Source organism: Musa acuminata, chromosome BXJ3-1 (assembly GCF_036884655.1).
Source record: "Musa acuminata AAA Group cultivar baxijiao chromosome BXJ3-1, Cavendish_Baxijiao_AAA, whole genome shotgun sequence".
NCBI classification, from domain to species: domain Eukaryota; kingdom Viridiplantae; phylum Streptophyta; class Magnoliopsida; order Zingiberales; family Musaceae; genus Musa; species Musa acuminata.
The window spans coordinates 44,022,123-44,094,211 of record NC_088349.1 but is presented as its reverse complement, the minus strand read 5'-3'; the positions used below and the strand labels follow the sequence as shown (position 1 = coordinate 44,094,211).

At 37.7% G+C, this 72,089-nt stretch overlaps 2 protein-coding genes across 7 annotated transcripts; one reads left to right on the top strand and one right to left on the bottom strand.

The window, feature by feature from the left end:
- Nucleotides 1-33,417: 33,417 nt before the first annotated feature.
- LOC104000415 (importin subunit beta-1) lies at nucleotides 33,418-41,696 on the top strand. 5 transcript variants are annotated; one of them, XM_009422478.3, is made up of 3 exons: nucleotides 33,418-33,592; nucleotides 38,238-40,655; nucleotides 40,751-41,696. In XM_009422478.3, exons 2-3 carry the CDS (start codon nucleotides 38,245-38,247, stop codon nucleotides 40,947-40,949), a joined length of 2,610 nt encoding a protein of 869 aa, XP_009420753.2. In that variant the 5' UTR covers nucleotides 33,418-33,592; nucleotides 38,238-38,244; the 3' UTR covers nucleotides 40,950-41,696. The 5 variants fall into 5 exon arrangements, with proteins under 5 accessions (XP_009420753.2, XP_009420745.2, XP_009420761.2 ...); XM_009422470.3 differs by having other exon boundaries at nucleotides 38,183-40,655; XM_009422486.3 differs by having other exon boundaries at nucleotides 33,418-33,608; nucleotides 38,243-40,655.
- A 607-nt stretch (nucleotides 41,697-42,303) lies between these two features.
- LOC135581085 (putative protein ABIL2) lies at nucleotides 42,304-44,805 on the bottom strand. Of its 2 annotated transcripts, XM_065135964.1 has the most exons (10): nucleotides 44,538-44,758; nucleotides 44,275-44,418; nucleotides 44,123-44,205; nucleotides 43,882-44,032; nucleotides 43,717-43,816; nucleotides 43,537-43,638; nucleotides 43,423-43,462; nucleotides 43,238-43,347; nucleotides 43,040-43,146; nucleotides 42,304-42,803 (listed from the first exon to the last, which is right to left on the bottom strand). In XM_065135964.1, the coding sequence occupies exons 2-10, from the start codon at nucleotides 44,380-44,382 to the stop codon at nucleotides 42,633-42,635; spliced, it is 972 nt and encodes a 323-aa protein (XP_064992036.1). In that variant the 5' UTR covers nucleotides 44,383-44,418; nucleotides 44,538-44,758; the 3' UTR covers nucleotides 42,304-42,632. The 2 variants fall into 2 exon arrangements, with proteins under 2 accessions (XP_064992036.1, XP_009420773.2); XM_009422498.3 differs by having other exon boundaries at nucleotides 43,537-43,816; nucleotides 44,538-44,805.
- Nucleotides 44,806-72,089: the final 27,284 nt, after the last annotated feature.

Sequence of the window (72,089 nt, the reverse complement as noted above, 5' to 3'; positions counted from 1 at the left end):
GATACTTAAGCAATCCTGGAATGGATCACTGGAAGGCAGCTAAAAGAGTCATGAGATATTTAAAGAGGACAAAAGATCATATGCTCACATATAGGAGATCAGACCATTTGGAGATCATTGGGTATTCTGACTCCGATTTTGCTGGATGCCAAGATAGTAGGAAATCCACTTCGGGCTACATTTATATGTTGGCTGGTGGGGCGATTTCTTGGCGTAGTGCCAAGCAATCTCTTATTGCTTCTTCCACTATGACAACGGAATTTGTAGCATGTTTTGAGGCATCCAATCATGGAATTTGGCTGAGAAATTTTGTCACAGGGCTGCAAATACTACAAGGGATTGAAAGACCACTAAAGATATATTGTGATAATAAATCAGCTGTTTTATACTCCAACAACAATAGGAGTTCGACTAAGTCAAAGCACATTGACATCAAGTTCCTAGTTGTGAAAGAAAGGGTACAAAGTAAACAAATTTCTATAGAACACTTGAGAACAAACTTTATGTTGATAGATCCTCTCACAAAAGGTGTACCGCCCAAGGTCTTTCATGAGCATACTGCTCATATGGGTATATCAGAATTTGAGGAAACTTTAGTTTAGTGGGAGTCTGTCATATGTTTGTTATATGTTCTATGCTAGATTCTGTATTTGTACAGATATTTTCTGATCAGAAATAAAGCTTCAGTTTATTATATTTTGTACACTGTGGCTATTAAAGTTATTAATGATGTTATAAAGATAAAGTTGGACCAGTTGAAAATTGACATATACAGATCACATTCATGTAATTTTCATGCTACACATTTCATAATTGATCTATGTCATTTGGTTATGTTAATATTAGTGATCATTGATGGGTTTAGCTATGATTGATATAGCGAAGACCGCTTTGGTCCTATATTAATATGGTCAATGGACGAGATTGTTTTGTATGTCCTGTATAATAATGACAATAGTTGTAAGCTCATAAAGAATATCACATTTATAAGGATACATATGTGACTCAGTGGGAGATTGTTAGAATTTTAAGAGTCACGCATGTATAATTAAATGTGTTAAGCCATTATTTTGATTAGCCAAAATTAAAGTGATCCAATTAAAGTAAAGTTATTTGGCTAAGGGACATAATTGTTATAAAAATTAATTGTGTGGATACCATCATGTTCCTAACTTAATGACGAGATAAGTTAGGAATATGAAACTCTTGAGGCATAATTGCAGATTCATCAATTATGAATACAATCATAATTGTAGATTCATCAGTTATGACTATAAATAAGGTTATGGTCCCCGGTTGCAGTATCGAATGAAGCTTCTCTTTACTCGTCAAGGAGAAATCTAAAGTTCTTAAAGGATACTTGCAATTGGAAGACCAAATCACCAATCAATTCAGAAAATACTCTAATAGATTCATCAGGTACGCTTCCGTGTTAATATGTTTATTAATTATTGTAGGATTTCATATATATTATAGTGGATTAAATAAGTTTTATGTAAATATTCTTAATCCATTATTTTGGATCTATAAAGTATGTTTTTGAATCAAGATGAAGGTTTTGATTCTATAAAACAATTGTTTGATCCATATTTGATATGTTAAAAGAACCCCAACAATCATAAGTTTTGAGATAAACACATTTATACACAACATTATGAACAAATCCATTAGAAAGAATTGTTGCATCAAATTTCTCATGCCACTATTTTAGAGCCTGTTTTAAACCATACAATGACTTAATATGTTTACACACTTTATATTTATTTTTCGACAGAATAAAACCTTCGGGTTGTTCCATATATACCTCTTCATCGATATCTCCATTTAGAAATACCCATTTTGATATTCATTTGATGAACATAAAGATAAAAAAAATTGATGCTAAAGCAAAAATAATTCTAATAGATGTGATCCTAACCACAGGAGCATATATGTCAAAATAATATATTCCTTCTTTTTGTCTAAATCCTTTAGCAACTAACCTTGCTTTGAACGTTTGGAGAATATCATATGTATGATACTTCCTATAAAATACCCATTTACAACTAATAGGTTTAGCGGTAGAAGGTAAATCGATAAGTTCCTAAGTGTGGTTTGACATAATAGAATCCATCTCATTATTAATAGCATCTTTCCAGAAAGCAACAACACCGGTGGCCATAACTTCTTTAAACATTTTAGGATCATTTTCCATTTGTAAAACAAAAGGAATTGTTCTTAAGACTCTCTCAGTGGTTCCTTCTATAAGATAAAAAGAAATACTTTGAGAATCAATTTCATCTTATCTTAATGTTTTTTCTTTTTGGTGCTTCTCCTTAATTTATGAGATTGCTCTCCAACCTCTAATAAACTTAATTGATGTCCAATCAAAGGAATATTAGTTTGCTCATGAATATTTTAAGATGTCTCCATTAATGACTCTTCACTATATGGAGGATGAATATTATTACTTGAAGTTAATAAGTGTTCAAAGTGTAGGAAAATTTAGGGGTGACATCACATGTACAATGAAAGAACAGAAAATAAAAATCTAAAATTTTTCAAAAAGATGTTCGTCATCGTGCGAAGATTAGTGCGCAAAAACCCGTAAAACCATAAAACTACAAGTATAAGGGAGATTATATCACCTAGGAAGATCATATATCCCTGAAAACCTGTAAATCTATGGGAGAGGATAAAGGAAGTCAATTATTCTCTTCTCTAGCAGTGATCTGTATGGTAGGGGCTGTGAAAAAACTCTTCAAATCACTGTAAAATCCTCCTCGCTATATGGAGCACACAATAAAAAAGGGACTACCCCTTCTTGTTGTCCACACGCCCCCCAAATAGGGGCTGTAGGTTGAGGAGACGGAGAGAGGAGAATATGAGGTAGTAGCCAAAAAGAACCTAGCTCATGGGCCTTTGGTTCCCTTATATTTATAGAGGCCCCATGTCAACTTATCATAATGGATCAGATCCTGCTATATTGGGTATTGGATCTCCATCCAACTACCCAAGCCTGTTAGATTAGTAGGTCTCTATCAAATAATCTCTTATTGGCTCTTATTGGATCTCATCCATAGGATCCAATAATTCGGGGGCTTATTGGATATCCAATAAGACAAATGCTCCAATGGATATCTCATATCAGAACCTCTGCTCGTCGTAATACCTACCATATGTGTGTGACCCTCTATGCCTAATATTGAGCTGGCCATTAGTCATACCTATCAGAATTTTTTCTGGCTTAGTGTATTATTATCTTCATAATAATTCACTCGACTCATCGACTACGAATGTACTAGGCCACTACATTGCAATCCCTAGATAATACAGGGGAATCCAATCTATTGGACCTATCTATCCTTAATTATCGTATATCTATAGTCTCTCATCCATCTAATAGCCCAGAGATCATATACTGGGTATGGTGTTGTTAGACCTATATAGTTTCTACTCAAGTCTCGCTCTGATCAAATTCTCCCGAAGAACTCTTTCTCTCTCAATCTGAATAACCCTAGCTAGGGATTTGTCTGAGCAAGAACACATGTGATATTCCTTTTATGACATCAAGAGCAGATGATCCTCTATCCATACTCAATAGTCCTCGTAAGGTTGACTACTACTCTCGATGACTAACTGTGATAGATTTGAAACATTAAGGCCTATAAGTTTTGTATCAAAGAGTGGAGTACTCATACAGGACATCCTTGGTGTCTCAAGTCTAAGGACTAGATACACCACTAGGATGATGAAATTGTTGTTTGATAATAAGATATCATCAACCATCCAATATTTCGTGAGCAGATCAATCAGTGAACTCATTCTCCAATGAGCATCTGTATTGTATCCCTAGTGTCCCAATAGAGCACCTATGAGACCAACCATCTTTATCATATGGATGGGTATAAAGTATACCAGTCGTCCGGTTATCTCGATGTTCATCTCGAGTAACCTATGACTGAGATTATTTAGGGTTTGTGTTTAAAGGTGAATCGGTCTCATTATCATAATTTCATCACAATCTAATTCCAATTGCACAGATCCAAGGACATCACAATATAAATCCAATAAATAATATAAAATGATAAAATATCAAATAATATAATAAATAAAAAATATATATATCATGTCATATATGTCATAACTCACGTGATTAGTTTGCAAGGTACCTATGACTAGCAATCTCCCACTTGACCTAAAGCTAATCACATATGTGTTTGATCCCTATCAAACCCTCTGTGATGCTCAAAGATAATATGAGATAACGGCTTTATTAGTGTATATACTACATCTCCTCAAGTCATGATCTCTCTAATAAGTTGGAATCTCCTCAGAACACTTATGATGAGACCTAGATTCCCTCATTTGAGTAATCACCTCATAGTTATCATAATATAAGGGAATCGACTCCTCACTGCCTAGCACGACTCTTAAATCTGTGATGAACTTCTTCATCTAAACTCTCTCCTTTACTGCTTTTGTCGTATCAATATACTCCATCTTTGTGGTCAATTCAGCAGTAGTATCTTGCTTGGAACTCTTTCAGCATACTACTCCTCTATTCATGATGAATATATATCCAAAATTAGGCTTGCTCCCATCGACATCAGATTGAAAACTTAAGTCCGTGTAGCCCTCAACCTTGAGACTACTACCTCCATATATCAGTAAAAGATCCTTAGTCCTTCTCAAGTATTTAAGGTTATACTTCACTGCTTTCTAGTACTCCAAGCTTAGATATGCTAGTCATAGGTGCCCAGCAAGCCAATCACGTGAGTGATGGCACATGTGACTTGATACAGAATCTTTTTGCTTATTATATTTTGGCGTATATCACTTTATAACTATTGCATAAATGCATACATATATTGTGATGTCCTTGGATTTGTGCAATGAGAATCGGATCGTGATGAGATCACGATAATGAGATCGATTCACCTTTAAACACATATCCTAAATAATCTCGGTCATAGGTTACTCGAGAGGGACATCGTGATAACCGGACATACTGGTGTGCTGTATACCCGTCCATATGATGGATGCAGCTAGTCTCATAGTTGCTCGTGTAGGGACACTAGGGATACAGTACAGGTGCTCATTGGAGAATGAGTTTACTGATTGATCCGCTTACGGAATGCTGGATGGTTGATGATGCCTTATTGTCAGACAGCGATTTCGTAGTCCTAGTGGTGTATCTGGTCCTTAGACTTGAGACACCAAGGATGTCATGTATGAGTGCTCCACTCTTTGATACCAGATTTATAGGTTTAGCTGTCCCAGATCTAGTACAGCTGGTCATTGGGAGTGGTAGTCGACCTTACGAGGGCTATTGAGTGTCGATAGAGGATCATCCACTCTCGACGTCATGAGAGGAATATCCCATGTGTTCTTGCTCAAACAAATCCCTGGCCAGGGTTATTCGGGTTGAGAGAGAAAGAGTTCTCCGGGAGAATCCGATTATAGCGAGACTCGAGTAGAAACCGATTGGGTCTGACAACACTATGCTCGATATACGGTCTTTGGGATATTAGATGGATGAGGGATTATAGGTACACGGTAACTAAGGACAGACATGTCCAATGATTGGATTCCCATGTATCGTCTGGGGACTACGACGTAGTGGCCTAGTGCTAGTCATAAGTGCCCAGCAAGCCAATCACGTGAGTGATGGCACGTGTGACTTGATACAGAATCTTTTTGCTTATTATATTTTTGGCGTATATCACTTTATAACTATTGCATAAATGCATATGTATTGTGATGTCCTTGGATTTGTGCAATGGGAATCGGATCGTGATGAGATCACGATAATGAGATCGATTCACCTTTAAACACATATCCTAAATAATCCCGGTCATAGGTTACTTGAGAGGGACATCGTGATAACCGGATAGACTGGTGTGCTGTATACCCGTCCATATGATGGATGCAGCTGGTCTCATAGCTGCTCGTGTAGGGACACTAGGGATACAGTACAGGTGCTCATTGGAGAATGAGTTCACTGATTGATCCGCTTACGGAATGCTGGATGGTTGATGATGCCTTATTGTCAAACAACGATTCCGTAGTCCTAGTGGTGTATCTGGTTCTTAGACTTGAGACACCAAGGATGTCCTGTATGAGTGCTCCACTCTTTGATACCAGACTTATAGGTTTGGCTGTTCCCAGATCTAGTACAGCTGGTCATTGGGAGTGGTAGTCGACCTTACGAGGGCTATTGAGTGTCGATAGAGGATCATCCACTCTCGGTATCATGAGAGGAATATCCCATGTGTTCTTGCTCAGACAAATCCCTGGCCAGGGTCATTCGGGTTGAGAGAGAAAGAGTTCTCCGGGAGAATCCGATTAGAGCGAGACTCAAGTAGAAACCGTATGGGTCTGACAGCACCATGCTCGATATACGGTCTCTGGGATATTAGATGGATGAGGGACTATAGGTACATGGTAACTGAGGACAGACAGGTCCAATGGATTGGATTCCCCTGTATCGTTTGGGGACTACGGCGTAGTGGCCTAGTACTTCCGTAGTCGATGAGTCGAGTGAATTATTACAGAGATAATAATTCACTTAGTTAGAAGGAGTTCTGACAGGTATGACTCACGGCCAGCTCGATATTGGGCCTAGAGGGTCACACACATATGGTAGGCATTGCGATGAGTAGAGGTTCGGATATGAGATATCCGACGGAGCCCTTGTCTTATTGGATGCAGATCCAATACCCACTAGGGAAAGGACCCATTAGGGTTTTTGACACGGGATCTCTATAAATAGGAGGGATTCACAGCCTCATAGGCTAGAGTCTTTGCTTGCCCTTCCTATTCTCCTCTCCCTCTCCACCTCAGAGTAGGCCTGGAGTTTTGAGGAGCGTCGTCGCAACCCTGCTGTGTGGATCACCGCTAGAGAGGAGGACGCTTGACCTCCTTCACCCTCTCCTGAGGATCTGCAAGGAAACAGGGATATACGATCTCCCTAAGTAACACAATCTCTATACGCAGTTTTGTGTTTTGCGGATTTTGCGCACCAATCTTCGCACGATGACGAACATCTTTTTGGGAATCGGGGATTTTTGTTTTCTTGTTCTTCCGCTGCGCATATGATGTCGCCCCCCATGATTCCCCAACAGTGGTATCAGAGCCAGGTTGTTCGTGCGAATGATTGGTTTTTGAACTGCGTGTGTTGTGTTTAGGAAGAATATTGACGTCAAAATCGTTGACGCAAAAGCAAGGAAGGGCAGCAACAGTTGCTACCCTCGATCTGCATGCCTGCAGCCAGCCGCAGCCGCAGCCAGGCAGCACAGCGCCGGCGCATGCGCAAGCGCTGTGCCTGCAGTAGCCGGCCGGCGATCTGCTTGCAGCAGGCTTGCGGCCGGCGGGGCTGGGAGCCCGCTCGGTAGAAGCGCCTGTGGCCACTGAGCCCGCGGGCAGAGGCGCCGCGGGGCAGCAGCGCGGGCTGAGGCACCGCAGGGCAGCGGCGCCTGTGGCCGCTGCTCCCACGGGCAAAAACCCCGCAGGGGCGGCCGCCAGCGAGATAGCACCACCTGCGGGCGCTGACTCGCGGGCAGAACCGCCCGCGAAGGCGGCGGCGCCCGCGGGGGCGCCCACCTGCAGCGGCAGCGACCCCAGCGGGCGTGCCACCTGCAGGCGAGGGCAGTGCCCTCGCCCTCGCCGCACAGGCCGCCGCCAACAGGGTGGCGGCGGCGGCGGCGCAGCAGCAAAAAGGGGAAAGGGTATTAGGGTTTTCTGCGCAAAAGACAATTTTGCCCCTCGGAATTTGAGAAATTCCAGTGTCTGTCTTTTGTCCAAATTACGAAAATACCCTTAGGAATTGAGAAATTCCCTATATATCCCTGATTTCAGAAAATATTAATTAATTAAAAGGTTTAGTTGATTATTATTTTTATTATCTAGTAGTCCTACAGAATGACGATTATTTATACATGTGATGTATGATGAGTGGACGGATGATCATGGACCGTGTGATGTGTGTACTTGTGATTATTATTATTGAGGTCTGCGAACCTCCATTATATTTCTCGTTTATTGTCGGGCCTGCGTGCCTATGATTAAGTTGTAATCACATGAGGAGGCGCAGCGGGAGCGTGGAAGCCATAGCGGGACCCACGAGACGGACAATCGTGATGCATGAAGATGCATCAAGATGTCGACGGAACCAACGAGGACGAGATGGACGATCACAAGGCATGGAGATGCACCGTTGCACACATAGATCTTGATGTGAGTGATTAGGCCTACTGGCTCGGGCCTAATCATATTAGGTTGTGGTCCATGATCATCTGGTGTGATTGCTTATACACATACTAGATATGTATATATATTTGCATGCGATGTAGATATATATTAAATATGTACATGTGTGACATGTCATAATAGGAGACCAAATCATAGAAACATCTCTCGATAATATTAAGTCGGTAAACGTGAAGCAATTAGATTGACCCACGTGGCCTTCCATCGTTATGAGTAGGAACCGAATCCCGGTGTAGGTTGAGTTGGTCGAGTCCCTTGAGACTCACCTATATCGCGATTCGCTATCTTGCTTACGACATAGAGATGTCACCGGTGACCTGAGGGCATGATATGCTCGGTCAAGTCCCTCGAGGGTATATCATCAAATCAGACTCATCTTGTAACGAAGGTGTTGACTTAACCGAGCATCATGGTTGGTCGAGTCCCTCGAGGCCATGGTGATTCGGAGGCTGAACAGGACGGGAATCACAAGGAGTTGTGATCGGCAAGAGTTGTCTACCTTTTAGGCTTAGTGTGATTGGTCGAGTCCCTCGAGGTTACACTAAGACGCTGATTGGATCCTGATCCCCACTAGAAGTCTGCCGGAGACTTCCGTTTCACGTGCTGAGGGTGTCGCGTGACTCGTTAGTAAAATAGTGGGAGCATATTAAGATAGAAGTCCATATCTTGATAGTTTATTTCTTGCAAAATCTGCATGTTATTCATTTTTGCTACATCTTTATTTTCAGAAAATGTCGCTTTCAAATCCCTTACGTGGCATACTTGATGTCAACCGCCTCATTGGTCCAAATTATACGGATTGGCTCCGTAACTTGAGAATTGTTCTCACAGCGGAGAAAATCGTGTACGTCCTTGATACAGTGATGCCTACGCCCGAAGAAGGGGCAAGCGAGGATGAGATCGCTCGCTACGTGAAGTACATTGATGACTCCACTCTTGCTCAGTGCTATATGTTGGGCTCTATGACTCCAGAGTTACAGAGACAACATGAAAAGATGGATGCCAGATCCATTCTCCTACATGTCCGTAAATTGTTTGAGGAACAGGGAAGGACTCAACGATATGAGATATCCAAGAGCCTTTTCCGCGCTAGGATGACTGAGGGGACACCGGTTCAGAACCATGTCCTAAAGATGAATGAGTGGATAGAGAAACTCACAGGTCTAGGAATGGTCCTAGAGGATAACTTGTGTGTGGACATTGTGCTTCAGTCCCTACCAGATTCCTTTTCACAGTTCATAATGAACTTTAATATGAACAAGCTTGAGGTGACTCTCCCAGAGCTCCTCAATATGTTGAGGGAGGCAGAGAGTACTATTAAGAAAGAGAAGCCAGTTCTCTACACTGGTGAGACCAGAAAGAAAAGGAAAGCAGAAAGGTCCCTTAAGAAGGGAAAGGGCAAGGGCAAACAAGGTAAAGCAAAGGTTGCTAAGAAAGACCCAACAAAGGACAAAGGCCAGTGCTTCCACTGTGGTAAAGATGGGCACTGGAAGAGAAACTGCAAAGAGTACCTTGCAGAAAGGGCGAAACAAAAGCTTGATGAAGCTTCAGGTACATTCATGATCAGTCTCCATTTGTCAGACTCTTATGATAACACATGGGTATTGGATACCGGTAGTGCTTATCATATATGCAATTCGTTGCAGGTTCTGGCAAGGCCTAGGAGACTAGAGAGAGGCGAGATGGACCTCAAGATGGGTAATGGAGCAAAAGTTGCTGTTTTAGCTGTTGGCGAGGTCGCCCTACATCTGCCTAGTGGAGCTTTTATTGCATTAGATGCATGTTATTTTGTTCCTTCTATTATCAAAAACATTATCTCCATTTCATGTTTAACAGTTAGTGGATATAAATTTGTTTTTAAGAACAATGGTTGTTCGATATTATTATATGATAAGATCATCACGAAAGGAACATTACATAATGGTTTATTTATGTTAGACACTACTCCACATATCATGAATGTAAATGTGTCCAAAAGGAAACGAGATGAGTTGAACAGTACATACCTGTGGCATTGTAGGCTAGGTCACATCCATGAAAGAAGGATTCAAAATTTGCTAAATGATGGATATCTAGATCCATTCGACTATATGTCTTATGCAACTTGTGAGCCTTGCATTCGTGGAAAATTGACCAACTCTCCATTTAGTGGAATTGGAGAGAGAGCCACTGAGTTGTTGGAACTCATACATAGTGATGTATGTGGACCCATGTCAACTCATGCCATTGGAGGTTACTCCTACTTCATTACATTTACTGATGATTTCTCAAGGTATGGATATGTGTACTTAATGAAGTACAAGTCCGAGGCCTTTGAGAAATTCAGAGAGTATAAGAATGAGGTGGAGAACCAGACTGGAAAGAGTATCAAAACTCTTCGATCAGATCGAGGAGGTGAGTACTTAAGTACAGAGTTTACTCAGTTCCTCAAGGACCATGGGATATTATCCCAATGGACACCTCCTTATACACCTCAGCTCAATGGTGTCTCTGAAAGGAGAAATCGTACGTTATTAGATATGGTACGGTCCATGATGAGTTTCGCTGACCTACCCATCTCATTCTGGGGATATGCCCTAGAAACCGCAGCTTACCTTCTGAACAGAGTTCCAACTAAGTCGGTGGTGTCTACACCATATGAGATATGGAAAGGGAAGAAGCCTGATCTTAAAGTAGTTAAGATTTGGGGCTGCTCTGCCCATGTTAAAAGACACAACCCCGATAAGTTAGAATCAAGGACAGGGCGATGTAAATTTGTGGGATACCCCAAGGAAACTTGTGGGTATTACTTCTATCATCTCGAGGACCAAAAGGTCTTTGTAGCTAAGAGAGCAGTGTTCCTTGAGAAGGAACACATTCTTGACGGAGACAGTGAGAGAATGATAGAATTGAGCGAGGTTGGAGAACCAAGCTCAAGCACCACTCTACAGCCCGAGTCTGTTCAGGTATCTAATACACAAGTTTCAACTTTACGCAGGTCTGATAGAGTATCCCATCCTCCTGAGAGATATGTGGGACATATTAGAGCAGAGGATGTAGAGGATATTGATCCTCAGACCTACGAGGAGGCTATTATGAGTATAGACTCCGGGAAGTGGAAAGAAGCCATGAATTCTGAGATGGATTCTATGTACTCCAATAAGGTTTGGAACCTAGTTGATGCACCCGAAGGTATTGTACCCATCGGTTGCAAGTGGATCTTTAAGAAAAAGATCGGAGTAGATGGAAAGGTAGAGACCTATAAAGCAAGGCTAGTGGCTAAGGGGTATCGTCAAAGGCAAGGTGTTGACTACGACGAAACTTTCTCACCCGTAGCAATGCTAAAATCCATCAGAATTCTATTGGCTATTGCAGCACACTATGATTATGAGATCTGGCAGATGGATGTGAAAACCGCATTCCTCAACGGGAACTTGGAGGAGGAGGTGTATATGATGCAACCTGAGGGATTCGTGTCCAAGAACTGCCCAGATAAGGTGTGTAGGTTGCTTAGATCCATTTATGGACTAAAGCAAGTTTCCCGAAGTTGGAACATAAGATTTGATGAGGCAATCAGATCTTATGACTTCGTTAAGAACGAAGATGAGCCTTGTGTATACAGAAAGGTAAGTGGGAGCGCTATTAGCTTTTTGGTGTTATATGTGGATGACATCCTCATCATTGGGAATGACATAGGAATGCTATCCACAATAAAGGCTTGGTTATCTAGACACTTCTCCATGAAGGACTTAGGAGAAGCATCTTATATCTTGGGGATTAGAATCTATAGAGATAGATCCAAAAGGATGCTTGGCTTGTCCCAGTCCAGGTACATAGAAACTATTGTCAAAAGGTTTGGCATGGAAAATTCCAAAAGAGGTCTCATACCGATGAGACATGGGATATCGCTTTCTACGAGTATGTCCCCAAAGACTCCAGAAGAAAGGGCGAACATGGATATGATACCTTATGCCTCAGCAATAGGGTCTATCATGTATGCCATGCTATGTACTAGGCCTGATATAGCGCATGCTCTGAGTGTCACGAGCAGGTATCAGGCGGATCCAGGCTTGGAGCACTGGAAAGCAGTAAAGTGTATCCTTAAGTACTTGAGAAGGACTAAGGATCTTTTACTAGTATATGGAGGTAATAGCCTTAAGGTTGAAGGCTACACTGACTCAAGTTTTCAGTCTGATGTCGATGATAGCAAGTCGAATTCAGGGTATGTGTACACCTTGAATGGAGGAGCAGTGTGCTGGAAGAGTTCCAAGCAAGATACCACTGCTGACTCGACCACAGAGGCGGAGTATATTGCTACATCAGATGCAGCAAAGGAGGAAGTCTGGTTGAAGAAGTTCATCACAGATTTGGGAGTCGTGCCGGATAGTGAGGAGCCGATTTCCCTATATTGCGACAACAACGGGGCAATTGCTCAAGCGAAGGAACCTAGGTCTCATCAGAAATCTAAGCATGTTCTGAGGAGGTTCCACCTTATCAGAGAGATCGTGACCCGAGGAGATGTAGCAGTGGAAAGAGTTCCATCCGAAGATAACATTGCAGATCCACTAACAAAGCCATTGTCTCAGATTGTCTTTGAGCGTCACAGGGGTCTGATGGGGATCAGACACATAGGTGATTGGCTTTAGGTCAAGTGGGAGATTGCTAGTCATAAGTGCCCAGCAAGCTAATCACGTGAGTGATGGCACGTGTGACTTGATACAGAATCTTTTTGCTTATTATATTTTTGGCGTATATCACTTTATAACTATTGCATAAATGCATATGTATTGTGATGTCCTTGGATTTGTGCAATGGGAATCGGATCGTGATGAGATCACGATAATGAGATCGATTCACCTTTAAACACATATCCTAAATAATCCCGGTCATAGGTTACTCGAGAGGGACATCGTGATAACCGGATAGACTGGTGTGCTGTATACCCGTCCATATGATGGATGCAGCTGGTCTCATAGCTGCTCGTGTAGGGACACTAGGGATACAGTACAGGTGCTCATTGGAGAATGAGTTCACTGATTGATCCGCTTACGGAATGCTGGATGGTTGATGATGCCTTATTGTCAGACAACGATTCCGTAGTCCTAGTGGTGTATCTGGTTCTTAGACTTGAGACACCAAGGATGTCCTGTATGAGTGCTCCACTCTTTGATACCAGACTTATAGGTTTGGCTGTTCCCAAATCTAGTACAGCTGGTCATTGGGAGTGGTAGTCGACCTTACGAGGGCTATTGAGTGTCGATAGAGGATCATCCACTCTCGGTATCATGAGAGGAATATCCCATGTGTTCTTGCTCAGACAAATCCCTGGCCAGGGTCATTCAGGTTGAGAGAGAAAGAGTTCTCCGGGAGAATCCGATTAGAGCGAGACTCAAGTAGAAACCGTATGGGTCTGATAGCACCATGCTCGATATACGGTCTCTGGGATATTAGATGGATGAGGGACTATAGGTACATGGTAACTGAGGACAGACAGGTCCAATGGATTGGATTCCCCTGTATCGTTTGGGGACTACGGCGTAGTGGCCTAGTACTTCCGTAGTCGATGAGTCGAGTGAATTATTACAGAGATAATAATTCACTTAGTTAGAAGGAGTTCTGACAGGTATGACTCACGGCCAGCTCGATATTGGGCCTAGAGGGTCACACACATATGGTAGGCATTGCGATGAGTAGAGGTTCGGATATGAGATATCCGACGGAGCCCTTGTCTTATTGGATGCAGATCCAATACCCACTAGGGAAAGGACCCATTAGGGTTTTTGACACGGGATCTCTATAAATAGGAGGGATTCACAGCCTCATAGGCTAGAGTCTTTGCTTGCCCTTCCTATTCTCCTCTCCCTCTCCACCTCAGAGTAGGCCTGGAGTTTTGAGGAGCGTCGTCGCAACCCTGCTGTGTGGATCACCGCTAGAGAGGAGGACGCTTGACCTCCTTCACCCTCTCCTGAGGATCTGCAAGGAAACAGGGATATACGATCTCCCTAGGTAACACAATCTCTATACGCAGTTTTGTGTTTTGCGGATTTTGCGCACCAATCTTCGCACGATGACGAACATCTTTTTGGGAATCGGGGATTTTTGTTTTCTTGTTCTTCCGCTGCGCATATGATGTCGCCCCCCATGATTTCCCAACACCTAGTACGTCCATAGTCGATGAGTCGAATGAATTATTACAAAGATAATAATTCAATGAGTTAAAAGGAGTTCTGACAGGTATGACTCACGGCCAGCTCGATATTGGGCTTAGAGGGTCACACACATATGATAGGCATTGCGATGAGTAGAGGTTCGGATATGAGATATTCAACGGAGCCCTTGTCTTATTGGATGCAGATCCAATACCCACTAGGGGAGGACCCATTAGGGTTTGACAGGGGACCTCTATAAATAGGAGGGATTCAGAGCCTCATAGGCTAGAGAGCTTTTGCTTGCCTTTCCTATTCTCCTCACCCTCTCCACCTCAGAGTAGGCCTGGAGTTTTGAGGAGCGTCGTTGCAGCCCTGCTGTGTGGATCACCGCTAGAGAGGAGGACACTTGACCTCCTTCACCCTCTCCTAAGGATCTGCAAGGAAACAGGGATATACGATCTCCCTAGGTAACACAACCTACTCTATACGCAGTTTTAAGTTTCGCGGATTTTACGCACCAATCTTTGCACGACGACGAACATCTCTTTGGGAATCGGGGATTTTGTTTTTCTTGTTCTTCCGTTGCGCATGTGATGTTGCCCCCAAGATTTCCCAACAAGATCTACTTAATACTTGCTCGTGACACTCAGAGCATGTGCTATATCAAGCATGGTATATAGCATGTCATACATGATAGACCTTATCATTGAGACATAGGGTATCCTATCCATATTCGCCTTTTCTTCAGGAGTCTTTGGGGATATACTCCTAGAAAGTGATATCTCATCTCATCGATATGAGACATCTCTTGAAATTTTTCATGTCAAACCTTTTGACAATTGTGTCTATGTACCTAAACTAGGACAAGCCAAGCATCATCTTGGATCTATCTCTATAGATTTGAATTCACAAGATATAAGATGATTCCCCTAAGTCCTTTATGGAGAAATGTATAGATAACTAAGACTTTACCGTGGAGAGCATTCCTACATTATTCTCAATTATCAGGATGTCATTCACATATAGCACCAAGAAAGTGATAATGCTCCCACTTACCTTCCTATACACACAATGCTCATCTTCGTTCTTATCATAAAATCTGATCACCTCATCAAATCTTATGTTCCAACTTCGAGAAGCTTGCTTCAGTCCATAGATGGACCTAAGTAATCTGTACACCTTATGTGGACTTTCTTTTGACTCAAATCTCTCTAGTTGTATCATATACACCTCCTCCTTGAGATTGTCATTGAGGAACATGGTTTTCACATCCATTTGTCTGATCTCATAATCATAGTGTGCTATAATAACCAATAGAATTTAGATGGATTTTAGTATAGCTACGGATGAGAAGGTTTCGTCATAGTCAACACATTGCCTTTGACGATACCCCTTAGCCACTAGCCTTGCTTTATATGTCTCTACCTTTCCATCTACTCCAATCTTCTTCTTGAAGATCCACTTACAACCAATGGGTACAATACCCTCGAGTGCATCAACTATGTTTTAAACCTTGTTGGAGTACATGAAATCTATATCAGAATTTATGGCTTCTTGTCACTTCCCAAAATCTATACTCGTAATAGCCTCCTCATAGGTTTGAGGATCAATATTCTCAACAACCTCTCTTTTGATATGTCCCACATATCTTTAAGGAGGATGAGATACTCTACCAAACCTACGTAAAGTCGGAACTTGTATGCTAGGTAACTTAATAGACTTTGGCTGTGGAATGGTACTTGAGCTAGGTTCTCCAACCTTGCTTAACTCTATCACACTCTCATCGGCTCCACCAAGAATGTGTTCCTTCTCAAGGAACACTGCTCTCTTAGCTACAAAGATCTTTTGGTCCTCGGGGTGATAGAAATAATACCCACAAGTTTCCTTGGGGTATCCTACGAACTTGCACCGCTATGTCCTAGATTCTAACTTATCAGGGTTATCTCTTAATATGGGCAAGGTAGTCCTAAATCTTAACAATATTAAGATCGAGCTTCTTCTCTTTCCATATCTCATATAGTATAAATAATATCGACATAGTTAGAACTCTGTTCAGAAGGTAAGCTGCGGTCTCTAGGGTGTATCCCTAAAATGAGATGGGTAGGTCAACGAAACTCATCATGGACCGCACTATGTCCAATAGTATGTGATTCCTCCTTTCAGCTATACCATTGAGTTGAGGTGTATAAGGAGGTGTCCATTAAGATAGAATCCTATAGTCCTTGAGGAACTGGGTGAACTCTATACTCAAGTACTCATCTCTTTGATCTGATTGAAGAGTCTTGATACTTTTTCCAGTCTTGTTCTTCACTTCATTCTTATACTTCCTGAATTTCTCAAAGGCTTCAGACTTGTACTTTATCAAGTGCATATATCGATATCTATAGAAATCGTTAGTGAAAGTAATGAAGTATGAGTAACCACCTATGGCTTGAGTTGACATATGACCACATACATCACTATGTATGAGTTCCAACAACTTAATGGCTCTCTCTCCGCTTCTACTAAACAGAGAGTTGGTTAACTTTTCAAGAAGGTAAGACTCGCAAGTTGCATATGACTCACAATCGAATGGATCTATGTATTAATTCTTTAGTAACTTTTAAATCTTTTCCTCATGGATATAGCTTAGCCTATGATGCTATAAGTATGTATTATTTACCTCATCTCATTTTCTCTTGGACACACTTACATTCATGATATATGAAGCAATGTATAGCATAAACAAACTATTATACGATATCCCTCTAGTGATGATCTTATCATACTTAATAATTGAACAACCATTATTCTCAAAAACTACTTTATAGCCATTCAATGTCAAACATGAAATGAAAATAACGTTTTTGATAATAGAGGGAACATAATAACATTCATCTAATACAATAGAAGCTCCACTAGGCAAATGTAAAGTGACCTTGCTAATAGCAACAGTAATATCTCTTACTCCATTGCTCATCTTGAGGTCCATCTCGTCTCTTATCAATCTCCTAAGCTTTGTCAAAATCTGTTATGAATTACAGATGTGATAAGCACTACCGGTATCCAATACCCATGCATTATCATAAAAATCTAACAATTGGAGATTGATTATGAATGTACCTAAAGCTTTTCAAAGCTTTTGTTTCACCTTTTTTGTAAAATATTCTTTATAGTTCCTCTTTTAGTACCCATATTTTCCATAGTGGAAATACTAGCATTTGTCTTTCGCTTGGTCAATCTTGGCAACCTTTGCTTTACCCCATTTGCCCTTACCCTTGCCCTTCTTAAGAGACTTCCCAGCCTTCCATTTTCTTTTGGTCTAACTAACGTAGAGAACTAGTTTATCTTTCTTGATAATGCTCTTAGCCTCCCTCAACATATTGAGGTGTTGAGGGAGAGTCATCTCAAGCTGAGAAAAGGAATTTGGTGAAGTACAAGATCCACACATAAGCTATCATCTTAGACCATTTATAGACTTGTGAGTTTCTCTATCCACTCAATCATCTTAAGGACATAATTCTAAACTGGTTCCCCTTAATCATTCTAGCGTGGAAGTGATTCTTGGATATCTCATATCATTAAGTCATTCCCTATTCCTCAAACAATTTGTGGACATGTAGGAGAATGTATTTGGCATCCATCTTTTCATGTTATCGTTGTAACTCAAGAGTCTGGATCTTAACAAGTAACACTAAGCAAGAGTGGAGTCATCTATGTACTTCACATAGCGAGCGATCTCATCCTCGCTTGCCCCTTCATTGAGCGTAGGCATTATTATATCAAGGACGTGCACGATCTTCTCTATTGTGAGAACAATTCTTAAGTTACGAAACTAATCCATATAATTTGGACTAGTGAGGCAATTGACATCAAATATATTAGCAAGGGATTTTAAAGCGATATATTTCTAACAAACATAAGATGTAACATAAATAAATAACATGCAGATTTTACAAAAAATAAACAATAAAGATAGGAACTTCTATCTTAATGTACTCGCACTATTTTTCTAGTGAGTCACACGACACCCTCAGCATGTGAAATGGAAGTCTTCAATATACTTCTAGTGGGGATCGGAATCCAATCGGTATATTAGTGTAACTTTAAAAGACTCGACCAATCACACTAAGCCCAAAAGGTAGGCAACTCTTGTCGATCACAACTCTTTGTGATTCCCATCCTATTCGGCCTTCGAACCACCATGGCCTCGAGGGACTTGACCAACCATGATATCCAAGTAAGTCATCACCATCATTACATGATGAGTCTGATTCAATGATATGTCCTCTAGGGACTCGACTAAGCATACTATGTCCTTAGGTCACTGGTGACATCTCTATGTTGTAGGCAAGATCTCGAATCATGATATAGGTGAGCCTCGAGAGAGGCAATTTATATCGGGAATCGATTTCTTCTTATAATGATAGAAGGCCACATGGGTTAATCTAATTGCCTCATGTTTATCGACTTAATATTATCGAGAGAAGGGATTTTGATTCAATCTCCTATAATGTGTCGCACATATACATATTTAATATATATCTACATCACATTCAAATATATATACATATCTAGTAGGTGTACAAGCAATCACATATCACATGAGTAATCATACTAAATGATCATGGACCATAGCCTAATGTGATTAGGCCCGAGCCAATGGGCCCAATCACTCACATCATGATCTATGTGTGTATCAGCATATCTCTATGCCTTGTGATCATCCATCTCATCTTCACTGGCATCCTGATGCATTTCCATGTGTTGCGATTGTCCATCTCGATCTCGTGGGTCCCACTATCGCCTCCATGCTCCCACTACGCCTTCTCGTGTAATTACAACATAATCATAAGTATGCAAACCCAATAATAAATAAGAAAAAATAGAGACTTATAGGCCTCAATAATAATAATAATAATAATAATAATAATAATAATAATAATAATAATAATAATGATCACATCACACGGTCCATGATCATCCATTCTCATCATATATCGCATGTACATATCATTAAATAGAACTACTAGATAAATAATAATAGTTAATTAAACCTATTAATTAACTAATATTTTTATAAAATTAAGGATATGTATGAAATTTTCTAAATTATAAAGGGTATTTAGGTAATTTTGGATAGAAAGGACAAAGCGAGTGGTGTGCTTGTGAGCGAGCACCCCTGCGGTTGCTTTCCCTTTTTGCCCGTGGGTGAGCGTCGCCCACGGGCCTAATGCCCCCAGCTGCATGCAGCTACCGCTGTAGGCAGCCCTACTTACGGCGCCTACTACAAGCAGATCGCCGACCGTAGCCCACTGATTGCCAGCCCCTTACACAAGGCTGCCATCTATAAGGGCAGTAAGGGCAATAATAGTTGCTGCCCTTTCTCGCTATTGTATCAAAAATTATAACATCAAAAGCCTCTTTAAAACATAACATACATAGTTCAAAACTAATCTTTTGCATAAACAACCTAGCTTTGATACCATAGTAAGAAAATCTAGGAGTGACATCACATGCGTAGTGGAAGAACAGAAAAAAAAATCTCAAATTTTTTAAAAAGGTGGTCATCATTGTGCGAAGATTGGTGCACAAAAACCTATAAAACTGAAAAACTATGTGTACAAGGGAGATTGTGTTATCTAGGGAGATCGTATATCCCTGAAAACCTATAGATCTGTGGGAGAGGATAAAAGAGATCAACTATTTTCCTCTCTAGCGGTGATCCACATGGTATGGGCTACGAAGATGCTCCTCATATCGCTGCACAATCCTCTTCGTTTCGCACAACACGCAATCAAAAAGGGGCTACCTCTTTTTGCTATCTGCACGCCCTAAATAGGGGCTCCAGGTTGAGGAGGTGAAGGAGAGAGGAGAATAGGAGGTGACAACTAAAAAGAACCTAGCCTATAGCCCTTTGGTTCCCTCTTATTTATATAGTCCCCTTGTCAACTTACCATAATGGATCCTACTATATTGGGTATTGGATCTTCATCCAACTACCCAAGCCTCTTAAATTAGTGGATCTCTACCCAATAATCTCTTATTGGCTCTTATTGGATTTTATCCATAGGATCTAATGATTCATGGGCTTATTGGATATCTAATAAGATAGGGGTTCTAATGAATATCTCATATCCGAACCTTTACTCATCGCAATACCTACAATATGTGTGTGACTCTCTAGGACCATTATCGAGCTGGCGTGAGTCATATTTGTCAGAACTCCTGGCTTAGTGAACTATTATCTCTATAATAATTCACTTTACTCATCGATTACAAATGTACTAGGCCACTACATCACAATCCCCAAATGATACAAGAGAATTCAATCAATTGAACCTATCTATCCTCAGTTACCATGTATCTATAGTCCCTTATCCAACTAATAGCCCAGAGACCATATATTGGCATGATGCTATCAGGCTCATACAGTTTCTACTCGAGTCTCGCTCTGATCGGATTCTATTAGAGAACTCTTTCTCTCTCAATCCGAATGACCTTAGCTAGGGATTTGTCTGAGTAAGAATATATGGAATATTTCTTTTATGATATCAAGAGCAGATGATCCTCTATCCACACTCAATAGTCCTCATAACGTTGGCTACCACTCCCGATGACTAACTACGCTAAATCTGAAACTTCAATGCATATAAGTCTGATATCAAAGAGTGGAGTACTCACACAAGACATTCTTGGTATCTCAAATCTAAAGACCAAATATACCACTAGGATAACGAAATCATTATTTGATAATAAGGCATTATCAACCATCCAGCATTCTATGAGCGGATCAGTCAATGAACTCATTCTCCAATAAGCACTTGCATTGTATCCCTAGTGTCCCCACACGAGCAGCTATGAGACCAACTGCCTCCATCATGTGGATAGGTTTATAGTACACTAGTATGTCCAGTTATCTCGATGTCCATCTTGAGTAACCTATGACCGATATTATTTAGGGTCTGTATTTAAAGATGAATCGGTCTCATTATCGTGATCTCATCACGATCTGATTCCCATTGCATAGATCCCAGGATATCATAATATATATCTGATAAATAATATAAAGTGATAAAATATCAAATAATATAATAAGAAAAAAAAATGCATATCATGTCATACGTGTCATCACTCACATGATTGGCTTGTAGGGCACCTATAATTAGCACAAAGAACTCTGTATCTTGAGATTCTATTACTCTAAATTAAGAAGTCTATAAGCTTTACTATTTGAGGCATAGCTTACAAATGCACATTGTTAGGATCGGAGCGGCACTAAGAGGGGGGGGGGTGAATTAGTGCAGCGGATTAAAACTTCGATTTTAATCAAAATCTTTCGTACGTTAAGAACGAAACTTGAGAAATTTAACTTGAAGGCGTATTCTTGAAGTTGTGCAGCAAGAGTAATAAGGAACTAAAGCAGTAAGAAGATTTGCAGTAATGTAAATGACAATAATAAAAAGCAAACCAGAGATTACGCCGATTTTTAGAGTGGTTCGGTCAAATGACCTACTCCACTTGCGAGGCCCCTCTTCGATGAGGCTCCCACCTTCCACTAGCAAGTCTCTTGAAATGGAAGGGTAAACACCCCTCTTACAACCTTTTACAAGCAGCTCAACCTCTTACAAATTTTCAATAAGAAAGAAGGACGAGAACTCTCTAGCAAATTGAAAACAAGACTTGCTAAGACTTTCTAAGACTTTTCTCTCAATCAAAATGCTTCTCAAAAGTTGTAACCTCAGCTGAGATTTGAGGGGTATTTATAGGCCTCAAGAGGATTCAAATTTTGGGCTCCAAAATTTGAATTCTCTTAGGGTTCCCGGTGCTGGCGGTTCCACCGCCCAGCCAGGCGGTGCCACCGCCTGGCTCTCCAATTCATTTGTTTGGCTTAATTTTAGCCTAAACCAAATCTGACTTTGGGCCCAGTTGGCCCCTAACCAGGATATAGGATTATTTCTTAATCCTAATCCTAATTACAGGTGAACTACATAACACAAAAAAAAACATCCTAAGCAAGTTTTTTTTTAACCGCGAACGTCGAGTCTTGTTCCGGCGAGCTTTCCGACGAACTTCTTCCGACGGACTCCCTGCAAGCTCCCAATCTTTGTGATGACTTTAACGAGTAGCCGAGCCTTCTTGGTGATCTCCGCGAGCCTCCGATGATTTCTTCGGCGAACTTCCGACACGTTCCCGATTTCTTCTCGGATGGTTCCGGCAGCATCTCCGATGATTCTTCGGTCTCTTAAACGTCCATCGAGCTCGACTCCGGTATCCTTGCTTTATGTTTTCTGGTTATCGTAGTTAATCCTGCACACTTAACTCAATAATATGGATTAGATCAATTAACCCACCAATTGATTACATCATCAAAATCCGAGATTCAACAATCTCCCCCTTTTTGATGATGACAATCAATTGATGACGGAGTTAAACATAACTCCCCCTATCTATATGCCATATTATGAGAAGATAAAAAACACTTGAATTCCATCCCATTGGATTCAAGCATAACCCGATAAGTTCTAATCGTAGAACTTATCGTTATCCTCATTAAACAATAGTAAGTGCGAAACTTTGATGAAAATCTTTTTCAAGTCGAAAGATAAGAGACAAATTTTACTATGACAAGAGATAAAGATTTTCAACTTGAATTGCATGATTATACATTTTAGACATGCATTCAATATGATCAATCAATCTTACGATATTTTCAAGGATTTTGCAAGGCATATAAGATAATCATCGATCGATCACTTTTCTCAAGGATTTTGCAATTCATATTTTGTCATGCTATTAAGAATGATATAAGTCATCACTTTTCTCCCCCTTTGCCATCAACAAAAAGGAAAATGAGACTTGAAGCACATATTTTGTCATACAACGATTTTATCATTGAAAATTAAGTATGCAAAAATATTTACGCAGAGTTCATTTTAGAGGAAAATTCAGCATGCATTCATATTATCTAATCTCTGATACCACAACATTACTTTTTAATCATCACATAAGGCATTTAAAGAATTTTTGAAACATAGGAGAATGATTAATTTAAGCATACAATGTTTCAATCAAATTCAAGTCATGAATGCCAATACTTTCATATTTGTAAGTATCAATTCATGAATGCCAAAAGATATTATTTGTGATTCCAATTTTGCAAGATCAAGATTATGATTTAGATAAAACTTATTTAAATCAAATCGCTAACTTGAAATTCATAATCAAGTCATCAAAGTCGATTTCGAGATTTCACAACATGTCATATGGAATTTGAAGGAGAATGAGAGATGGAAAGAAGATGAAAAACTTTACGGAAAATCCAATCAAACAAGTTTATTGTTTAGGGACAATTTAACATACCTAATTCCCTTCTAATGAATTCAAATTGGTCTTCATTCAAGGCTTTTGTGAATATATCTGCTAATTGATGCTTTGTGTCAATGAATTCTAGAACAACATTATTGTTAAGGACATGATCGCGTATGAAATGATGCCTAACGTCGATGTGCTTAGTTCTATAATGCTGAATTAGATTTTTAGTAAGACATATGGCACTAGTATTATCACATTTTATGGGAATATTTTTAAAGTGAATTCCATAGTCTTCTAATGTATTTTTCATCCAAATGACTTGTGCACAACATGCACTTGCAGCTATGTATTCGGCTTCTGCCGTAGATAGTGCAACTGAATTTTGTTTCTTGGAAGTCCAAGAAACAAGTGCATGTCCTAAAAATTGGCATGTTTCGGATGTACTTTTTCTATCTATTCTGCATCCGCCAAAATCGGCATCCGCATAAGCTATTAGATCAAATTTTTCAGATTTTGGATACCACAATCCTAAATTTGGAGTTCCTTTAAGATATCTAAATATTCTTTTAACACTCTTAAGATGACATAATTTAGGATTAGATTGAAACCTAGCGCAAAGTCCTACACTAAACATAATATCCGGTCTAGTCGTAGTGAGGTAGAGTAGACTACCTATCATTCCCCTATATGTTTTTTGATCGAAACTTTCACCATTTTCATCCATATCTAACTTAGTCGCAGTACTCATAGGGGTGTTTATTGCTTTTGAACTATCCATGTTAAATCGTTTTAACAATTCTAATGTATATTTGGATTGGTTAAGAAATATACCATCACTAAGTTGTTTGATTTGTAATCCCAAAAAGAAAGTTAATTCACCCATTAAACTCATTTCAAATTCAAGACTCATACATTTGGCAAATGATTCACATAGTGATTCATCCGAAGAGCCAAACACAATATCGTCAACATAAATTTGCACAATAAGAAAATTATTTTCAAAATGTTTAATAAATAATGTAGTATCAACCTTGCCTTTGGTAAAATTATTTAAAATAAGAAAGGAACTAAGCCTTTCATACCAAGCTCTAGGAGCTTGTTTTAAGCCATAGAGAGCTTTAGTCAATTTGAATACATGATTAGGAAGAAGAGAATTTTCAAATCCAGGAGGTTGTTCGACAAATACTTCTTCGGAAATAAAGCCATTTAAGAAGGCACTTTTAACATCCATTTGAAATAGTTTAAAATTATTACTACTAGCATAGGCAAGGAGCATCCTTATGGCTTCTAATCGAGCCACGGGAGCGAAGGTTTCTTCGTAATCGATACCTTCTTCTTGGTTGAAACCTTTGGCCACTAATCTAGCCTTGTTTCTAACCACAATACCATTTTCGTCTTGCTTGTTTCTAAAGACCCACTTAGTACCTATGACTAAGTGGTCACTTGGTCTAGGAACAAGCTTCCATACCTCATTCCTCTCAAATTGGTTCAATTCTTCTTGCATTGCAATGATCCAAAAATCATCTTTTAAGGCTTCGTCAATGCATTTAGGTTCAATTTGAGAAAGGAAAGCGGCGTTAGCACAGAAATTTTTGAAAGAAGAACGAGTTTGAACCCCTTTTGATGTATCTCCTATAATTTGCTCTTTTGGATGAGCATCTACATACTTCCATTCTTTTGGTAAAGAAATTTCGGAAAAAGATGCATTCAAATGGCTATTTTGAGAAGAGGGTTCATTTAAATTCAAATTATTAAAACCAAGATCATCATCAAAATCATTTTTCTTTAAATCGAAAGTTTCATTAAAAACTACATGAATAGACTCTTCAATTACTAAAGTTCTTTTATTAAAAACCCGAAAAGCTTTAGAAACGGAAGAGTAACCAAGAAAGATGCCTTCATCGGATTTAGCATCAAATTTTCCTAAAGCATCCCTTTCATTTAAAATAAAACATTTACAACCAAAAACTTTAAAATAGGAGATGTTTGGTTTTTTGTTATTCCATAATTCATAGGGAGTTTTGGATAAGGATGGTCTTATTAGAACTCTATTCATGATGTAGCAAGCCGTATTTACGGCTTCGGCCCAAAAGTACTTAGGTAAACTATGTTCATTCAACATAGTTCTTGCCATTTCTTGTAGGTTTCTATTTTTCCTTTCAACTACTCCATTTTGTTGAGGATTTCTTGGAGTTGAGAAGTTGTGATTGTACCCATTACTTTCGCAAAAATTTTGAAAGTCACGATTTTGGAATTCACCACCGTGATCACTCCGAATTGATGAAATCATGAAGCCTTTTTCGTTTTGAGTGAGTTTACAAAATTTAGAGAAACACTTGAAGCAATCACTTTTGTGAGCTAAGAAATAGGTCCAAGTGTATCTAGAGTAGTCATCCACAATCACAAAAGCATATTTGCTTCCACCTAGACTTGTTGTATCAATTGGTCCAAATAAGTCCAAATGGATCAATTGTAATGGTCTAGTAGTGCTAATTTGATTTTTTGGTTTGAAGCTTGTTTTTATTTGTTTGCCTAGTTGACATGCATCGCATACTTTGTCATTAATAAACTTTATATTTGGAATTCCTCGTACTAATTCTTGAGATGAGATCTTAGATATTGTTTTCATGCTTGCATGGCCTAATCTCCTATGCCAAAGCCAAGCATCATCATTTACGGCGGAGAAGCACATTTCATTACTTAGTTCATCAAGATTGATGGTATAGACATTATTTTGTTTTAAAGCAATCATAGTCATGTTATGATTTGGTTTTTCAATAATGCACATATTTGATTCAAATCTAACGATGTAACCTTTATCGCATAGTTGACTAATACTCAAGAGATTATATTTCAATCCATCAACTAGTAAGACATCATCAATGGAAAAATTAAATTTGTTACCAATAGTTCCCTTGCCAATGATTTTGCCCTTGTTGTTGTCTCCGAAGGTAACGTACCCTTCTTCTTTGCTAGTGAGCATAGAGAAATGAGATGGATCTCCAGTCATATGTCTTGAGCATCCACTATCGAGATACCATCTCTTGCTCCTAGCTTGTGGGTTTGTCTACAAAAGAGGATGATTTTTAGGTACTCATTTGATTTTGGGTGCCTCAAAAATTGACCCACTAACTTTATTATTTATGATTGAATTCTTTATAGTTCCTTTAGGAACCCATATTAATTTTTGTGAACTAATTTTCCTAAATGGGCATTTGTAGGCAATATGTCCGGATTTGCAACAAAAGTTGCATTTCATATAAGAGGAAACATGTAATGTAGGTCCTTTTATGAAAGTGGTAGGATTTTGATGTGATCCTTTTACAAATCCAATTCCATTTCTATTTGCGATGTGACCCTTGTGTGCAAGGATCATATCTAATCCTTTGCTACCAACCTTAAACTTGTTTAAGGTTTCCTTAAGAAGCAAATTTTCATTTTTTATTGCTTCTAAGTGCTCACACTTAGAGCATGGAGGAGTTTGAAGACTATCAAACTTATCTTGTAGCAAAGCATGCTCTTTCTTTAAGATACTTAACTTCTTGCTAACAGTTCTACATTCATCAAATAATTCATGAAAAGCGATAGATAGTTCTTCAAAAGATAAGTCTTCATTAAATAAATCACATACCTCTTCTCCTAACGCCATTAGCGCGTAATGAGCAACTTGCTCGGTGTTGGACTCCTCTTCTTCGGATGCGCTTGAATCATCCCACGTTGCCTTGAATGCCTTCTTCTTTGATGTTCCTTTTTTGGCTTGAGGACAATCGTTCTTATAGTGTCCCGGTTTTTTGCATTCATAGCAAATCACTTGGTCCTTCTTTTGTTCAAATTTATTTTTTGTATTATTTTTAAATCTGTTCTTTCTTAAATATTTTTTAAACTTTTGAGTCAAAAGTGCAATGTCATTGTCACTGTCCTCATCACTTGATGTTCCTTTCAAGTGGTCTTCTTGTGATTTGAGTGCCATATCCTTCCTGTTCTTTGGAAGGGGGTTCTCGAGTTCGTCATGAGCTTGACATGTCATTTTGTAGGTCATTAGAGACCCAATGAGTTCTTCAAGAGAGAATGCTTTAAGGTCTTTGGCCTCTTGAATGGCCGTAACTTTTGGATCCCAACTTTTAGGGAGGGATCTTAAGATTTTAGTTACTAGTTCAAAGTTAGTAAAATCTTTACCAAGAGCTTTGAGTCCATTGATGACATCCGTAAACCGGGTGTACATGTCTCCGATGGACTCACTTGGTTTCATTCAGAAAAGTTCGTAAGAGTGCACAAGGATGTTGATTTTGGACTCTTTTACTTGGCTAGTGCCTTCATGAGTGACCTCAAGAGTTCTCCAAATATCAAAAGCCGAATCACACATTGAAACACGATTAAATTCGTTTTTGTCTAGTGCACAAAACAAGGCATTCATAGCCTTTGCATTTAAAGCAAAAACCTTCTTCTCCGATTCATCCCATTCGCTCATCGGAAGAGAAGATTTTTGAAATTCATTCTCGACAATAGACCAAAGCTCAAAGTCCATAGAAATGAGGAAGATTCTCATGCGAGTCTTCCAATATGTGTAATCCGACCCATTAAACAAAGGTGGTCGTGCAATAGAATGGCCCTCTTGCATGCCGGAGTAAGCTATCTCTCTTGGGTATTAAACCAAATATGAGAGATAACCTTGCTCTGATACCACTTGTTAGGATCGGAGCGGCACTAAGAGGGGGGGGGGTGAATTAGTGCAGCGGATTAAAACTTCGATTTTAATCAAAATCTTTCGTACGTTAAGAACGAAACTTGAGAAATTTAACTTGAAGGCGTATTCTTGAAGTTGCGCAGCAAGAGTAATAAGGAACTAAAGTAGTAAGAAGATTTGCAGTAATGTAAATGACAATAATAAAAAGCAAACCAGAGATTACGCCGATTTTTAGAGTGGTTCGGTCAAATGACCTACTCCACTTGCGAGGCCCCTCTTCGATGAGGCTCCCACCTTCCACTAGCAAGTCTCTTGAAATGGAAGGGTAAACACCCCTCTTACAACCTTTTACAAGCAGCTCAACCTCTTACAAATTTTCAATAAGAAAGAAGGAGGAGAACTCTCTAGCAAATTGAAAACAAGACTTGCTAAGACTTTCTAAGACTTTTCTCTCAATCAAAATGCTTCTCAAAAGTTGTAACCTCAGCTGAGATTTGAGGGGTATTTATAAGCCTCAAGAGGATTCAAATTTTGGGCTCCAAAATTTGAATTCTCTTAGGGTTTCCGGTGCTGGCGGTTCCACCGCCCAGCCAGGCGGTGCCACCGCCCAGCCAAGGAGGTGTCATCGCCCAACACTCGGGTGCTGGGCGGTTTCACCGCCCAGCCAGGCGGTGCCACCGCCTGGCTCTCCAATTCATTTGTTTGGCTTAATTTTAGCCCAAACCAAATCTGACTTTGGGCCCAGTTGGCCCCTAACTAGGATATAGGATTATTTCTTAATCCTAATCCTAATTACAGGTGAACTACATAACACAAAAAAAAACATCCTAAGCAAGTTTTTTTTTAACCGCGAACGTCGAGTCTTGTTCCGGCGAGCTTTCCGACGAACTTCTTCCGACGGACTCCCTGCAAGCTCCCAATCTTTGTGATGACTTTAACGAGTAGCCGAGCCTTCTTGGTGATCTCCGCGAGCCTCCGACGATTTCTTTGGCGAACTTCCGACATGTTCCCGATTTCTTCTCGGATGGTTCCGGCAGCATCTCCGATGATTCTTCAGTCTCTTAAACGTCCATCGAGCTCGACTCCGGTATCCTTGCTTTATGTTTTCTGGTTATCGTAGTTAATCCTGCACACTTAACTCAATAATATGGATTAGATCAATTAACCCACCAATTGATTACATCATCAAAATCCGAGATTCAACACACATTTGATTCCTCTAGGTCCCAACTTTGTCCTTTGAGGATCATTATTGTTGGCATGAGACCCTTATTCTTTAAAATAACCAATGTTATGTTATCTTCTTTTCCATAACTCATATAGGGAGATCTTATTCTTTTTGAAATATGACATACAACCAATAAAGCTTCTTCCCACAAATTATAAGATAATTTAGCATGTAACAACATAACATTAATCATCTATAGATAAGTTCTATTTTTTCTTTCTGCTAATCTATTTTGCTCAGGTGTTTTAGGTATTGAACATTCATGAATTATGTCATGTTATTCATAAAACAAGTTAAATTCATTAGGAAAGTATTCTCCTCCTCTATCACTTCTTAAAACTTTAATTTTCTTCCCTAATTGATTTTCAACTTCTGTTTTATATGCCTTAAAAGCATTAAAAGTAATATTTTTATGCTTCCATAACTAAACATATATGAACCTAGATATATTATCTATAAAAGTATGAAATATCTATTGTCTCTTCTTATTAACATGCTATTTAATTCACATATATCATAATGTATTAAGTCTAACAAATTAGTATACCTTTCAATACTTTTGAATGGTTTCTTCGTCATCTTTAATTTAACATAAATTTTATATTTATTAAGATCATCAAAATAATAATTTATTAAGCCACACTAACCATTCTTTTAATGGAGCTAGTTCCAATATGTGCTAATATATCATATCATAATAAATAAGAATAAAAAAATAAACAAAAGTACTATTTTTATTAAATTTAAAATTATTATCAACAATAGATAATTTGATCATTCCCTCATTGGAATAGTCTTTTCCAACAAAAGTTTCATTATGGGATAGATTTAACTTCCCAAATTCAAATATAGATTTAATTCCCGGTTTGCCAAGGAGATTCCCACTCACTAAATTTTTATTCATATCTGAAACATGAAAAACATTAGTAAACATGACTTTTTTTCCCGAAGTGAAAGTGAGTTCCACATTTTTCATGTTAATCAAATTAAAACCAACTTCATTTTCTATTTGAATCTATTGCCTATCTATGACTTCTTTGTAAGTCTTGAAGAATATTTTATCATTGTAAACATGGACAGTAGCACAAGTATCATACCACCAACCAGAAACCTTATCAAATATGACATTCACTTCAAGACTTTCAATTTACTCACCATAGCGATTGTTATTTTACTCATCATAGCGATTATATGACATTCACTTCAAATATGGTCATTTTGCTCATCATAGCGATTATATTATCATCTCCCTCAATGGAGGTGACTTTCAGTTTCTTGCTTTTCTTAAATCTGTAATACCTAGCAAAATGACTAGATTTTTCACAAACAAAACAGCCTCCACTGTTTAGCTTCTTAAATTTTCCTTGATCCCTTTGGGGGGCAAAATGATTCTCTTTATTTTACTTATCTTTGTTGGAATTCTTAGGCCGATTCACAGTATTTGCTTTTATATTGTCAAAAGAGTTCTCAGTCTTATCTCTCATCCTCGATTCGAAAAATATTTTTGAATTTGCTCCAAAGTGATATCCTTGGAGTTATACAAAATCTTCTTCTTATACCTTTTTCAATATAAAGGCAACTTGGCTATTATAGTCTCTACTTGAAAATGTTCAAGAAGTTTAATGTTTTTAGCCTTCAATTGATTAATAATGATCTGCAACTCATGCACTTGTGCCTAGATTGACTTGTCATCCATAAACTTATAATCAAAATATTTAAAAATTAAAAATTTCTTTATATCTTCCTCCTCGTCATGATTCTTGAATTCCAAAGTATTCCAAATTGCTTTTGCATATGGTTCCACTATATTAATATCATAAAGCCAGTCCAAAAGATTGAGAATGTGTCCTCTACACATAACTTTATCTTCATTTCTCTTCTTTTGTTCAGTCTTGACTTCATCGTTGTTATTGTCGGTTGGATCAGGAATTTGTTGAAGATTTAGATCAAGCACATAGAATATCTTTAAAGCAACCAACATGAACTTTATCTTATCTTGCCAACGGGTAAAATTCGTTCCATTAAAACGATCCAAATGAATAAAATCTTGATTCAATAATTTGATGGTACAATAATACTATAGGAAATATATTTAAGCTTCAAACGTATATAAACACTTTCCTAAAATGATATTTGCACCATCTTTTTAACAAATAGTTTTAATAGATATAATAATCCTTTAGAAAATATGTATTGAATAAAAAATAAAGAATCTTCAAAATAGAGAATGTCTAATCCAACCACTTGAAGATTTATGAAGAAAGAAAAAGAATCTAAAAGAGATGTTCATAATTTACTCTCAAATACCTATTTATGAAGTTATAACTCTTTTGAAATTTTTTTTTTTAATTTAAACAATTTATAACAATGCATGCCCATCCCATTGCCATGTCGAGTGTGATCACAGCCCCCCGGTTGGACACCGTAACAAGCCTCCCATGGCATATCACTAACATCGCCAAGATCGCCACCTATAGAAGGGTGGCACCCTTGCCAACAATCGAACAGAGAATTATTGTATTCGATTGTTAATACAAATATGCAAACAATGTTGCCTCTAAGGCTGAGGGGTGACATGGATCATATGGTGCATGCCTAGAAGAGAAAAAAAATATGGTATATTAAAAATAGATCTAATATATTATAAGATTTAAATTTTTTAACGATTTATCATAACTTAAATTCTAATGATATTGTTCTATATAAATAAAAATAAATAAAAACTCTAATATAAAATAACTTATTATAAGGATCAAAATCTTAAATATTATAAGTCTAAGAAAGATGGAACATATCTTTTAGGTACGATAATAAAAAAATGTCTCTAGTATCATAAAACAGCTCTACATAGGAAATCAAGTCAATGCATAAACAATAAGAGTATAGAAGAAATAATTAAGAGAGTCTTCCCATCAAGATAATCTTCTAAAATATCATAACATAAATATATTTTATTTTTATTGATAAAAAATTGAATCAAAATCTAATTAGTATATTTTGATAAAAATTAAATAGAATCACATAATATAATAAATTCAATTAAAATATACTTAGATATATGATAGTGAATCTATCGTCAATTAACACGTGAGATCTAAGTCACCGTTCTATATCTGTCTACGTGGATGAAGATTAAAAACAAGAAAATATAAGGTTCCTTTTCATTCATTATGATGATAAAGGTAATTGTAAACTTTTCCTCTTTGACAATAATGAATCGCAAATATCATTCTTTTCATTTAAGGTATAAAAATATATTCCAAACATGGGGAGACTCTTTTTTTTTTAAGGCTTAAACTTGTATTTGGGGATATCGATTTACTAACTTGAGCATCAAAGGGATTGATTTAAGAAATATCTTTCGATCTTGATCTTCGTACAAGTGTTACTTTAAGAGCTTTACGTTTCTATCTTGAAAACGCCCTAGACAACCCTACGCATATGGGTACGGATTCGAACTATGTCCAGTTGCCAAGACGATAATGATATTTTTCCCTAATAATATATGTGCTAACATAAAAACTCTTATAATACTTATACATTTTATAACCAAGACTAGTTCTTTTTGAAATATAGTTAACACATTTGGATGAGAATTTCATATATATTGCAAGCTTTTATCATTGTTTGAATATCAATTAAAATTACATATTTTTATGATTAGCTAATATTGATAATACCTGAAATATTTATCCATATATGATAATTTATAAAGGCATATACGTAATTTCAAAACTTCAGAAGGATGCCTACGTAAAAACGCTGGCAATAATTTAATCTCAATATAATAAGTGGCGACAGGGTGAATTATGTAAGTCCAAAAAATTAAAGCACCCCCAAATTCCGGTTAAGCAATTGGGCGTCGCGTGTCCACGTCTTCCGCGTCGCTTTACCTTCGCCCCTTTCCTAGGGTTTCCCGACTCGTGTTGCTCCGCGGCCGCCCAACTCCGTCGCCCTCCGATCGGCTTCGGGGACCTCTTCCGCTGCCGACCCTTTCGACCTACCCGCGTAAGTTAACTCAAAGGTTCGTCCTTTCCTCTCTTGATTTCACTGTCGCCGCCGCTTTTGCAAGGGGCAAAGTATGTTTGCTTTTGATCGATTAGTGCTCCGGATCAGGGTTTTTCTTGTTCAGCCAAGCGGTGGTTCTTGAATTTATACAATTCAACGAATTTCCAACAGTTTAAGGACTGCTGTATTGTTGGATTCGGTTTGGCGGATTTGGAACTGCAGATTTTTTTTTTTTTTTTTTTTTTTGAGTTCGCGGGTTTTGTCACTTAAACTCGGTTTTTGGGTTGTTGATCAATGGATTTGTGATTGAGAGGAATTCTGGATGATTTATTGGCATATAGTGGAAATTTTCATGTTATGCTTTGTGATCGAATCTTATCTTTGTCTGGTCCTTTGTCGCGAGCATGTAAAAGGTTCCTTTTTCTCGTTGATTATTCAGATCTGCTGATATAGTGTTCGTTATTAATTGCATTGAATATATCTTCACCTTGTTGCTGTAATTGGTGTTAGGTGATGCTAAGTGATTCTTTCTCTGCCTTGGTGCTTAATTTTGGATATCAATAATGTAATCGCCGGAGAATTTTCTCTTCTTAAAAAAAAAAAAGAACATTACTGTAATGAATGTTTTACTGTATTTGGATTATCCATTTCTATGTTTGTGTAATATGATTAAGGAAATAATTAAAATCAGTTTCCTTGGAATTTAATCAATTATCTAAATAATTAAATAATCCAAAAATGATTAATTAATTGATTTCCTATTAGATATTTTAATTTTAGGAAATAAGGATATAAAAATAAAAGAATTTAAATTAAATAAGAAAAATTAAATTATTTCTTGCATTTGGAGAAGGGCTCACCTTCTTCTATTTAAAGGTGTTCCTTTCCCTCATTCCTCATCGAATCTAGTAGCTAGAGGAACAAAGAGTGGAGTCCAACAGAGGAGCGGTAGTTCTTTGTCTTTCGTGAAAAATTAAAATTTTATTTTAATTTTTATATTTTTTATATGTTTAGATCAAATCCATGTTGTATTTAGTTGTAGATTTTATTTAATTTCTGATTTTGAAATTATCTTAGCATGATGCATGAATTATGATGCCATTAATTTAGTTAAACATGAAATCATATTGGATTAATAAATTTAATGGATTTTATGAAATTTTGCCATTATTATTTGAGTTGATTAATTAGTTTGACGTACTAATTTATTTGATCAATAAATTTCATTGAATACTTTCTTTTGTATTCCAAATCAATTTAAATTAATTATTTGGTAACGTGTTGAATATTAAAATCTACTGATTAATAGGTTTATTCTTGTGTTTATTTAATTTAAATTCTTATAATTCGTGTTTGAATTAAATAGGACTACCTATTACATGTGTTAATTAATTTAATATTATGCTAATTAATTTAATATTATATGAAATCGGAATTGAGGGTTTGATTTGGTTGGGATTGGGTCTAACTTGAGTCAAACCATAGATTGGACCTAGTCAAACCGGCTCGTGGTCATACATAGGGGTTTAGTCTGGGTGCATATCGGCCTACCCCAAGCTACCAAGTGCGACCTATCACATGTGGCCAGGTGCGACTCAGCCTGTGTAGTCAGGTGCGGTCCAGTCAAAGAGGCTAGGCACGACCTAGCCCACTCGTGGCCAGGCCTGACCTAACCCGAGTAGCTAGACATGACCTACCCCAAGCAGTCATGTGCAACCCAGACTAAGTGGTCAAGCACCACATACATCGAGCGACCAAGCGTCGCCTAGCCTGTGTGGCTAGGCATTGCCTAGCTCACATGGATTGGTGCTGCAGGTCAGTCTACCATCCATGGAACAGGCATGTGCCGATTACATGATTGATTCAAGTGACCCAATTCATATTCAGCCGAATGTACCTTTGCACTATACTAGGGTGGAGCCAACGCCTTTTAGCCCAAGTTTGCACTTGGTCCATGGCCCCTTGTGGCTCGATCTGAACCTTGTAATTGACTAAACTACATTTTGATCGGTTCAAGGTGATTCTAAACCTATCTTTTGGTTTTTAGCCCAAATTGGGTCCACTTAAGTCCAATTAGATTGGTTTAGGATGATTCAAGACTAGTTTTAGGTGAATTTGATGTCGGTTCAATTGGACTCTAGCTAAAAACTTATTTATTTCAAGTCAATTGGACCACTCCAGTTAGGGTTCAAGTTGAGCTAGGGTTATTGAGAGATTAATATCTTACGATTTTATGATTTTATGAATTTAAAAGATTTGTTCGAAGTTGTGATTTGAAAATGATTAGGTGGTATATATGGTTATGGTTATGCTGAGTGGTCTACATTGGAAGTGCATCATGTGAAAGAAGCTACAAATGAACTGAGTCTAGCGTGTCATACACCAACCATGGTCTCTCATGACATTTTATTGTATGGTTTTTTTGAATGCATGCATAAATGAATGAATAAATATAAATGAATTGATCGTGACATATGATGATAGGTGAGGACTTTATTTCTCTACCTAGGGCAAGTAGGCTAGGGCTAGTAGGACGATTCCCTTCACGGAGTAGCGGGCCTTCAAATATGACGAATACATGGTTCCTTCATCCGTTGTTGGGTGGAACATGTCCCTACTTGGGTGGGGTGAGGGACACTGCTCTATTCATTGTTGGAAGTGCAATATGGGTTTCCTTCATCTACTATTGGGAGAATATAGAACTGATCCCTATGGCTCTCCATCCGTTGTTGGGAGAGTGCACCATGGGGTGTCCGATGTACGTCTTGTTACTTGACAATTATATATGTCATCGAGTTGTGTTGCATAATAGACATTTCCGGTGTACGTTATTTGCTAGTGATATTGTTTTAGTTGATGAGAGCCTAAGTAGAATTAACTATAAACTTGAGCTATGAAGGCAAGCCTTAAAAATTAAATGTTTTAGATTAAGTAGGACTAAAATTGAATATATAAAATGTAATTTTAGTGATTCTAGTAATGAACAATAGAATATAGTTAAGTTGGATGGATAAGAAGTCCCTTTAAGTAAAAGCTTTAGGTATCTTGGATCAATTATTTAATAAGATGGAGAGATCGATGAAGATATTATTCATCGAGTAAAAATAGGATGGTTAAAATGACGAGGGGCATTAGGAGTCTTGTGTGATCATCAGATTCTTTTGAGATTTAAAGAAAAATTTTATAGGATACTTGGATGACTAACAATGATTTATGGATCAAAGTGTTTGATAGTTAAGAAACAATATAGATAAAATGTTTGTGTTGCCAAGATGAGAATGCTGAGATAGATACATGGAGTTACTAGGAAAGAGAGAAAAAAATATTTTTATTCATGAATAATTAGGTATCGTTTCGATTGAGGATAAGATGAGAGGAAATCACTTAAGATGGTATGAGCATGTACTTAGGAGACATCTAGATACGGTAGTCAGAAAAGATGAAATGATTAATGTTAGTGGTACATGAGGGAGAGGAAGACTTAAAAAGATTTAATAGAAATTATAAATAGAGATTTAAGTATTATCAACTTGACTAAACATCTGGCTTTTTATAGATCTCAATAGCGGTAAGAGATTCATATAGTCGACCCCAAATAGTTGGGACTTATAGCTTTTTTGTTATTATTGTTGTATCGAGTTGTGTTGCATGTGACTAATTTGTTATTTTATTTACTGCATAAGAATTATTATTGTTTATTTGATACATGAGCTTCATGATAAATTGATATGTTTTTATTTCTGATGGAGGTGTTAATATAAAATATTTGAATTTGTTTCATGAGTATTCAATGTTATTTTTATGATTTTGGAGGTTCCTACTTTAAGCTCATCTGTAGTGGAATGGAACTTAAAAGTCTAATTTCCTTTTCCAACATTGTGGACATGAGTATCATGGAGATGACTATGAATGATGCTTATTTGAATATAATCTAAGTTAAAAAACTCTTTTTTTTTTCAACTGTCCCTATCTGAATGTAATCGAACTTCCAAAACTTCAATTTTCTTTTATAGAGAATGAATGATTATTGTTGAAGGGATATCTTTGTGTGATGCCTCTATGAATTGCATCTTACTTCAAAATTGTGACTTTTTGACATTCTCTTTTCTATGAGGGTACTTTGCGATGTTGAGAGAGATTTAGGCAAGCATGCCATGTAGATTTTGTTGATAGCATTGTAGCTTACGGTTTTGCTTGAGCAACCATCTTATTTTTTACGAATGAGGTTTATCTTCTGTTGACATGGTAGGTTTGATGGGTTTATGTGTTGTGATCCATTTGTCTTTGGTGAACCCTATCCTAGTAATCTTAGGTTTTATGGAGCAATACAAGATCCACAAAGCTCTGTGTATTATAGGCTAGATATTGACATTAATGTAATTCTGCAATTTAAGTCTTAATTTCTGCAATGACTTAGTGAAAGGATTATTTGCCTAGATCATCATCTTTGGATTTGCCCGTCATCATGATGTTCTGTTACAAAGGATTTTATATGATTTTTCAATGAGGGACAACCTCTTTTGTGGTTTGTTTGATACAAAGTAATGTCTAAAAATTTATTTGACGTACTGTTCTCTAATGTTGGTGTAGATAAACGATCTCTGTTCACTTTCTAAAAGCTCAGTTCTTTTCTGCTCAATTTTAGAGTAGCAATGGAAGTCACCCAGATTCTGTTGAATGCACAATCGGTGGATGGTACAGTCCGAAAACATGCAGAAGAAAGTCTGAAACAGTTTCAGGAGCAAAACTTCCCTACATTTTTGCTATCTCTTTCTAGTGAGCTAGCAAACAATGATAAGCCTGTTGACAGCCGTAAGTTAGCCGGTTTGATCCTCAAAAATGCTCTTGATGCGAAGGAGCAGCATAGGAAAAATGAGCTTGTTCAAAGATGGTTGTCTTTAGATGTGGCTGTCAAAGCCCAGGTCAAAGCTTGCTTGCTTCAGACCCTTTCTTCTCCTGTTCCTGATGCTAGATCTACTGCATCCCAAGTCATTGCTAAGATTGCTGGAATTGAACTACCACAGAAACAGTGGCCTGAACTGATAGGCTCTCTATTATCGAACATACACCAGCTTCAGCCTCATGTGAAGCAGGCCACACTTGAAACTCTTGGCTACATATGTGAGGAAGTTTCTCCACAAGTTGTTGATCAAGACCAGGTCAACAAGATACTCACTGCTGTTGTTCAGGGTATGAATGCTTCTGAGGGGAGTACAGATGTCAGGCTAGCTGCTACTCGAGCATTGTATAATGCTTTGGGATTTGCACAGGCAAATTTCTCCAATGACATGGAGAGAGATTATATAATGCGAGTGGTTTGTGAAGCTACCTTGTGCCCGGAGTTGAAGATACGGCAGGCTGCATTTGAGTGTTTGGTAGCCATCTCGTCTACCTACTATGACAAGCTTGCATCGTACATGCAGGACATATTTAGTATTACAGCAAAAGCTGTGAGAGAAGATGAGGAGCCTGTTGCTCTTCAAGCTATAGAGTTCTGGAGTTCAATTTGTGATGAGGAAATCGACATTTTGGATGAATATGGTGGTGACTTTACTGCTGATTCTGACATCCCTTGCTATTATTTCATCAAGCAAGCACTTCCTGCTTTAATTCCTATGCTATTGGAGACTCTTCTCAAGCAGGAAGAGGATCAAGATCAGGATGAAGGGGCTTGGAACCTTGCAATGGCTGGAGGAACATGCTTGGGTTTGGTTGCACGCACGGTTGGAGATGACATAGTGCCTCTTGTAATGCCTTTCATTGAAGAGAACATAAACAAACCAGATTGGAGGCAGAGAGAGGCAGCGACATATGCATTTGGTTCAATTTTGGAGGGTCCATCGCCTGAAAAACTCATTCCTCTAGTCAATGTTGCCCTAAACTTTATGCTCAGTGCCTTGATGAAAGATCCAAATAACCATGTCAAGGACACTACGGCATGGACACTAGGGAGAATATTTGAGTTTCTTCATGGGTCAACTGTAGAAACACCTATCATAACACATGAGAACTGCCAGCTGATCCTGACAGTCCTCCTTCAGAGCATGAAAGATGTTCCTAATGTTGCTGAAAAAGCATGTGGTGCTCTCTACTTTCTTGCTCAAGGTTATGAAGATGTTAGTTCGGGATCGCCGATGTCCCCTTTGTTCCAAGAGATTATCCAAGCTCTCCTCAATGTTACACACAGGGAAGATGCTAGAGAATCCCGCTTGAGGACAGCAGCTTATGAGACATTGAATGAAGTTGTTAGAACTTCAACTGATGAGACAGCACCAATAGTAACACAGTTGCTTCCAGTCATCATGATGGAGCTTCATCAGACTCTTGAGGCACAGAAGCTGTCATCAGATGAGAGAGAGAAGCAGAATGAACTGCAGGGCCTCCTCTGTGGATGCTTGCAGGTTATCATCCAGAAGTTGGGAGCATCCGAGGCAACGAAGTATGCATTTATGCAGTATGCTGACCAGATAATGGAACCCTTTCTCAGGGTTTTTGCTAGCCGAAATGCTACAGTGCATGAAGAGGCTATGCTTGCAGTTGGTGCTCTAGCATATGCTGTCGGGGGAAATTTCATAAAATACATGCAAGGTTTCTATCCATATTTAGAAATGGGTCTTCAGAACTTTCAGGAGTATCAAGTCTGTGCTATCACTGTTGGTGTGGTTGGAGATTTATGCAGGGCATTGGAGGACAAGATACTGCCTTACTGTGATGGAATCATGACACAACTCCTGAAGGATCTATCTAGTAATCAGTTGCATAGATCTGTTAAGCCACCAATATTTTCATGCCTTGGTGATATTGCTTTGGCAACAGGGGAAAATTTTGAGAAATACTTGATCTATGCCATGCCTATGCTCCAGAGTGCAGCAGAACTATCTGCACATGCTGTTGCAACTGATGATGAAATGCTGGAATACACCAATCAACTTAGAAATGGTATTTTGGAGGCATACTCTGGGATATTGCAAGGATTTAAAAATAGTTCAAAGACCCAGCTCCTGATGCGTTATGCACCTCACATCCTTCAATTCCTTGATACATTGTACAATGAAAAGGACATGTATGTAGTTATCTATTCCTAATTCAGGTTAGAGTTTGAATGGTTGGTGCTTTTCTTGCCGGCTGACTTGTTACTTTCTTCTTTGTTTTTCATAGGGATGATGCAGTGATGAAGACTGCAGTGGGCGTCCTGGGTGATTTAGCTGATACGCTGGGTAGCCATGCTGGTACCTTAATAAATCAGTCTGTTGCAAGCAAAGAATTTTTGGAAGAATGCTTATCATCAGATGATCAATTGATAAAAGAATCTGCTGATTGGGCTAAGTTGGCCATTAGTCGGGCAATCTCTGGTTAATGGTAAATTTTGGTGCTTCACAAGTCTTTATATGCATAGCAGTCATGTCAAGTCTGGTCTGGGTTGCATAAACGTGTTTTGTCATTACCAGTTTGCACAAAGCATTTCTTTCTGGGCAAGTGTCGCATGGGCTGTCGGTTAGTTTATGAATGAGCACCATGGATTGGGTTCTGCTCATTTCAGTGGGGACTTGGGTAGAGATGACCCATCTGCCAGTTCAAATTCTTGCTTGCAGAAAATCTAAAGGGCGCTGCATCTTTGTCCTTGGTAGTACATTCATGATGTGCATCACATTATGCCAATGCCATTCTTCTGCAGCAGGCAAGCAAAATTATGATGTCTGGAGTGTATGATGCCTGGAAGCAAAAGTGGTTGTAGTCTGAGAATCATGTTTCATGTTATTTATTGCCACCAAGTCTGCCCGGCACCTTTCCCTTTTTGTTTTTTGGGTTTTGATTTTTTTTTCTTTTGGGGATTTTGGCATAGATCTTGCATTTTTGTGGAGTTTCACAGCATTTCATCATCCTCCTTTGAAGCCATTGTAGAGGTTACAGTATGTGGCCTTCATTTATGCACTGCAACATGGAATTGTTTTATATTCTGTCAGTAAGTTTATCAGATACACAGATGTTGTAGCATTCATTTGCAATGCCACTGAATTTTTTTGGATAATGGTCACAGTGGTCACACCTTCAAGTGTATGCTCTTTTCAGTATTCTTTATAACCATACAAAAATTGCTTGTTAAGTGATTGGTATCGGTGGTTTTAACTTTTTCGCAATCCCTTAGTTGCCGTTAGTTGTATGTATGGTGCTTTTTGCTGTAAGCAGCATGACTTTAAAGCTTCTTTTGCTTGATGATCTATGGAGAAGGTCATATTGAACATTAGAATAACCAATATTAGAGTTCAATTCTGTGTGAATGTTTTGTGGTTTAGTTTCTATGATCTTATTGTGCATTTCTCCCAGCTCAAGGTTCAATGGATCTGTAGATCTAATAATTCCTGCAAGAAAAAACTGTACAGGAAGTTGGAGACCTTGAAAGAAATCATCCAGAAAATGCAGTTTACTTTCATTTTACAGTTTGTTAATATTTTCTGGTTCCAATTCCCAACTAGAGTAAGATCTGCAGTCACACTAGGAGTTCCTTGATAAGATTCCAAAAGCTATCTATCTATTGTTGTTGTAGGAACTTGTGAAAAGTATTTTATATAAGATGAGAGTTGGATGTGTGATATTTTATAAATCTAAGTGTTGGATGATTAAAATGTAATATGTATGAAACCTTTTCTTTTATCGAATATTCAGGTAAATTTGTTAATATGCTGCAAAAACTTGTGATACAAATAATTACCTGAAGAAATCAGCTCTCAATTTGCATCAAGTTGATCTTCAAACTATGAAAACTGATACACAACAATAGGATGACAAACTCCTCTCTCTCTCTACAAAACCCAACTCTCTACTTATCCAAAGATAATAAGTGGGAAGTACAAGAAACAGTAACAAGCCAAGGCAAAGGAACCATCGTTTGCTGCTCCTTTGCCTGCCTATCTATCTATATATTGCGATACTCCATGCGGCTCTTTGTGTGGTTAATGAACAGAAACTGAAAACAAAAGCATCGAACAACATTTCAGGTAGAGGTATGCCAACTGAGCTTCTCTGAGGTCTCGAGCATCTCTCAGTACTCATCCAAATAACTATAAACCATCTCATCTTTCTTCGATTTGCGCCTACTGAGCAGGGACTTGAGGAACTTCTTGCCTTTGCTCGGGTTCTGCTCCCCATCCTTGTCGTCGTTTCTCTCGGCATGCAAGCGCATCGACGCCGATTTCTGAGTCGCCGAAGAATACTGCACAAAAGAAAGTACATTTCGGTTTGATGTTGCAAAGAAGGGATGATGAACTGCAGCAATCTATCTATATGCTCGGGGAACATGACTATTGATGATATAGTCACAATTCACATGATCTATTTATATTGCTGTAATAGAAAGATGTCACTTTGTCAGTGCCCTTAAAGACTCCCCTGGCAATTCCTTTAAAGCAAGCATCTGCGCACTTAGTGTCGATGGTGAATGCTCGTTACCTGCCGCCCGATACTCGATGTTGACCTGAGCGCAGTCGGCCGCACCGCAAGTGATCCGGATCGGGCAAGTGGATTCGGCATTCGAATCGGTGATGTTGCTCTTTTTTCTGCAAGATTATATGGCAAAACAGAGTTGCATCAACTTGAACGATCACAATCGAAGTCTTTTCTGCAGTATTAGAACTGCCGACGCCGCACCTGCACCGAAAAGCTTTCCAGGTAATTGTGAAGGCGACGAGGAAGGAATTCTTCGAGGAGACACGGAGCGTGCTCTCGAGGAAGGAGCAGGCGACATGGTTCGTGCTTTCCTTGTATCATCAAACACTCGAGACATGACTATTTGAAATCGGTTCTGCTGATTAGCTAGAACATGACGTTTGTACCTGAATGAAGGTGCCTTGTCCGCCACCGTGGGATGATGAACTGTTGGAAAAGCTATATCGATCAGTACTGATCGCAGGCAATCGAGAGGGGTGGATCGAACAAAGCATTATTACCAGGTTGAAATTTGTGTGTCTCGGTGTTATCCTTGGATGCATTCAGGTTCTTCTCGTACTTTGGCGTTGCATGTCGTCCTGATTCCGGCATCGATTTACCTACTGAGCAACCAACCGAAGAAGAAGCATCAGAGACGATCGCATCTGTATCGACGAACACACCAAGAGAGATTAACTTGCCCGGTACGATGTAGCGTTTATGGTACCGTGGAGCTTTGATCACCAGCGACTGTTGCGACAGCCCTTCGCGGTCCACGAGTTCTCGGCAGGCTCGAATCCTCTGAGGTTGCAGAACACGATGATATCTCGAAGACTAAATTGCTGACTCGGGCTATGAATTCGTACCTGTTCGATACAGGAGACTCGAGACTCCGCTCCGGAGACCTCGTCGACCTTGGCTTCGAGGAGACCGGTCACCTTGAACGACACCGATCCGAGATGGTCCACCGTGTTGACCACAGCCTTGATGGCGTACTCTCTCAAGGTGTTGACGACGCTGCACGCAGAATGAAGCATCGTGGGCTTTCATTTAGGTTCCGGTTCTTTCACGGTGAAGCATAACAAAGTCGATTAAGCATGCACATACAACTGTTTGTGGTCGTCAGTGGCATACGATAATTCAAAGTACTCTGCCGCAGAGTACAATTGGGACCTCAGATTCTTCAACTCCTGGAGCGCAAGGATCAACATGAGAACCCAATTCGATATGAGAGTCTAAAAGAGAAGAGAGCAGAGCACCTTTAGGCTATCCGAGAAGAGCAGGCTTTGATCCATAGAGAGCTCATCGAAGTTGGAAGCGTCCGGCTGGTTCTGCAGCAGAGGAGCAGACGGAGATACGGTCTCCATCGATGAGAGAAATGGCAGCAGCAGCCTTACCTTGTCCTGCAAGCACAAGCACAAGGTCACAGTCCCATCTCTTCTCTTCTCCTCTCCTTTTACGAGCTCTCATAAGAGGCGAAGAAAAGAAGAGGAAACCGGGGAGCAAGATCTTCGTGGCTCACTTTGGCCGATGCTGGGACACGCAATGATGCGCAGGGGAGACCAGAGCAAGGAGAGGACAAGGGAGGAGTGAAAGAGGCAAAAGGGAGGAACAATCCAAAGCACAACTCCCGGCGAACACAGGCGACACTTGGGCGAGATCGAGAGGGGCAATCCAAGCCCCAAAAAACAGAAAAAGGCTTGTTGGATCGAGCTATTCCTTGTCCTCCCTCGGCTGCAAACCGATGCAGCTGCTGCTTCTCTTCCTCAGGCTCATCAAATAAATGTGTCGGGTTACGCCGTGTCGCTTTTATTCGCGAGTGTGGTGTCTCTCGGTGAACTCACCGTCTCGGCCAATCGCGTTCTTATAGATGATCATGCTGTTATATTTCTCCGCATCGACTGCACTGATAAAGATCATTCTATGTAATACGGCACGGGTCTCCCTTGCCTTATTCCTACGGGGGCGGTGACCATAAACGAGCTCGGGTAGAATTATTAGGTGACGGGGAATAGGGGGACAACAATCACGGCGAGCACGTCGGGGGCGTGAAAGATGGGGGAGGGAGAGACCCGGCACGTACTCGGCGGGGCCCGCCTCTTTTGGCTGGGCCTCATCATTGCCCTGTCGTGGGACCCATCTCCCAAGTCCCGTTCGACCACCGCCCGATCGTCATCCAACGGCATCCAAGCACCGCAAAAAGGCCGAAAGACCTCTTTTTTTCCCGTTTATTTCGGGCACCACGATCCTCGCCTCCTCAGTCACCCCCCAGGCTAGGCTGTCTTCGGAGGAGTGGGACCCAAGTCAGGATTAAATTAAGGGCAACGCCCACAAAGTCGACGTGGGACCCGCTTAGAACTATCCACATACCGGAACAAGGCTGCCTGGATTTTGGATCTCGCCATCTCGGAAGCCGATTAGGTGGACGAATGATCCCATTCTTCGTCATTTTCCATCATAAACCATTCATTTGTCCACATTAGAAGCTTTGTCATCGGTGGACAACTGAAACCCGAGTGTGGTGATGAGGCAGGCATGCAAGGTTCGTAGCGAAGCAGTGTGTTTGTGGGGACACAGCAGTGATGGCAAGCACGACCTGCGTCGAACTCGGTTGTACCGTGACTTGCATGCATTGAAATGGATCACAACACGGATGACAGGGCATGAGTTTGTAGTACCCATAGCTGATATCAGCGTGATAGAGTTGACATAATAATGGAGTTAATCAATTTTTATTTTTATAGTGAATTATCTCTAGTTTATCCCATGATTTTTTTCTTTCACAAGATTTTTCACGTGTATTTTGATGTTCTATTTGATTATAATTTCATTTAATTCCGTTACAAATAGTATTTGTTCATATAGTTATTCTGTTTTATATCCTCATCAGCTACTGTTGCACCCATCGAGCCGACAGTTACTAGATGAGATTTTCCTAATGAGGAAATCCTTTAATATGTTACAGAAAATTCTCCCTAAAAAGGAGGAGGATTTGTTAATAACAATCAACTTCTTCTACGACTTGTTTATCTATTTATTTTCTAGCAACTCTCACCGGCGCTTCTTTTCTCACCGACATTTGTCTCCATCCTCACAGATCTGCAACTTCTACTGCGGCACAACCGATCTGAGTTCTACGCCCCTTCTCAATTCTTCACCCCCCTGGGTCAAATTGCTGCAAACCAGTGATCTGTTGTGACTGAAATCCAGCGGAAGCGTGGTGGATTCTCAACCACCGGCTCCTGCGCCTTCATCTCCCCCTACAATCCGCCCCGTCCCGCTGTGGCTGCAGGCGCCAACCCACCCCGCTGCGGCTGCAAGCGCCGGCCCATCCCGCTCGAGAGAGACAGGGGCGCCTCATCCCACTAGCCGCGCCGCCATCTCCACCTCTTTCACCGCCGCCTCCAAGATCTCCAAGAAGAAGAAGAAGGCGCAGACTCTCTGCCTCGCCGAGTTCACCACGGGCAAGCCCGTCTCCCGCGGCGCCACTGGCCGCCTATCCTCTTCCTCCTCCAAGGGTCTCACCTCCTACGCCCGCCACCCCTTGGGTCGAGCGGCTGCGGCTGCACGCGCCGAGTTCTGTGCTCTCTGAACTGCACCGATTGCAGTTTTCTCTCTCTCTCTAAACTGGAACCACTTCCACGCCACTTGCTGCCCATCGCTGCCACACAAGTGCTGCCAAACTCCTCCTTCAACGACAAAGTGCTGTTCATCACTGGAAACACGCACTTCACCGCCCAGATTCCTAAGTGCAGCACTCAATGATTCCTTACTGCAGAACTGTTGCACAAAAATCTGCAGCTTTACACTTCCACATCCCTGCATCCTGTTCATCGCTACTACACAAAGTGCTGCTCATCAGGACGCACGCACTTCACCACCCACCCATATGAATCATAGTATTTTTCCACATATAAGCCTAACCTCCGTAAATGCAGCAACCCTCATCTGGTACTTTCTCACATACAAGCCTAATCTCTATAAATACAACAACTCTCATCCAATTCAAATTATACGAAGGTGATAACTACGCATCCTGGTATGCTCAATTATCTAATATACTATTTGGCTATGATCTTTTAGACTATGTCGATGGCTCTTTTTGTTGTCCACCGATGATGCTTAACATCCTAGGCGCATCCAGTCCAGTACCAAATCCGAACCACAAACTATGATTACACCAGGATCGTCTCATCCTTCAAGCAATTCAAGCCTCGATCGCTAGATCCCTCGCCTCATTCATTTCTTCATGTGACACTATTGTCAAAGTTTGGTGCAAGTTACAAATCACTCTAGCCAATCGATCCCGCACTCGCATGTTTAGTCTCCTATCCAGTTTCATGAAGATAAAATAAGAGGGAAGTATTATTGCTGATTATCTACACAACATAAAGATTATCATCGATAACTTAGCTTTGATAGGTCATTCCCTTAGTGATGAAGAAGTTACTGTCCATATCCTCAACAGCCTACGAGACGAGTATAAGGAATTGGCAACAACAATACGGGCATGTGATTCACTAGTATCATACCATCCATCATAGCTCAAGTCAATAAAAAATCTACGAGGAAGGGTAATCCGTATAACAAGACTGTCAACAAAGGTTTGACCAAGATGCTTTCTTAATCTATGAGTTCCAAATAAACCATCCCTCCTTTTCTTCATCAACATTCTAATCACAACTAAGGTGGCTATTTTAATCATCAGCAGTCCTGGCACCGTCAATACATAAATTAACAAAGAATTGTTTGTCAACTTTATGATAAAGTTGGTCACTCTACAAAGGTCTATCGATCTCGACCCAGACTTTCTACTCAATCACATTCGTCTCAAGCAAATCTCATAATTACTTCAAACACTAGTGGTCATAATTAGACCGTGGACTTTGGCGCATTCCACTACATCACCTCTAATCTCCAGAACTTGTCCATCCATAACAACTATAGTGGAAATGAGGATATCATTATCGGTGATGGTAAAGAAATTCTTATTACTTTTACACTCGATGATGTTTTGTGTGCACCTTACATTAAACGAAATTTTATTTCCGTTTCTTAATTTTATAAATAAAACAATATCTCCATTGAATTCTTTCATAATTCTTTTCTTGTCAAGGATTTGAGCACGGGGGCATCCTTGGTCCAAGGTCATCATTGCAGCTCCAATTGATGTGTGACATTGTCATCTCGGTCATTCCTCTCTCTTTATCATTCTCACTTATTGTGATGCTTAATAAAAGTTATAGACTCCCTTTTGGCACTTCCTCCATATCATGTTCTAAATTATTTAAAATTATTTATATTGATGTTTGGGTCCTGCTCTCGTCACTTTTTTTGACAAGTTTAGATTTTATGTTATTTTTGTAGATTATTTTACTAAGTACATATGGATATACCCTCTTCATCATAAATCAGAAGTTTCAACAATCTTTACCAATTTTAAAAAAGTTGATTGAAAACTTTTTTTAGTTTACATTTAAAACAGTCTACTCTGATGGTGGAGGTGAATATCAAGCCCTCACATCCTACCTCTCAACATGTGGCATCCAACACCTTAAGTCACCCCTACACACTCCTCAACTAGTTGGTTCCACTGAACGCAAATATCGACATATCATAGAAACTGGTCTCACACTTCTACATCAAGTCTCCATGCCAACAACCGTTTGGTCTGTCGCCTTTCAAATTACCGTTTACCTTATTAATCGTTTGCTCACTCCAGTTCTCCAATACCAGTCTCCATTTGAAGTACTATTTTCCAAATCCACAAACCTTCAAAAACTCAGAATATTTGGTTGTTTATGTTATCCGTGGCTACGTCCCTATGCCCCACATAAGATAGCGCCAAGATCTAAACCTTGCATCTTCATAGGATATTCTCTTGAATATAATGTCTTTCGGTGCTATGAACCAAAAACTCAAAAAGTCTTTATTTCACGACATGTTGCTTTTGTTGAGTTTGCCTTTCCATTTCAAAATCATGAGTCTCCTACTATGTAAGCCACTTCAACAAATATACATCACTAGAGTATACCTTCGATCCCCTCAAACGAACCTCTTCCCACACCATCCGATCCTTTTTTTAAAGATCCACACTCTTTTGTTCTCCCGGTTCAACAGCTCCCCACTCCCTTCATTCCTTCTCCTCTTCCTTCTCCTGGTTAAAGTGTACTTTTCTTGCCTTTATAATTTCACTCTACATTTTCTCACATGTCACTACATTTTAACACATATTCTTGAAATATTAGAGTTGACAGGGAGATTGAATACAGTTTGAAATATGCTACGGTCCAACCCATAGGTAGGTTTGGACGGGTTGATTTTGACATTGAGCCCAAATCTGATTTATTAAAAAAAAATATTGAGATGTGCATGAGGAAAAGGTGTGCGAATGGTGAAAATATAGGTGGTATAGAAAAAGAATAGAGAGAAGAGGAGAAAGAAAGTTAAGTTTTGAGGTTTTTACTAGATGATCAAGTGGTTATACTTCATCGATTTTGACCCAAATTTTATATGAAGAATCCTTGCAACAAACTTTATAATTCTAATGGTGTTGATCTATAATTTATTCTCTCTAAGATACTTTTCTGCTATAACCACTTGGTGAAACTTAAAATTTTTCTTTCATGAAATCTATTTATGGTGATGATGATATATTATTATTGAGCCAAGATCTGTATTCTTGATATTATTATGATCCTCTATTTATTTTAGAGAAGACTTATTATAAATCTATTGTCATTATTGGTGATAGTGAAAATTTAAAATGGATTACGGTCCTGTGGTTTTTCCTGCATTAGGTTTTTCACATAAAAAATTGATATCTTACTTTATAATTGATTCATTATTCTACTATTCATGTTGCTATAGTTAATATTTACTTTTGATAACAAGTTGATATTTTAATGAGAAACCCATTTTGATACACGAAAAGAATTATTCTGTTATAATAGTTTTTCCCAACAAGTGGTATTAGAGCTTCAAGTTGTTTTGTACTAGTTTTTCTTATGTAATTGAAATGGAAGAGTTAGACAGTATGATTAATTAAACTCATCAAATTATTCCATTTGGATATGTTTGATGGAAGATTTACTCTGCAAAGATTTGTATAAACCCATCAAAATTAAAGAAAAATCTTCTACTATAAAAGATGAGGAATAAGAGGTTCAACATAGAAAAGTTATTACTTATCTTAGAAGATAGATGGATATAAATTTGCATGAGCATATTTCGGAAGAAACCGAAGCTAATATTGTTTAACAAAAGTTAAAAAAAAAATTTATGAAAAAGACAATAAGAAATAGGATTTCTCTCCTAAGGTTTACCAATTTAAAGTATAAAGATGGTGGTAACATTATTAAGCACATAAGTCTGTTTCAGAGTCTTGCAAACATGTTGCTATGAAAATGAATATAGATGATGAGAAGCAAGGATTGTTACTTCTCAGCTCTTTATTGGAAAGTTAAAAAATGTATATGGTGATAATTTATAACTCTATGCTAGAGGGTGTTAGGAATGAGTCGACACTAAGAGGGGGGATAAATTAGTATAGTGGTAAAAACGTCGATTTCGAAAAATAATCATTCGTTGAAAATCGATCGAAAAGATATTGACTTGGAAGCGTAAGGGAGCATAGTGAAAGCAATAAGAAGGTAAAGCAATTTGCATATGTCGATTTATAGTTTATCCTTTCTAAGATACTTTTCTGCTATATCAACTTAGTGAGATTTATTATTTTTTTTTTCATGAAATTCATCTATGGTGATGATAATATGTTATTGTTGAGCTAAGATCTATATTGTTGATGTTATTATAATCCTCTAGTTATTTTAGAAAAAAACTTATTATAAACCTGTTATCATTATTAGTAATAGTGGAAGTTTGAAGTGGACTACAGTCCCGTGATTTTTTCCAAATTGAGTTTTTCATGTAAAAATTCAACGTCTCACTTTGTGATTGATTTATTATTTTAATATTTATGCTACTCTAGTTAATATTTGTTTTTACTAATAAGTTGGTATTTTGATGAAGAACCCATTTTGATACATAAAGAGAGAAAAAAATTATTCTACTATAACAGTTTTTCCCATCAGGTTCATGTCACTACGTTGAAATGTTTTTGAGATATCAATAAAGTTGTTGTTGTGTGAAGTGCTCAATAAATTAATTATTAGTTACTAACATATTCATTGATTTTTATGGATTTAGATCGAACGAATCATTAGTTTGATACTATCTCACATAAAAATTTTAATAGAAAAAATTATTATTAAAAATAAATAAATAAAAAACTTTTATTGCTTATAAGATTAAAGTATTAATTATAAGGACTAGACAATGGAATAAAAGCATGATAAAAAATTTATAGATATATAAAAATGTATGTTATCTTTGGACAACATCTAAATGCTCCCTCAGATTAAGATTTACTATCGGTTTCGATCTTCTCCTCTTTTGCTATTTGAACTTCCTCTTCAGGTTTGGATAATAGTTGGATTAGGTTTGGATAAAAGGCTTCAATTGTTGAAACTCAAGGAAGAAAGGGCTATGCTTGAAGGACAAAACTATTTTTTTAACTCCTCTTCTTTTGGCTCTTGGCCTAAACTGAAATTCAAACTAACTATGGGAATTCTTCCTGTTACTTCTTGGGATTCTTTTTCTTCATCTTGCTAATACCAAAGGCCTCTTTGAAAACTATTAAGGCCAGTAGTAATTTGAAAAAAATTCTCTGTAACAAGGTGACCATAAAAAAATTCTTCATCTTCTCTTCTTTTTCTCTCTTTCTCTCTTCTCTTTTCAGCTTATGACTACTTGAGCACTCAAGAGAAGAGACAACCTAAATGCCTTCAAGGAGGTTGTAACCCCTTAAATTTATAGGATTGAGGATACCCAAAATCCTAATCTAATTATGACTTCTTAGTTCCTTGTAATCAGATAAGTCTTTTATTAAAGGCTACTATAATTGGCTAGAAACTGTTCTATTTTAGTCCTATTAGGACTTGGATTAAGCTGAGTGGGCTTGTATTTAGGTTGGCCAAAGGGTCCTTAGAGAATTGGCTTAGGTTTGGCCAAATGAGATTTCAATCGAAGTTTAACTCGAACTCTAGTTGAGCTGAATTAGACTTTGACTAGAACTCAGTTTGAGATGAACCTGAGTGAAACTTGAGTTGATTTTAATCTGACATTTGAGCTCAAATTTTAGCTTGATCTTGCTTTGGTTTGATCATTATGATTGAATTGGAGTCTAATTGAAACTTCAATTAGGTCGATTGGAGTTTAGCTTGAACTCTACTAGATCATCTTTGATCATAGCTCCCTCAATTAGGCAATTCACGTTCTTTTGAATCTTATTTTGAGACTTTTTCTCTCTTTATTTATAGTTAGGAGATTTTGTTTTAGTCCATTGATGTGATAGGTATCATCGTGCTTAGTAGTGTTATCTATGCGTGCTATTTTAATGGTGTTTTCCTTATTGTCGATCTTCATCAACTCTAAGTACTTCTTTCTCTTCTTAGGACTTCAAAGTCATTTATCTTCTTTTTGGTTTCTCATCCTATTTCATCATATTGGAGGAAGGCTTTGGTTCTTTGCATATCGAAGTAAGAGCCACAAGCTTTTGATAAGTATTCATCATCTTTTTTGCTTAGTCAAGGATGTCAAGTTTTCTATCGAATCAATTTGAAGTTAATACTTCTAGGAATGACAAAAATAAATGGCATATCAGCCCCATAAGTAAGGGCTTCCAAGGATGACTTAGGATATGTCAAGTGAAACCACCTTGCATTTCATCTTGTTGATAAATTCCTTGTGATAATGAAATGTAACTTACATTGTTGATCGATTTTTATTTCCACATCATCATGAAGTCATCTAAGAGGATATGGGCATATATGCTATGTCATCTCTAAGCTGAACTTCTTGACCAAGCTCATTGAGTTAAGGTTCTTTTGGCACTCAGTGTCAAAAATTGCATCAATGATATCTTGCTTTGAATTTTTATGGTGAAGAGTTCTTCTCGAATCTTAGGATCAAGGGTCAAACTTGAGTCTATAACCTTCAATCTAGCCATTAGTGATAGATTCAAATCCGAGTAAGGAACCAATGAATATCGCCTATGTTTATAGCTGTAATTTGTCAACTTTGATTGTTCTTCAACCACTTCTTTGAAAAGAGTTTTGAGTGAACCTTCTAATATTTTTCTTTATAGTGACATATAATTTTATAATATTCACAAAAAAATCTCATTTTAAAGAAGAAAAAATTTTAATATCTTTGAAATTCTCTTGGGCCTTTAAGTGGCTTAATTTCACCTTCTTCGTAGGCTTCACACTATGTGTGTAATTCTTTCTTTCAATCGTCAACATCATGTTGCTATTAGTTAAAATATTATATACTTTAAAGAGGCTCAACTCTTAAATGAATTTGTGCATGGACTCCAAATATGTATTTCATCATCGTTGATTGATCAGTGAGGGAGATTCTGAATGTCACCGCTTATTATTGAAACTTAATGATGTACTCTTGTATGAATTGATTCATTCCTTAGCAGAAAATAGTCTCACTTCTTTTATTTTTCTTTGAGATACCTCATATGATAGAATTTTTCTTGTATATGAGTCTTTTGAATCGTGTCTATGAAATATCTTCATTGTCATTGGTTTGAAGATATTTCCACCATATCTTCACTATTATAATTATATAGATAAAAGCATGTATCTCAGTGACTTTAGTCATGCAAGCATCACCTTATGTTCACTATTATAATTATATAGATAAAAGTAAGTGTAAAGTTGATATTCTAATATCTTAGTGTCGATTGAGCCATCGTAGGATGGTATTTCGATGTGAACCTTTTGAAAAGATTGAGTTCTTACTTCGATGTTTTGGTCAACACCATCTTCTTCATAGCTATCGATCTCTGAAGGAGATGGCTCTCTCTCCTTTATTACAATGTTCTTTGCTCAATAGTCCTTTGTTATTATGTTAGCTTAGGCTTGCAACTAAGCTATCATGATCTTCATCTACTAAGCTAATACTAGTATCTAGGCAGTATGGTTAGGTGTCAGGGTGTTGGCCTCTATCCCATTAGTGGTTCTTCTTCTAAGTAAGCACATCTCAAACTCTTTTATAGCTCTTCTATATAGACTTTGTATATTTACATAATGATAACCAACCATAGGTAGGAGATTGTTACTCTAATACCACTTGATCCATATGGGTTTCGGATTCGATGATTTGTCAATCCAATACTATCTCTTGGATGAAAGTTTTACGAAGGAGAGAGATAACACTAGACTCAAGTGTAAAAGTAAAAGAAAAACAATATCTATTACTTAAAAGATTAAAGTGACAATTACAAGGGCTAAACAATCAAATTAAAATGCGATAATAGATGTATAAAAATATAGGTTATCGTTGAACAATACCTATGTGCTCTTGGTAGGTTGAGGATCGCAGTTGGTTTCAATTTTCTCCTCTCTTACTGTTAGAATCTCCTCCTCCTAAGGTTGGATAATAAGCAAAAAGATTTAAGAATTCTCATAGGAGTAGGATGAAGTTTGGATGAAGGACATCAAATGGTGGAACTTAAGGAAGAAGAGACTATAAAACCCTATTCTATACTCCTCTTTTATTGGCTCCTGATTGAAGCTAAAACTAGGGTTGATTATGAAACTTCTTGCTACTATTTCTTGGTATTTTTCTTCTTGGTATTACCAAAGGCCACTTTAGAAGCTATTAAGGTTGGTGACAACTCAAAAAAGATCTCTGGAATAAGGTGACCATAGGCAAGAAGAGGGGTTGCTAAACTTGCACACCCTCCTCTCTCTCTTTTTCTCCTCTCATCTTATGTTGGGTACTCAAGTGGAGACATGACCTGGATGCCTTTAATGAGACTATAACCGCTTAGATTTAGAGGATTGAAGACATTTAGTGTTGTAATTTAATTATGATTTCTCCTTAGTTCCTTGCAGTTGTATGAGTCTTTTGTTAGAGGCTACCCAAGTTGGCTAGTGACTAATCCTATTACTAGGATTGGGTATAAGCTAAGTGTACTTAGATATGGGCTAGCTGAAGGGTCCCTAAGAGAGTGGGCTTGGGTTCATTCAAATTGGATTTCACTTAGAGTTCAACTCAAATCCCGATTAAGTTGAATTATATTTCGACTAGAATTTTGCTTAAGCTAAACTTGACTAAGACTCGACTTGAATCTAGTCTTTGAGCCTTGATTCCTTGATATTAGTTTAGTTTGATCAGGATCAAATTAGAGTTCAATTGAAATTCTAGTTGAACTAAATTGGAGTTTGGTTCTAATTCTACAAGATCTCACCACCGGTTTCATTTTACCCAAATTATCAATTGATTATAAGAAACGATCATTAGCTTCCAAAACATAAAATGGATAAATTCATTAGGACTGACATGTAGAGTTGTATATATATTGGGTTTTCTTTACATTTCTAAGCTGATTTTTTTTTTATTTGACATTTTAAAGTAGCAATTCAAACATATTTTATAAACAAAAATTTTATTCTTATTTTCTGTCTGTCTCTTTTGCTTGGAGTTTTTTTAATCATAGCTTTCTTTTTTTTTAATTCTTGTTTGTAAAGTTCTTAGTTCGAAAATCCTATAAAGGGGTGGAAACTAAACATTCTGAAAATTAATACACATTTAATATTACTTGTCTTTTAGTTTGGAGAGAAAAGGAATAATAACATGAGCTCTCTCTCTCTCTCTCTCTCTCTCTCTCTCTCTCTCTCTCTCTTATTAACTGTCTCCATTGGAAGATGATTTCTTACATGTGGTGTGAGATTGATCCAGGTGAATCGTGTCCTATCTGCAATACCTGTGCATTATATCAGTTATCAGAAACCTGAAGGATAATCACCATGATTAATAGGATTTGCAGAAATTTCTATGGAGAGGTAGCCCTTGGAACACATTTTCTAGTGAAAATTTGATGTAGAAACTCCAAAAAATCTGTGACTCTTGTGCTGATGCTGGTTGGCATCTCATCATGATGTCGAATGGAGAACACTGGCGCAGCTCAACTATTTCAGCATGCGGGAATGGAATGATGAGACAGTCACTGGTTTGATTCAGAAGTTTAGCATCTCTGTTTCCATACCTCTTTGCACCATGTTCTCAGCTTGATGTTCTTTGATGGAAGAGGCAGACTCTGATGGCAGCTCAATTGGGAGTTCATTTCAGGTATGATGTTGAATGGGATGGTTTGCAGATGTTGATGGATACTCTTCCTCATGAACTGAGAAATGGAGATTTTTTCTGCTGGAGTTGGAATTCAGATACTAAATTCATATCAAAATCTTCAAGGGTGCAATAAAAATAAAAGATATTTCAGTAATTTGAAAGCTAGTGGACTCCGGTCAAAGGAAAACCTTGTTAAAAAAGACATGCTTAATCATCAAAACTTATGCTTGATGAAAATAATAGAAGATAAGAATAATTATTGAAGAAGCTTTATTGAAGAAGTGAAACAACTTAAATACATTAACATATCCCTCTCCTATTTATACAGATTAGGAGAAATGATTTTCCTCAATAGAATGGATATGGTGATACCATCAAATGTTATACATTAGCATTTCCAGTATTCATGCACATCCATTTCAACATAATTATTCTTTTGTAACCTTTTTGCTATTTATTCAACATTTTGATGAATAAAACATGGTTGACCCTAAATTATCTTATTATTTAGTTATCATTCTTAAAATTTGCTTCCAAATTGAGGAAACACAAGAAATTATACTGACTTTGATATCCTATTTAACAACACTAAACACATTTCTTTTTCAGTATTAGATTGGGGACTTGATTCCTGCCCTTAGTTTTTTTTCAGACAACTAAACCTGCATTCCCTAAGATATATCTTTAACTCATCAATATCCAATAATTCCCCATAAATAGACCTTAATTTAAAAGGGTTAGAAAATGTAATTGCTAGAGATGATAAAGGTATATTTACTCTCACATTGTCTCAGGAATCGGAGAACCAAGGCGTAAGAAAGTGAGTCCTTTTATTAGATTCACCTTTTGGGTCCACTCGAAAGGAAAAAAAATGTGTGGTGCACTATAATTTTATAGCTTATAATGATGGGATAAACAGATGAACTTTGTATATGGACAAATACAAACAGGTCGTAACACACAGTGAAATTAAATAGAAATCATAATAAAATAAAATATTAAGATTTATGTGAAAAGATTTTCTAATGTGAAAGATAAAAATCATAGGGCAAATCAGAGAAAATTCTATATAAGAATAATGAATATAAAAAATATGAAAGTCTTTTACTCAAAACTCAAGCAATAATCACAAAAGAATAACTAAAATATAAATATTATGTCACTGTGTATAATATTCAAAATCTCCTCAAGTAATCATAGCAAGAATCTACTATAGATCTGATCTAACCTGAAGTGAGAACACTACCTGGATGATTAAGAATAGTCTTTGCATTATCCTTATCTTCTTTCCTTTTCTTTTTTCTCTTATTTTTCTATCATTTTCTTCTCTTTTTGAATCACTTTGTTGCTATAATTTTTTTTTTTTCAACCACCATTTTATCCTTTTTTTTTAATTTAGGTTTAGATTAAAAGAAAGGAATGTTAAGGCTAAGTTAGGCTAGGGTTATTAAGACCCACTGTGAGCTGAACCAATGGATCATTTGCCGAACATATAATTTTATGATATTTATTAAATCGGTAAAAGAAGTGATTGTCTATGAATAAAATATTATCTTTATTAAAACCAAAACCACATCACTTTAATCTGGTTCTTGGTTCTGATAGCACTAGTTTCATACGATATCTCATTATGTATGCTTAGCTTCATCTTTTCCCAGTAGATGATGTTTCACACTGAAGAAAGTAGGCACCTTGAATCAAAAGCCGTCATTCTCAATCTTTGTCAGCCGCCAGCTAGAAAGACTCTGATTTCTGCATTCATTGGATGGGTTGAACTTGGAAGATCAATCGGACAACCCGCACAGTTCCACTACGGCAGAATCTGGCTGCTCGCCGAAAACTACACCTTTCTTGTAGTCATGCATCATAGCAGCAGGACGTGCTTCAGCAGCAAATTTGGAATCTAGTGTAGACTTTTTATCTGCAGAAAACCAAGCGCCGAAGAATGCAGCTGACATGGGAAGATGGTGCCAGGTCGTCTCTTTGCTACTACTTCAACCGTGTTCCATCTTGAAGCTGTGGTAGATCGTGGAAGATACCATCACTGCTTTAAACCGGTCAATCGTCCGTCACAATCGAAAGCTCTGTAGTCCGTCCTACATACACAGATGCTTGATTGAGCTTTTAATCAGAAAAGGACTCCATCAACACAGATTTCAATGGAAGTGGACCATCCACGAATAGGTTGACAGGGGATATGTTTCTGGTGGGCACATGACCTATTTTATTCACCTCAGCATAGATTTTAATAATCACAGTTTATTTTAATCATTTAATTATTTTTTTAATTTAGATAGAAAAGCTGTAGTCGGGTGGTCGAAAAAAACTACAATGATCGCGGGTGTGGCTGAAAAAAAGAAAACTACAGTAGTGACGATTGAGGACAGAGGAATAAGAGAAAAAGAAAATGGAAGATGACAAGGGTAATGTAGAAGTCGTTCTTAATTATCTGGATAGTATTCTCTCCTTAGTTTCAATCAAATTTATGGTAAATTCTTGCTGTGATTACTTAGGGAGATTTTGGATATTGTGCACGGTGACGTAATCCTAGTATCCCTGTTATTATCTTGTGATTATTGCTCGGGTCTTGAGCAAGACTATTTATATCTTCATTATTTTTATAGTGGATTTGCTTCTTTGGCTTGTCCCGTGGTTTTTCTCCCCTTTACGTTGGAGGTGTTTTTGATGTAGATCTTATTGTTCTATGTGACTATGATTTTCATTTAATTTTTTCGTTGTGTGTTACGACCTACTCATATTTTTTCATATACAATTTTTTTTTTTACCCATCAATTGGTATCAGGGCAGATTTTGATGACATTTAATTTTTATGTCCGAACATGGAGGTCAATAATATTTTTTTGCATGGTTAGCTTGAACAGAAATAATTGGATAATATAAAAATCAAGAATGGAAGACCTCTTGTCTTAAAAGGATTTGTATGAACATTTGCAAGGGGATAATAGAAAGCCTACAATATAACAGATGATGAGTGAAATAAGTTAGACCAAAAAATAGTCAGGTTTATTCGATAGTGACTCGATGACAACGTCTTTCACTATGTTTCTTCTTAATGTTCTACACATTCTCTTTGAAAAAAGTTAGAAGGTCTATATGAGAGAAAAACGACTGACAACAATCCTTTCTTGATCAGAAAACTTGTGAACCTGAAATATAAAAAGAGTATTTTTATTATTGAGCATTTGAATGAAATGTAGAGTATCACTAACCAATTATCCTCTATAAAAATGTCTCTTCATAATGAATTATAGGTATTGTTACTTTTTAGTTCATTGCTAGAAAGTTGGGAGACACTAGTGGTTTCCCTCAACAATTCTATGTCAGATGGTGTTGTCACTATGAGCCAAGTAACAAGCAGTTTATTAAATGAGATATTAAGGAAAAGAATTCAAATTGATTCATAGGTACTTTTCTAAGATAATAGAGGAATGTCAAAGTCCAAGGATAGAAGTGGTTCACGCATGGGTAAAAGCAAGTCAAGATCAAGAAAAGAAATTGTTTGCTACAATTGTGGTGAAAAAGGATATTACAAGAATCAATGCAAACAACCTAAGAAGAGTAAAAAAAAAGAGAAAAGAAGTAAAGCCTATTGAGTCAAAAGAAAATACAACAACTATAGTATAGGGTGGTAACTATTTGATTTTATCTATTTTTGATGATGTTTTCTCTTGTGTGTGTTAGGATCTTAAGTGGGTGATTGATATAAGTGCTTCTTACTATGCTACACCATAAAAAGAGTTCTTTGCTACCTACAAGTCTAAAAATTTTGGTGTTATCAAGATATGCAACTATGACATGGCAAACGTCATCGACATAGGTGATATGAACATAAAGACCAACCTTGGCTACAAGTTGATGCTTAAAGATGTGAGGCATGTGGTTGACTTGGGGTTAAATTTAATTTCAGTTAGAAGACTATAAATGATGAAAACTTTGATAGCAGATTTCACAAAGGATAATGGAACCTAAATAAGGGTTCTTTTGTTGTGGCTAGTGGGAAGAAATATCACACTTTATATAGGTTACAGGCCAAAGCTTATGGTGAGTAGTTAAATGCTACAAAGAAAGACTTCAACATAGAGTCATGACATAGGCGACTATGACACATGAGCATAAAGGGGTTACAAGTTCTTTCCAAAAGAAAAGTCTTACAAAACTTTAGAGGTGCACATCTGAACTATTGTATAAATTGTTTGGCTAGCAAACAACATAGAGTTTCCTTTGCTAATCCTATTTTGTCTAGAAAGATGCATGCCTTGGGTCATGTCTATATAGATATATGTGGTCCTTTAAAGATAAAAACTCTTAGAGGATCTATTAATATTCTTGGTATCAGTGGTACACTTTATTTTGTCACTTTTATATATGACTTTCTAAAAAAGTTTGGACCTATGCTATGAAGACAAAATATCATATTATTAATGTTTTCAAAGAATTTCATATCAGAGTTGAGAGTGAGATAAAAATGTAATTAAAATACATAAGATTAAATAATAGTGGTGAGTATATAGGATTATTTGATGATTATTTCAGGTCACATGACATCCATCTTGAGATGACAATTCCTGGTATGTCTCAACATATTGTAATTATATAGAGGATGAATTGTACCATCATGGAAAAGATCATATGTATGCTTTCATAAGCCAAGTTACCTAAAAAGTTTTGAGATGAGACTTTGAGGACTATAATTGATGTGATCAACTTGTCTTCCTATACAGCTCTAGATGGTGATGTTACATAGCATGTTTGGTCAGGGAAAGATATCTCCTATATGCACTTGAGAGTGTTTGGTTGTTGTATATTTGCACATGTTCCAAACATTGAGATGTCCAAGCTAGAGGGTAAGACAAACAAATGTATTTTTTTTTGCTACTCATATTATTAGTTTAGTTATAGGCTTTGGGATCCAAAAAAAACAAATTTTTAGAAGCATAGATGTAATCTTCTTTTAGGATCAAACCCTTAAGAATTTGAAGGAGGCACCAACCAAGACTTTTATAGAAGGATTAGCATACTATAGCCCAGTTACTAGGAATTAGTTGAAAGTGAATAGAAAAAGAAATGATTAGATGATATGTAGGATAAGATGGAGTGCTCTATAGAAGAACCACACATATGATTTGGTGCAACTACCAAAGGGAAGGAAGGCCTTGAATAACAAGTGAATTTTTAGATTGAAGACTCAAGAATAATGTTTTCAACCAAAGTACAAAGCTAGATTGGTTGTGAAAGGCTTTGGTAAAAAAAAAGTATTGACTTTGAAGAGATTTGTTTATCTTATTGTTAAAATATCTTATATTCGTGTTGCTCTTGGTATTACTACTAGCCTAGACTTGGAGGTTGAGCAATTGGATGTGAAAATAACTTTCCTTCATAGTGATTTAGAGAAGAAAATCTATATGAAGTAACTAGAAGGCTTCAAAGTCAAAGGTAAAGAAAATTTTGTCTATAAGTTGAGAAAGAGCTTGTATGGGCTAAAACAAGCTCCAAGATAGTGGTACAAAAAGTTTAATTTATTTATGGCTAAAAATGGATTAAAAAAAAATGGTTTCAGGTCATTAGTATTGTGTATAAATCAATGGTTTGGTGAGGATTTTATTATTCTCTTACTTTATGTTAATAATATGTTTATCCTTGGGAAAGATATGTCTACAATTGATAGGTTGAAGAAGGAATTAAGTAAGTTTTTGTAATTAAGGATATGGGGTCATCAAAGTAAATAATGGGTATGCAGATTTTTCGAGATAGAAAAAGCAAGAAGATTTGGTTATCATAGGAGAAATACATCAAGAAGGTATTGGACAAGTTCAATATAAGCATTGCAAAGCTAGTTGGTTCTCCTCTTTCAGGTCACTTCAAGTTATGCACAAAGCATAGTCCATCAAGTGATAAGGAGAATAAGAAAATGAAAAAGGTTCCTTATGCTTCAGCAGTCCAAAGTTTGATATACGCGATGGTATGTACGAGGCCGAATATCGCATATGCAGTGAGGGTTGCTAGCAGACTTTTTTTAAATCTAAGTAAAGAGCACTGGGCAATAGTAAAGTAGATCTTTAGATATCACAGAATGAGCTCTAAAATTTGTTTAAGTTTTAGAGGTGGACCACCTATGTTGACAGGTTACACAGATACAGATATTGCAAGAGATATTGATACAAGGAAGTCAACATTAGGTTTTGTACTTTTACAAGGGAAGCTATGTCATAACAATCCAGATTACAAAGATACATTATTCTCTCCAACACATAGAATATATTGCTACTATAGAAGTTTACAAAGAAATATTATAGATGAAAGAATTCTTACAAGAATTAGAGCTGAAACAAAAAAAATATATGATATATTATGACAGCTAGAGCACTATCCATTTATATAAGAACCTAACTTATCATTCCAAGTCAAACCATATAGATATCAAATACCACTGAATTCGAAATATATTTGAAGAGAGGTAGTTGCAACTTTAGAAAATTCACATATATGATAACTAGCAGACATAGTGACAAAGACCTTATCAAAAGAAAGGTAGGAGATATACCAACTACTGGTCGGCATAACTTCACATTGAGGAGTCATGGAATAATCTCTCTTACTCACTGAAAGGAAAGGTTGTTGGGCACATAGCTCATTTACTTAGCCCATGATGGACTTTAATAACCCACAACCTACTTTAATTATTTAACTAGTTCTCTTTTAACTTAGATAGAAAAAACTAAAGCAGGGTGGCTAGGAAAAATTATAGTAACAACTGTGGGCATGGCTGAAAAAAAAGGTAATTGAAAAAAAAGGTAACTGTAGTAGTGATGATTGAGGGTAGAGGAACAAGAGAAGAATAAAAGGAAAGAAGATGAGGGTAATGTAGAGGTCATTCTTAATTATTTGGGTTGTATTCTTACCTCAGGTTTAATCAGATTTGTAGTAGATTCTTGTTGTGATCACTTGGGGAGAGTTTAGATATAGTGATATAATCTTTATATCCCTGTTACTCTCTTGTGATTGTTGTTCAGGTCTTGAGCAAGAGATTTTGATATTTATGTATTCATTATTTCTATAGTGGATTTACTTCTTTGGCTTACCCCGTGGTTTTTTCCCCATCGTGTTGGAGGAGTTTTTCATATAAATCTTGGTGTTCTATATGACTATGATTTCCATTTAATTTTTTTACTATGTGTTACGATCTACTCATATTTGTTCATATACAAGTTTATTTTATCCCATCATTATTGATTAATGATTTGACATGTCATTATCACATGATGCTCAATGAGTGCCTAGATGAAAGATAAGATAAAGCTTTCTTCTTATCATTTATGACCGGAAAGATAATCACAAGCTTCTTTCTCATCATTTATGATGAAAAAGACAACTGCAAGCTTCCTTCATGTTCTCTACGACTAGATATAAAAGCTTGCTTTTAACACAAAGAAAAGTGATGACTTCTCTTAGTTATTTATGTTCGTACTTATATACATCGGGTTACTAACTCAAGTGTTGGAAGGACCCAATTGGAAAACCTTTTTTGATCTTGATTTTTATGAAAGTAACACCTAAGGGGTTCGGCGTTTTCATCTCGAATGCACATCGAACAACCCTACACATACATGTCTAAATCACATCAAACTAATCAAGACATCAATGATATTTTCTTCTAACAATTTGGTGTTAGAAGGAGGGTCTGATGTCATATGAACGTTTGCCTACTAACCCTCTTAATGAATGCTTAAGCGAGGAAGCCCTCCTCGATCCATAGTACTTTCACTCAGGGTTAGTACCACCCTTTCCATAAGTGAATGCATCCACCTCAATATAAATACTGATGTAATATTAGCATCCATTCAATAATCCAGAGCAACCTCGAGTCACTTGCTCATCCTCGCTGAAGTATTCCTAAACCTCTCATAGCAAGTGCAAATACTAATTGGTATGATGCAAGTTGTTGCTCTACTCTTGCCCCAAGTTGCTAGTTATAGATACCCTGCAAGTCAATTATGTGAGTGATGACACATGTGACATATTACGTAGTCTTTTTGCTTATTATTATTATTGACATTTTCTTACTTTATGTTGCATGTTGTATATATTGTGATGTCTATAGATCTATGCAATACGATCATGATAATGAGACCAATTTGCCTTTAAACACAAACTCTAAATAATCCTGGTCATAGGTTACTTGAGAGGGACATTAAGATAACTAAATAGACTTGTGTGTTGTGTACTCATCCATATGATAGAGATAGTTGGTCTCATAACTGCTCGTGTGAGGACACTAGGGATATTATTGAATCTCTGATTTTGATGATGAAATCAATTTATGAGTCTATAAACTAATAAATATTTGAGAAAAGTGATGTAGGACAAACTTTGATCATGGAAAAATAAATCGATTGAAGTAGAAGAATCAGACGTTGGGCTAGAGTGGATTATGTCAAAGATCAGGCATCGAGCCGGAAGGATTGAGCATTGCACCATGATCGGATGGCGAATCGATCTTATTATCGTAATCTCATTACGATCCGATTTTCACTACATAGATCCATAAATATCATAATATTTATGTAACAGTAACATAAAGTAAGAAAAATATTAAATAAATAATAAGAAAAAAGAGTGTATCATGTCACACATGTCATCACTCACGTGATTAGCTTGCATGGCATCTATGACTAGTAGTTATGCTAGCTCAACCCTCTGAGCCTCTGCCTTAGTAATAATAGCAAGAGCACCATCCTTCTTCAACCCCTCAATCTCTTCTCGAAGATCATTGATTACGAGGGCCTATTGGTGGATAACCGAGCCAGTATCATGTACACGATCGATGAGGGCCATTACATAGTGATAGTGTGGTAAATCAAAAGCAAGTGGATGAGTAAAGCAAATCAAAAGGAGCTAGTCATGACCTAACTTACCAGTACTTTGTGTAGAAGCAGGTGTCCGTTAGAACTTTCAAAGGGAAATGATATATCTACTTCACCACCCCTTAATAGAAGGATCCATAGCAATACGCAATACCATCACTATATACCTTCTGCTCCTTATGCAAACCCTCCCATCTCGACTACAACGATACTCCCGAGGCCGAGTTTGACAAGTCGACTATTTGAATAGCTACAAAGGGCAAGGGCTTACCCCTATATAAATCAAATATCGATCTCAGTCTATCCCCTCATTTTCTCGAAGAGGACTAAGAACTTCAGCGACCCTCTGAAGGCCCTAGTGCTGTGGAGGAAGGAGGCTCCTTATTGAGAATTAGCTCTTAGGGTTCCATGCCCCTTCGAGGGTGAGGCATCTTCCTCATAACAATCTTCTGCTTCTTTTTCAGCTTGTTGGTTCTTGCATAGTGGTAGGATGAAATTAGACCTAACACCTCAAGCAATGGCTTACGAATAATGGTTGGAGTCGAAGAAACCACCATCATGCCCAAAGAGGAGCTAGGCACCTTTCTTTTCAAAGAATGCAGATTCATATCTATAAAGACATTAGGAAGAAGTGATGCCTTATGAGAATGTGATATATTTCACTACTGTAGGCAGGACACTATAGCTAGATAAAGGGGAAGATGAAATCACCTTAAGGGCATCATGAGACAAGCAAAGAGACCTTGGCATGGGATCGAATGGATGTTGACCGAGTCAGGGAACTTGCAAGTCAAAGTCAGTCGGGATGGAATACTTAACTTGCAAGTGATCCAGAAGTGATGCGCTCACCATTGAGTCACAATCATGTGAGCTTTTCATGGACTTTAAGTCTCGAAGAACTTTCAAGTTCACGGGGATTGCCACCCCCCGCATCCCCGCCCCCTTGGACTACCCAAAGATGAAGCATAGGCCTCAACCATTTGGCGGCCAATAGATTGAGAGAAACTTGTACAAGATTTGAGAGACATCCCAACATGAGGAAACTGATGAGCAAAATGGTAAAAGATCGATCTCTAACACCGAGACTACGAGAGACTCAAGAACCAACTTGCCCTAAAGGGAACTAGAGTGAAGTAGAAAAAATTTCTAAAGAGACTCTAGAGGCTTAAATGGAAGAATGAGCCTCACCTATAAGATGAAAGGGGATTTATGAAAAGGAAGCTGGTCTCTCCCTTCTTACGATTGAGACAAGTTTCCCTTCGGGATACTTCCAAAGGGATGCTAGCAAATTAAATATTCAAAAATTACCGAATAAAAGATTTGAAAATTATCGGATAAAAGATTCGAAACATATCAAATGAAGAATTCAACACACGTTAGATGAAGGACTTGAAAATTGTAGAAATTTGTCATGGTAGAGACATAAGATAAAATGTGCTTAAAGTACATGAGTTGAGAAAACCCAACTCATGTAAAGAGAAATCTGTCTTGGTAGAGGAATAAGATAAAATATGCATAAGATATGTAAGTCAGGAAAACCCAACTCGCGTAAAGAGAAATCCACCGGGTCAAAGGCATAAGATAAAATGTGCTTGATGTGGGTGAGTTGGGAAAACTCAACCCATATAAAGAGAAATCTGTCACGACAGAGGCATAAGATAAAATGTGCCCAAGGCGCATGTCAAAAAAACTCGACTTGCATTAAGAGAAATCCACTATGATGGAGGCACAAGATAAAATGTGCCTGAGGCATGTGAGTCGAGAAAAATCATTTTGAATAAAGAGAAATACATCACGACAGAGGCACAAGATAGAATATGTCTGGGGTGCCTATTGAGAAAACTCAATCGATGTAAAGAGAAATTTGTTGCGATGGAAGTACAAGATAAAGTGTGCTTGAGGCACGTGAGTCGAAAAAACCTAATCCACGTAAAGAGAAATCCACCATAATGAAAGCACAAGATAAAATATACTTGAGATGCGTGAGTTAGGAAAACTCGACCTGAATAAAGAGAAATCTGTCATAATAGATGTACAAGATAAAATATGCCTGAGTTGTATAAGTCGGGAAAACCCAACCCATATAAAGAGAAATCCATCATTAAGAAGGCTTAAGATAAAATATGATCGAGACACATAAGTCGAGAAAACCTGGCATACATAAAGTAAAATTTACCACGGTAAAGACACAAGATAAATTGTGCCTGAGAAACGTAAGTTAGGAAAATCAACCCACATGAAGAGAAATACACCAGAGGCACAATATAAAATGTGCTCGATGTATGTACATCGAGAAGACCCGACTTATGAGAAAAATCTCTAACGCTTATGTGTCGGATTAACTAAATACCACACTTAGAGCCCTTCTTGAGAAAGCCTCGAAGCATGCCATTAGGAGCAAGAATAAGATGGAACTTCCTACCGAAAAGATAATCACAAGATTTCTTCTTGTCATTTATGATAAGAAAGACAATTGTAAGTTTCCTTCTCATCATTTATAACGAGAAAAATAATCATAAGCTTCTTTCATACTCTTTACAATCAGAAGTTTGTCTTTAATGCAAAGAAGAGGAATCGGATCGAGAAATATCTTTCAATCTCAATCTTCGTACAAATGACATAAAAGAAATTAAGATAGTTTAGATAATCTTATACGTATTATCTAAATTATATTGAGTTAATTATGATATCAACAATATTTTCACCTAGTGCTAAGATACCGTTAGCATGGCGATCAGCTTTAAGGATGCATACGGCACTGCACCGGCATCTTCTCGGTGTTGCATGCATACTCTTATCTCCCCATCATCCACCGTGAGTTACACGCATGCACTTGCGATTGGAATCTATCAAAGGCGTGCCATGCCTTTCTATTTAATGGATGTAACATGTTGTTACTTTCTCGTTCCCCCACAGGTCCCTACTAAAAAAAAGGTCTGCTGCACATGACAATTCCCGCATCAGATTGGATTGTTTCCGTAATTCTGATTAATGATAACATTAAGACCAACTAATAACAGATGTCATATAAATTACCAATAAATATTACAATAGGAGAGGGACATGTTAATTTATTCAAGCTAAAGGTTCTTCAATAAAATTTCTTTAATAAAGTTTCTTCAATAAAGCTTCTTCAATAATTCATTTTATCTTCTATTCTTTCCAACATGGTATCAGAGCAGGTGAGACGAGCGAGGCTCCATGGCCATCGAAGCTTGTCATTCACCATATCTCTTGCCTCTACAGAGCAAAGAAGGGGGGAACTTTTTCCTCTACTACAGCTTCCTCCTCTACTGTAGCTTTCTCCTCTACAACTTTCCTCTACTACATCTCTATTGTAGTTTCCTCCTTTGCTATAGCTTTCTCCTCTACTGTAGCATCGTTGTAACATTGCTATAGCTTCCTCCTCTGCTATAGCTTTCTCCTCTACTATATCATCGCTACAGCTTCCTTTGCTGTAGCATCACTGTAACATTGCTGTGGCTTCCTCCTCTACTGCGGCTTCTTCCTTTGCTATAGCATTGCTATAGCTTTCTACATTGCTATAGCTTTCTCCTCTGTTGTAGCCGCCGTCGTCGCCATCGCAGTCGCCGCCATCGTCGTTGTCGTCGCAGCCGCAGCAATAGCAACAACAGCAGCAGCGATCTGCTCTTGCCCTACTCATGAACCCTTTGGCTCGTAAACTATTTTCTTTGCATCAATCCAAGATTGGTATCCTTGACAAGAGCATCATCTTACGGGGGCATGATAGCAGATAAGATTTCCCTAACTATACGAGGAAATCTCTCTACTCTGTTAAGGAAAATCCTCTATTCTATTGAGGAAAATCTTCCGTCCTAATCTGTATAAATAGGAGAGATACATGTTAATGTATTCAAGCTAAAGCTTCTTCAATAAAGTTTCTTCAATAAAGTTTATTCAATAAAACTTCTTCAATAAAGCTTCTTCAACAATTATTTTTATCTTCTATTCTTTCTGACACTCATCAATAACAAATAAAAAGTACAAGAGAAATAAATATATTGGGCGAATTGTTCGGAAAGGTCTAAGGGGCACCAATTATATCTTTCCATAATTTTCAAAATATCCTTTGTATAACATATTAAATTTTTTTGGTGGATTAATCCATCAATTTTGGATTAGTCCATAGTATGAACTTATCCAATTTCTTAGTTATAGTGTTTTTGAATAGGTTTATAGTGTTTACTAAAATATTATAATTGTCCCTATTTATTTGTTATTGTTCCTAAACCAATAAGAATATATACATATATATATATATATATTTGAAATAATTTTTTGTAGAGCAATATCTATATGAAAGACTTATAGTATTTTAGGAGAAGTATAAAAAAAAATATTATATATTTCTTTCGAAAAGTCGCCCAAACATACAGCGTCTTACTCCTAAAGAGATTTCTGGATTTAGGAACTCGTCGCAATCCAAGCGGTGCAAAGCAGTTCGACAAAAATGTCTGTGCGCCCACAAGACAAAGACCAACAAACAAAATGCATGCATGGCCTACACAAAGTTTGCCGGATTCATGAATCGCATCTGAATCAGTGCCAAATATAGCAAGGAGAATAGCAGGTCAGGAGATGCTGACCTCCTCATGATGCAGAAGAATCTTTGACTTTGCAGTCCTCTGCACCTGCAACTCATGTCAGATTAGCTGGCCAGTTTGATCTTTGCCTGCTGCTTGCTGTCCTCCGTCGAGTTCCACTGTTTTGGGCACTCGTGAGGTGACGAAATGGTGTGGTCACAGAGCTGTATTTATAGTGTCAACTGCGACAATAGCTCGAAACTTTTTACTCCAAGTCCAGTAATTTCATGCGACATGGTCTAACAATCCGCATCTAATTATTTATATTGACAGAACATCAATGTTGCTAACAGTAATATTCGTGTTAGATGCTAACATATTAGAAAATGACAAGATGAGCCAACCAGAATAGTCATGCTTCATGACACTAGCATATTTTTCAAATCATTTCTTGATTTGGAGAATATTTTCCTAACTATTAACAGATAGGAACTGGGTCTATAAACTAAAAACTTTCACATCTTTTTCTTCTTTTTTCACTCTATTTTTTAAACTTCATTGTATATTCTGTAAGCTAATTAAGTATTGAAGGGATCTTATTGGTATATATATATATATATATATATATATATATATATATATATATATATTGATATAGTAATGTGAAGGTTGGTTCAATAAGAGGCTTCTCTCTTCAATCATATCTATTTAAATTTTGAACTATTAGATGACTTGCAAAGAGCGCACCAAAATTAATAATTAAAATTTATTAGAAAAAAATATTATTAACATCTTCGTCAATACATATACAATGAGTCATTATCTGCATAAAAACTAATATCGAGGATGGCTTCGTGAGCTAGTCTCTCCTATGCTTAAGCTAATACCAAAGTCCTTTTCTTCTCCCTCTCTTAATTTAGAGTTAAGTGTATATTTTTGTACTGACATTGAGGAGAAGAAATATCCTATAAAAATCTACTCTTGGACTTTTGAAAATATTCCTATAAATATTTCATAGGGAAGTTAGTTTATAACTGACTCGAGTTACCCCTTGGATTTTTGAAAATATTCCTATAACTATTCTACAATGGAGGCAACTTAGCAACTCAGTAACTAATCTAAATTGTTCACATGGGAGGCAGCTCGGTAACTCAATAACTAACCTAAGCTACCTTTTGAACTCCTATCTATGTGAATAGGAGGATGTTGGTCTTATGTGGCATTTACATAGTAAATAATGACTAGCTAATTTTATATTCTCTATCGTTTGCTCCCCTTAAAGATGTGCTTAGGGTTATTTGGGGTTGAAAGCATGTCGTCATTTTTTTTTTAGCATCTTAGATGTACTTTGCATTGTGTTTTCTCGATAGTGGGTTTTACTTGGCATGAGTCAGATTTCCCTTGACTCATGTATCTCAAGAATCTCTTTTGGCCCGATCTTCTACCATAGCGAGTTTCTTTTTACGTAGGTTGAGTTTTCTCGACTCACATGTCTTGGGTGCCTCTTCAACCTAATCTTCTGCCATAAGGCGTTTCTCTTTGTGTGGGTCGGGTTTTCTCGACTCATATGTCTTAGGCGCCTCTTTGGCTCAATCTTTCATAGTGAGTTTTTTTTTTTTACACGGGTTGGGTTTTCCTGACTCACGGGTCTTGGGCATTTCTTTGGCCCAATTTTCCACCATAGTGGGTTTCTTTTTATGTAAGTTGGGTTTTCCCCAACTCATACATCTTTGGTGCCTCTATAGCCTGATCTTTTGCCATAGCAGGTTTCTCTTTACGTGGGTCAAGTTTTCTTAACTCAAGCATCTTGGGCACCTCTCTAACCCGATCTTTCATCGTAATAGGTTTTTTTTTACATGGGTTAGGTTTTCTCGACATGTATCTTATTAGAGTAATCCTAAGGGTACATATTAATTTGATTGTGAAGGGTGGCTTCATCATTGGAGAGTGAAAAACTACCTTCCACGATTAGCATCACATGGTCGTGGGTTTGATTCGCAAGTGGTGCTATATATATCTTTTTTATATCCTTCTTGATTGGTTACCTATACAAAAACCAAGACCAAGAGTAGATTCTCGAGTTGATCCCTTCGACGTTTAAGTTAGTACTTCCTCCTTTTCTTCTCCTTCTCCTAATCTAGAGTTAAGGGTGTGATTTTATATTAATTTTGAGGAGAAAAAATCCAATAAAGATTCTACGGGGCAAGCAATTCATAATCGACCTAAACTACCCCTAGACTTTCAAAAATATTTCTACAAATATTCCATAGAGAAGTCAATCTGTAATCGACCCGAACTACCCCTTAGACTTCCAGAAATATTTCTACGAATAATATTCCTATGAATGTTTTGTAAGGGAGGCAACTCGGTAATTGATTCGAACCGTTCGTATGCTCGATAACTCAATAATCGACCCGAGTTAACTTTTGAACTCCTATC

Excerpts from the sequence above, each read along its gene's own strand:
- LOC104000415 (XM_009422478.3), top strand. The coding sequence starts at position 38,245 with ATGGAAGTCACCCAGATTCTGTTGAATGCACAATCGGTGGATGGTACA. Across the intron at positions 40,656-40,750 it reads TTGTACAATGAAAAGGACAT|GGATGATGCAGTGATGAAGA; the intron begins GTATGTAGTTAT and ends TGTTTTTCATAG.
- LOC135581085 (XM_009422498.3), bottom strand. The coding sequence starts at position 44,382 with ATGGAGACCGTATCTCCGTCTGCTCCTCTGCTGCAGAACCAGCCGGAC. Across the intron at positions 43,817-43,881 it reads GAGTCTCCTGTATCGAACAG|AGGATTCGAGCCTGCCGAGA; the intron begins GTACGAATTCAT and ends CTGCAACCTCAG. Across the intron at positions 42,804-43,039 it reads CATCGAGTATCGGGCGGCAG|TATTCTTCGGCGACTCAGAA; the intron begins GTAACGAGCATT and ends TCTTTTGTGCAG.